The 72,089-nt window shown below is 50.2% G+C and overlaps 1 pseudogene; it reads right to left on the bottom strand.

Annotated features, from left to right (window-relative positions):
- Nucleotides 1-10,023: 10,023 nt before the first annotated feature.
- On the bottom strand, nucleotides 10,024-28,935 carry LOC123939320 (annotated as a pseudogene).
- Between the last annotated feature and the right edge of the window lie 43,154 nt (nucleotides 28,936-72,089).

Below are 72,089 nucleotides of genomic sequence, written 5' to 3' on the forward strand. Positions count from 1 at the left end.
CATCGGTCTCCTCCTCCTCCAGCGGTGGCCTCCGGTATCACTAGGCTTTTCCTGAGCACAGCGAGGTGGCCCTTCCTTCATGCCCACAGCGCTGGGCACCCTCGCACTGAGTGCCCCCCTTTCTTCCTTGTCCCGTCCTGTGTTCCCAACTTTAGGACAAACGGCGGACATGTGGGCATGGCTCCGTGGGAGGCCGGTGAACAAGTGATGTTGCCGGAATACAACCGGGACAATGCGACTGAATGTTGACCCGACTCCCCTCACCCTGAGAGCTTCCTCCCCGCCAGCTCGGGAAGGGGGCTTCCCCCGAGGCCGGGAGAGGTGACTCAGCATCATGGGAACGGGCAAATCTCTTGGGACGTCCCTGTTCCAGCTTCTAGGAGCCGCTCCAACGTGACGTCCTCACATCAGAGTCCCCCTGGGGACATCCAAGCGAACGAACTGCTGACTGCTGGAGGGCAAGGGACAGCTGTGTCCCCTGCTCCAGCACAAGGAACAGCAGCCGGCGCCACCGGCGCCCTCGCCACTGCTGCCGTTAGGTCAGGAAGCAGGAGCGACGAGGGTTGGCTGTGCTCCCCAGACTGTGGGCTCCACACAGGACACTTGCTCGTTTTCACGTGAACAAGTCAGAATGCAGGACGCGGCGCTTCCGACCTCCTGGCGGTTCTCTGTGTGGGCGGACCCCCAGCAGCGGCCAGGGGAGCAGGCGAGACCCAGGCGGCTCTCCGCAGGAAGTCTTCCCGGGACCGTATTTCTGTCCTTCGTGTTGAAATCCTCCTGTCTTAAAGCTCCTCGCTCTCGAGCCGACCGGCGTGGGCCCTCGAGCTGGAACCTGCGTCCGGCCTAGGGGCTTCCCGTTTCCTGTGTTGAAATCCCGCAGCTCCCCACAGAGGAGAGGAGCTTGTCCGCGCGGCCGCCAGAAATTCAGAGCTGCGGACGGAGAGTGGGTGACAGGCCGGGCCCCGGACCAGAGGCCACCCGCTGCACACCTGCCCCCGTTCGTTCGCCGCCTGCATCCCAGGGACAGAGCTCCCCACGTCAGGAAATGCTGTCAAAGCTGACCAGCGGGCTTCTCCGCTGCTGCCCTACAAACAGCCTGAGCTTAGTTATAATCTGTCCAAACTTTACACAAGGTTTCCTTATTTCCCAAAGCTCGGTTTTCGTATAGGAGCCTTCGGTGGCAGGAGTCAAAGCAGACTCAGTCCCATCCCAGCAGGACCTCGCGTCCTTGGCCAGAGCATGTGGCCACAGACCCAGGGTGCCTCTGTGGAAGGGGCGCAGGGTGGTGGGGGACGGAGGCCACGCTCTCCCTCCACCGGACGCTAGCTGGGCTGGACAGGGAAGCGCTGAGACCAATGTGTGCAGGGCCAGCTGCAGCGTGGAGGGAGGGCAGGGACATGCACGGGGGTGTGCGTGGTGCCGAGGCCGCAAGGTGGGAGCAAACGCAGGCCCAGGGAGGGCTTCCTACTCCCAGAGGATCGGTGGGGAATCTGGACGAACAGCATACGCACTGTCAACAGTCATTTTGAAAAGATCCAATGTCGAGCGGGGCACCCGGCATTTCCGGTTGCAGGAAGCGTCCTGAGCTGCGGAATGCGGCCGGACAGGTTGATTCCGAAACAGGGGTGTGGATTTCACACTGGCGAGGGCTCTCCCCACGGCGTTTTGGAGAGCCTGACCTCCACACAGACAGCTTCTGAGTCTGTCAAGTTACACGGGTCACTGAGCCAGAGATGTGGGACGTGGGTCCCCGACCTCCAGGAAGACTGTGTTTGCTGTTACATTGACATCAGCCCCTCCCGCCCCCACCTAGCGTCCCCAGAGTGGCCGGGGCGTGGGTTCCCCGTCCAGCGGCTCTCCATGAGCTGTGAGCCTGGCCCAGCAGCAGCTCTGCAGAGCCTTTTCCCCTGGGGTCCAAGGTGGCAGCAGCCCCATGCTGCAGGGTCCTCAGCAGCCCTGCCGTGCCGCTGCGGACCGCGCCCACGGTCATCCCTCACCGTCCACACCGAACTCTCAGCCACATTTCTCAGACGTGATTTTGATCCTTTTAGCAAATGTGCACTGGTCTGTGACAAGGGACCACAGGACGTGGTTACAGATGTGCCCCTGGCTTAGAGGTCAGAGGGCAGGGGTGTGGCCTTGGGAGGAGGCTCCATGGCGTCTGCTTAAGCTCCAAAGCCCCCCTTCCTCTTGAGGCAGGACGGGGTGAGCGGCCTCAGAGCCCCGGGAACGGTAGAACTAGGGTGTGGGCTCCTTCCGCCAACCTGCGGACTGCTTGCAAGCTGGGGAGGAGGGTCCCGCCTGATCCAGCAGTCAAGCCACGGAGGTATTTACTAGGAGGCAAGAAACAGCACCCAGCCCTGCAGATGGACGATTTCAGGGCCGGCCCCCGGGAAGCTGAAAGGCGCCCCCCGGGGTCAGCACTGGGGCCTGGGCACGGGGTGAGGAGCCATGGGTACCCGCTGCTGGTGCAGCTACACGGCGGACCTGTGGCCGCCGCAGCCTCACGGGACGGAGGGACGCTGCACGGTCGCCGTTAGCACTCCCTGTGCGAACCGAAAGCCACAGCGAGCACGTGTGTTCCACACAGACCGGCCCCGAGCCGCGAACGACGGAAGAGCGCGGCGGGACCCGGCAGGTGAGCATGCGGTGGGGACCGCGACGGCTCCCCTTGCCTCCACCCCGCCTTGGCGTCGAGGGGTCCCCTCGAGTCCTCAGCACCCGCACAAGAGCCTCTCGCTAACGGAGGTTATTCAGCCACGAAAAGCTGAAAACCAGGGCTTGTCCTGGCACCGTCTGTTCCCTGATCGAGGAAGCGGGGGGCCAGGACACACGTGCTCGGGGCTGGTCTGAGCGCCACTGTTTGCACGTAATTAGAGCGGAAGACCTGTGTCCGTGCCACCTGCTCACGGCGTCGGGCCTCCGCTCCATGCCAGGCAGAGGGACGCGAGGCTCCCCGGTCATGCCCCATGGCACGAGGGCGCTCCTGCAAGCTGACAGGGACGAGGACTGCCTGGGAATTCTGGAGGCCAAGGCAAATTTAAGTGCAAAACTTGAGGTCTCAACTTGGAAGAGAACAAGCCAAATGCGTCTTAATGAAATTACTGGGACACATTTCTGAAATGTCAGCCGCACTCTCTATGACCGTGCACAGAAGGAGGGAGAGGGGTGGCGAAGGAGAACAGTGGGTCCAGATTAGTGGAAAAATGAATTCCAGACGTTCTCTGGATTTCAAAGCTCTCGCAGGAGGAAGCTCTCCAGCTTCTCTTGAGCAACGTTGAGGCGTTTGATTTTCTCCACCCTGATGTGAAAAGCGTCAGAGGTGTGAGCCTGGAGATCAGGGCTGGCCTGTTCCCTTCCTCCCAGGTGCCATGGGACCAGCTCCCCAGGACGCCTATGATCCCAGGCCTGGAGGAGCAGCATAAAATACAAACAAAACAAAACATAAAAACTGCAAAAAAAAAACACAAAACAATATTTACAGCAGTTTTGTGTTCACAGTCAAACTGAGTGGAAAGTGTGGATTTCCACACCCAACCCCACAAATGCACATTCTCCCCCTTGTCAACACCCCTGTCCACTGAAAAGTCTTTATTAAAAGCAGTGAAGCTACAGAGATGTATCACGGTCCCCCAGAGCCTGCAGCTTTCTTCAGGTCACTCTTGGGGCTGTGCATGTCACGGCTGCCCCACGGGTCCACTGCGATGTCTCCCTGCAGCCTCCCCTCCCCCAGCTCCTGCGACCACCATGCTCCCAGACTCTCCGGGGCTCTGCCTCTTCCAGAATGCCATACACTGGGCTGCAGGAATCAGGGCTGTCCAGAGAAGGAGGGGCAATGGGACATATACACGTAGCGAGAGGTTTATTATGGGGACCTGGTTCGTGCCATCATGGGGACTGATGAGTCTGAAGCTTTGCCATTAGCTGTGGGAAACCCAGAGTTCCGATGGAACAATTGTGTCCAGATGGCAGCAGGTCCAAGCCCGGGTGCAGGAGATGTTTCTGTTTGAGTCCAAGGACTTGAAAACACCAACGCCCCAGGCCACGGTGGTCAGGCGGGAGGAATTCCCTCTCACTGGGTGCTTCTGCTCCATTCAGGCCTTCAGCTGATTAGACGGGGCCCACCTGCATCGGGGTGGCCAATTTGCTTTCTTTAGTTTCCTGATTCAAATGTTAAACTCATCCAGAAACACCCTTGTGGACACATCCAGTACAATGCTCGGCCATATGTCCGGGTGCCTGGTGTTTCAGCCAAGCTGACACGTGTCCTCAAAGCCGGGACCCCAGGGGACACAGACTTCAGACCAGCTTCTTTCACCTTTAACGTACATTTAGTTTACCCCGCATCTTCCCACGGCTGGAAAGCTCTTTTCTTGTTAGTGCTGAAAAGTACCCCATGTCGGGGTGCACTCCAGCGTATTTACCCATCGCCTCCATCCACGAGCTCGGGCCCACACCGAGGTGTACAACGTCCGGCTGGTGTGGCCCGAGTGTGTTCAGCTTTGCGGGGAACTGCCCGCTGTCAGCCAGCGCGAGCAGGGCTGCGTTCCCTCCAGCGGCCAGTCCCGTCCCAGAAGACGACGTCTCAGGGCAGTGGCGGCATCCTTCCTCCGAGTCCGGGATTGGGATTTCCCCCAGCGTCTCCTCTATGGCTCTGACCCTCCAAAAGGAGAGCCAGCACGGCTCCCTCCCCAGCCCCACCTGCCAGCCTCAGGGCTCCTCATGGCTGCTGCACACGGTTTGCCTCTGGGCTCCCGGGCTTTGGGGCCGAGACCCTCACCCACAGTCTGCACGGTGAGAGCCCTGTTCCCCCAACCCCAGGAAAAGCCACCGCCTTTGCTCCTGTCCCCTCACCTGGCCCGGGCCCCATCGTCTCCAGAGAAATGTGTGCCTGCCCCCGCAGGGACTAAGCAGGGGAAGGGGCCAACCACTGGCCAGGGAGGTCCTTGGAAGACAAGTGAATCTCCGTCCCCACACCCACCTGCTCCCACACCCTCACAGCTCTGGGGACCGGGCCACCACTAAACAGGTTACCTCCCCGTGAGGAGCCATCAGGGGCACAGAAGCTGGGTGTCGTGACCAAGCCGGTGCCCCCTTCGGTGCCCTCTCTGGTGCCTGGGAGACGGGACTTCCCCAGAAGAAGGAAGACCCCCGCACCTGCCGGGAGGGTCTGGGCCTAGCCCTGCAATGACTATGTTTTTGTTTAAAGTTCCGATTTATGGTTATAGGTTTATGGCATTCTCAGCAGAAGCCTCTACGCCGTTTTGAAGTTCTCCTCTTGATCTCTCATCCGCTTCATCAGATCCTTATCTCAGTCTGGCCACTCTTATTTGTCACAGGAACTGAGAAAAAAGGAGGAGAGAACTTCCATAAACTCCAGAAAACGAGACTCAGAGTGTGGACCAGAATCCAGAGCCCCAGCGTCTTCTCCTGAGCTGTGCTGACCGCAGGCCATGAACATCCTTCCCAGAAAGACCGCCAGTGCCCCAGCTGTGGCGTGGCCCCCATGTCTGTCCCATCCTGCGGCCACCTCCCCAGTGCCCCTCTCTCTTCCTCCTCTCTTGCCTGCCCGGCTCGCTCTGCCTTGGGCTCAGACTAGGGTCGCCATTAGCCAGCGCTGCCGCCATTGGCTGCGGCGGGCACCGTCTCGGCCCCATTTGGCAAGTTTGGGTGCTGAGGCACAAAAGGGCGCCCGGAGTGTGTTCTGGTGAGGGGCAGGGCCAGAATGTGACTCAGGCCATTGGTCTGGGGTCCATCTGGAAGCACAGCAAACCTGTGCCTCATGTAGGATTAAAGCTCTCCCAGGGACATGACACCCACCCCCCAGGCTGTGATTCAGGGTGTCCAGCCCATCCCCTTCCCCAGCCGTGCACTCGGACCAGCAGAAGGGGCACCCAGAGGGGCCAAGAGTCTTACCGCAGTGAAGGGGAGGCCCCCTCCCATCAGCACCCAACAGGACCCAACAGGCTGTGTCCGGCTGCCCATGGACGCAGCTTGGAGGCCACTGAGAAAGGCACGGGCCGCCCCGATTCTGCTGGGTGTTTTGCTCTGCAGTACGTGGGACAAGGTTCTGTGTCCCCACGTTTTCCTTCTTCTGGAGAGAAAAACGTGGGCATGTGCGTGCCGGAGAAATAAAAAACCCTTTTCTTTCCCCCCCAAACAGCGCATGTGGAGTTGTCCCCAGCCTGAAGGCCTGTGTCATTCTTGGGACACACACTGGATGGCGTCAAGCCGGGCCCAGGCTGCCGGGTCACCTCCAGCAGGCTCGGGGCTCGCTCTGTGCGGGGGTGGGGGGCGCGGAGACAGGCATGGTTGACATTTGGGAGAATCTGTTTCCCAATTCCCTGCCCAACACCGGCCCTGCGGGATAAGGACTCATGTCTGATGTCCACCGCTGGCTGACTGCCGCTTCAGGGACATTCTTCCAGGGCTGGTGGCCCTCTCGGCTCGGAGCACCCTGATGGGAGCCCTGCCTCCCCCTTCAGAGAAGACGCCCCATGGCAGGGGCCAGGCGGGGTCGGAGATGAGGTGGTCCGTCGCTCGGCACCGCCTTCCAGGTCTGGAGTGGTCTTCAAATGGGGGGCAAGCGTGTCGGGGCGGGGTGAGGAGCAGGACCCTGCTAAGGACACCCAGGTGTGGACGGAGAACACCCGGACGGAGCCCATCACGCGCACGCCCCGTCCTGCATGAGAGGCCGGTGTTGCTTCTCCACGCGGGTCCAGGACGGGCTGAGGGCTCACGCGACGTGGCGAGCTCCACAGCGGCAGGGACAGAGACGCCAGTTGGCAGACGCTTGGAAGTGGCTTTTCCAGCCCTTTGTCTAGGACGGCCGAGGGACCGCTCGGGCTGGCTTTGAAGGCTCCGTCCAACAGCCTGCAGACACTGTCACTTGAAGTCCTTGCGATGGCGGGCCTGCCTCCCCGTCCGCGTCCCCCTTGGCGGCAGTGCTGAGCCGCAAGGAGGCTCTGAGTGGCTTGGGCTGGGGACACAGATGCGCTCAGCCTGTCGTCCAGCGCCCTGCAGTCGGAGCCACCCCATGTCTCTGTCAGGTTCTCCGGAACAAACCCGGCCCCCGTTTGAGAGTTTTCTCAGGAAGGTGAAGTGCATTTCTTGCGCAACCAGCTAAGAGACCGAATCAGGGAAGACCAGCTTTCATGATTCCAACTACTTTGTGGTTGAGGAAATGACTCTTCTCACGAACAGCCAAAGCGGGTCCCTTGGCGGCGACCCGGGGGGACGCATTGGGCCTGCACCTCCCAAAGTTTGTCGCCGAAGTGGTCCCACAGACACCGGGTGCTCTGTGAGGGGGCTCTCCCCTGAGATGATCCAGGATGCGTGGGTCCCAGAAAACCCACTCATGGGGAAGCCCTGGAGCTTAATTCAGGGAAGGGAGCTTGACCTCCAATTTCTGTTTTTCGTGGAAGACCCGAAAACGTGAACTGACTGAAGGACGACACAGGACGAGGCAGGCGGGAATGCGCCTGGAGCTCCCAGCTCCATGTTTCCGTCCGCACCCCGGGTCATAGCGCCCCTCCTTCTGCACCATTGCCACCAGGGGCTGGAGGCTCCGCTCGCATCAGTCGGCAGAAAGCCGGTGACACAGGCCACAGGCCCCGACATCCTCCTGCGACACGTGGGACGCTTGGGTCATTCTCCTGGACTCGCCTGCAGACCAAGCTTGCCGCTTGCGTTTCCCCGTGTTACCGGGAGTCTCTGCACCACGCAGTGCATGTGCCCTAGACGACAGAAGGCGGCTGGACAGCAGACACAGTCACAAACACTCTGGGAGAAGAACTGACTCAAGGGACCGTCACAGGACAGGGACAGACAGACCGGCCACCCGCACTGCAAATCCCCATTCGGAAGGGCAAGAGCGATGCTCGGCGCAGGGGCCTGCTGGAGGTGGAGGGGCTGCCCCATCGCGGCTTGGAGCTTGGAGCAGGTGCTGGTGAGCCCCAGTGACGAAGTGAGGTCGTGGGTGCCTCTGGGGCGGTGAGATGCGCGGGCGGAACAAGAGTCCTGCCCTCTCCCCGCCCGCAGGCGCATCCTGGGTGGTGCTGGGGTCCCACACCGAGACGTGGGCTCGACACACCACACGTCGTGGGCCCCGTGCCATCCCTGTCTACCCCACAGGCCGTCTGGGGGTGGAAACAGTGAACGGAACGTTCCAGTGAAGATCGGCTCACCCTGGAATGGGTGTCATCCCAGCCGCTCACCCAGGGGCCCTGGAAGCCTCCAGGGAGCCACTGTGCACAGGTGGGCGGGGACCTGTTTTCATGGTCATTGGCTACAGCCCCTGCTTTTCACAGTACTGAGGGCTCCTCACTGTCGCGGGACCCAGATAAAAGAATGCGGAGAGCAGATCTCGCTGGTGCGCGCGTGACCTGACCCCGCGTGACCTGACCCCGGAGCCCCCAGCGTGCGCGCCTCAGCCCGGGGGCGCCCTCCGTAGCCGCCGGGTGCAGGGTGGGGAGGGCGGACTGGAAGCGCTCGGTGAGCGCGCTCTGGGGGTGCCTGGCTCCCTGCGCACAGGCTGCGGCCCGAGGAGCTCTGACCCGGCTCCTCCGGGTCCAGAATAAATCCGAATTCCTCGTGTGCATTTGCTTCACTGCGGGATCCCTGGGGAAACCTGGCTTCCATTTCTACCGTTTAATCTTTAAAGTATCTTCGTAAACTCTCCCTCATTCTGTAAGCCTGAGTAAAGGGAAACATTTTATTCAAGCCATTTGAGGCCGCGCCTGGCCGGACTGTGAGGACGGCCTGAGTCACCAGCAAACACAGCGGCCGGGCTTCTCCGAGGGTGCGGGTAGGCCGGGCCTCATTCCGGGAAGCAAACGACCCTCCGGTCCCTGCAGAGTCACCGGAACTACCTGCTCGGTGCGTGAGTTGCCCTTGCGCATGGCGCCGGCTCAGGGAGGCGGCGCTTGGACGGGGCGGCCGCGCACGGGCGGGGTGCACAGGCAGGGCGCGCGGGCAGGGCGCGCGGGCAGGGGCAGGTGAACCCGCTTGCGCTCCCCTGGCCTGCCCCGCCACGCCCCTCAGCCTCTGACCGGATAGGCCTTGGCCAGGCCCTCTGGCGGCTCCGGCTCTCACACAGGCCTCTGAGGCGGGAGCTGACCCTGCGGAGCTTAAAGAGGCGCCCTTTGCTTTCTCGAGTGTGGAAAATCCCCGCGGCCCCTGGTAATTTGCTCCTAGCGGTGGCCTAGCAGCTGTCTAAATTCACAAGGTCACCCCCGGCCCCGCCTAAGCCCAACTTTTTAGGGGCCCTGGGGTCAGGTTTCAAATAAGGGCGCATTCCTTCACTAACCCAAAGCAGCCCTCCGGACTCAGCACACTTTCAAGATGGATGTGGGTCACCTTGCGCCCAGGAGACTTCAAAGGGCGGCGGCAGCTGACGGCCCGGTGCTCTCCTCCCTGCGGCTGTGCTCCCTGCTTATCCCGCTCGCTGTCCCGAGGGGCCAAGCATCGCCCTGCCCTCCCTCACCTTTCGCTTGCACTTGTTGAAAGTAATTAGTGTTTGCGCCCATGTCTGAACTTTGATTTGTTTCCAGGACGGAGATGTTGATACTCCTCGTGGCGGCTCCATAAATCCCGCGTTATTAAGTTACTGCCCAGTACAGTGTTCTAAAGTGTTGGGAACTCCTGCTTTAATGGGGGGGGTGCTCATGGTGACACAGGCAAGCTTGGGGTTCAGGAGCCACACCAAACCACACCCCCTTCTCCTCACACCTCCCTCTACCTGCTGGCTCTGCTTGGGGCATCCAAGGGAAGGCTCTGATTTACGGGTACAAGTGGCAGTCAGGGATGCACAGTCCCAAGCGGCACGATGTCCCCCGGAGGAAGCATCCTTGTCTGACTCCCATTTCACAGAGGAGGAAACTGAGTCAAGAGAAGCTGGGTGTCTTGCCACCCCTTCACCCTCCCAGGAACTGGTAGACACGGCCACAGACCGCAGTCTTCTGCCTGGAGCCAATGAGGGACTGCTTGCTGCCCCCTCCAGTTCAGGGACAAGCGAGGCTTTCCTCAGTGGCACGTCTGATACAGCTGCTCGCGGCAGTGGACGGCGCCCCCCATGCCCTTGGGATGCAGCCTGCTTGGATCCGGGTCCCTGGGGATGGTCCACTCCCCAGCCAGTTCCCTTCAGAGAACAACCACAGGGTAGCTCCAGCTGCACCGACTGACTGATGGCTTAGAAACGGGCCAGGACCCGATCAGAACGTGGGGCTGGAAGGAAAATTCACACAGGTTCCTTGGGGGGGGGGGGATTCCTGCTGCTTCCCAGATTTCAGAGCAGAGCTTGGAGATTCTGCACCATCTTCCAGAACCCTGGAGCTGAGGTAGGGGAGACGCAGAGCACACTGCGGTGGGAAAGCCGAGCCCCAAGTCTGCACAGCACCCCTGGGAACATAACCACGTGCTCTGAAAACCAGGTCTCCCGTGAGCTCATCAGCTCGTTTCTGCCTGAGCCAAATGGTTTAGGGTTTTGTCCGGTTGGCATGTTAATTCTCTCAGTAGCTTTGCAAAGACAGACATGAAAATCTACTGTGGGTTCAAATGTATCTTTATCGTATGACTAAGCCTGCGTTTATCCTGAGTATTAAGAATTTTTTTCTAGTGACTTGAGATCTTTTGTGTTTTGCCTCTGAAGACTTTGCTGATAACTTTGGAGAATCACATGTATGAGTGAGGTCAGACCAAGAAAGTCATGTTAGTTCTTTGCAGAAATAGTTTGTCGAGTTAGTTATTGACTCCGATGGTAAGTGTTGTGGTTATGTAAGTGTTCACGTGTAATCGTGGATGAGTATCGAGCCGCGGGCTGATGTGGTTGTCTGCGCGTGCGGTGCTGTTTCTGCCTAGACACAACAAGGTCAGCACTTTGTGGTTCCACAGAGAAATGCTTTTAGAAGGGGGCCGGTAGAAGCCAGGAGACCAGCAGGGAGGCCATCCCAGGGCAGGAGACAGGTGTCACAGTCAGGATCTGGGGCAGTGCTGCTGGGGACAGAGAGCGTGCACCACAGACAGGCTTCATTTGCATGAACAGCTCTTGGCTCATGCAAATGTTATTTGTAGATTATTTTCACAACTTGTTCCTACAGCTAGGTGGCACATTCACGCAGAAGCCTCTGCCTTATCCTGCACGCCGGACACAAGGTTTATTTAAAATTACCGTTGCATAAATGCCAGCCATTCTTTTCAAACACGGAGAGAAGTATGGACTCTCAGAGTTAAAATCTGTCTAACGAAAAAGGATTTAAACTGTATTTCAATAAGCCTGCCCGTATGCATAATTAGAATTCTGGTATGATTTTGAGTGTTATTACTAAAAACAACACCACTAATCCGCTGCCCTCCTCTGCAGTTTCGATATGCTCCGTATCGCCCAAGGAAGAACGGAGAGGTGGGTGAAGTCATTCTCAGTAACTCAATCCCTCTCAACGGTTTATACTGAAGTGGCTGGGTCTCTTTTCAGGGATTTACCTTAATGATATCATTCCTGAGGAGTCTGGTTTAGATCAAACCAGGTTAAAGATCATGACTGTCAAAAGATGATGTCATTAGATCTTATTACTAATAAAGTCAGGGTCATCATGAGTACAGAAGCCGTTTGGAATTCGGTCTCTGTTTACCTTAAAACCTGCTCCAAAATGTAAAACCCCAAGTGATATACAGACAGTGAGAACGGATAGAAACATTCAAGACCTCTGGCCTTATGTTTATATGACCCGCTTTGCAAGGATTTATCATCTTCTCTGTGTTTTACATCACCAACTTACACGATTCAGAACCAGCTTTATTTATTTCTTTACTAATGTATTCAGTAGTGACTTATCTTTTGCTGCGTAAGACACTCCATCTAAAAGGATGTAAAACAAATTTGGAGCTGATAACGTGAAAGCATGCTGGTCTTTCATCACCGATTGGTAATTTTGAAAAACCAGACTTCTTTGTTATACATGGTTTTGTCACAAGCAGCATGAAGTGAGATTTTCTTGGAGCTGCCTGTCTCTACATCAAAGTCAGCTCCTAACGGAAGCCAAGAGGGAAATCAAGGTTCCAGACTTTCCATAGAGAGTGGGCTGAATGATGGGAATCCCAGAGACCCCACGTCCGAATCCCCAAACCTGTGAGTATCACTTTCTATGGCTGAAGGTGTGATTCAGGAAAGGATTTTGAGATGAGGAGCTTGTCCTGGAATATCTGGTTGGGTCATCAATGGGCTCACAGGTGTTTTTGTAAGAGAGAGGCAGATGAGACAGAAGCAACTAAGAGGAAACCCGTGAGAAGAAGTAGCAGAGAAGGACACAGCCACAAGCCCAGGGAGGCCTGCAGCCAGCACGGTCAGAAGAAGCAGGAATGGGTCCTCCCCCATTCTCCCAAGGGACACAGCTATAGACATCTGGATTCCTGACATGCAAGCTCCAGAATTGAAAGAGAATTCACTTGTGTTGTCTGAAATCCCCTGGTTTGTGGGAATAGCAGGGGTACCTAGTCCACTGAGGTCATTGTTACTATACTGCTCCCAGAAATGCCTGAGGCCACATCCTACTGGAGCTTCTGGAAGGTCAGGAGGCCTCATTTGTTCACTGAGTGCGTATTCACTGAGCCCTCTCTGCCTGTTAGAAACTTTTCAGGGTTTTAAGGGCATTACAGAGATAGAAACAGACAAAAAATGTTGCCCTCCAGAAGTTTACATTCTAGTGTGCAGCGACAGACACAAACAAAAAAGTTAGCTCTGCCCAGTGTTCTGAATCCGGCCAGATAAGAAGATGATGTGAATTCAGCGTTCCCTCTGGCAACTTCATCTCTTTCCTTAATTATTAGAAATGAAAGGGAAGAACTTCTAATACTTGTGAAACACAGTGGGTCAGAGAAATTTCCATCTTAAAAATACCAGGAGTGAAAAGGAGAGCTGGCTTTTGAAAAATGGGTTGGACCGGTGTTTGCTGAAGAGTGTTTGAAGGCCCTCCAGACCCTCAGGAGATGTAGCAAAACGAACCTGTACTATTGCGAGACCTTTCCAAGAAGGATCTCCTTTCACAGGACTTGTATGGAAGTTCCCAGTGCACGTTGTATGCAGAAGCATCTGTGAATTTCAGCAGTAATACTGTTTGCCCAAGTGTGTTTCATCCAGAGACCCCCCAGTTTGACCGGGGACCTCATTCCACTGCCGTCTGCTCTAGCCACTCTCCACGGTGTTCAGCGGAGCGCAGTCAGGACACGACGCAGGAGTTGGCAAACTGTGGCCTGTGCGCCAAACCCAGCTTGTGGCCTGAGTTGTCATGGCCTGCAATGTAAGAACAGCTTTTACATTTTTATATGTTATATTAGCACCTGCAGAATAGCCTCGATTTTTCCTCTTGGTCCACAAAGCCTAAAACATTTACTACTTGACCTTTTAAGATAAAAGATCACCAAACCCTAGATTAGACTGAGGAGGAAGACGAGGTCACCCATTTTCCACAGAGCAGGCAAGGACAGGACGTCCCTCCGTGACTCAGTCTCTCCCACCAGGATTCATTCTTCACCACACATTTCCATTCATTAGCGAAGTCTTCACCACACTAGGATGTCTTCTCTTTTATGAAACTTGTCTGTAGTTTTTTGTGTAACACTCAGCAAAAGAATATGACAGTGTTTGTGTCACTAAACTCCAATAAGATAACAGGTAAATTATCAACCAGTTTGATCTATCGTTTATGGAACACGGCACCCATTCTTCTACTCATGGAGAGTATACTCTGTTCTCAAACCACATGAGGCATTTGGTTGGATAGAGTCGATTCCAGGTGGAGATGATACAAAGTATGTTCTTTGACAAGATTAGTACTGACAGAGAAATCAGTACCAGTAAGATTTCTAGAAAATTTCCAAGTACTTGAAAATTAAATAAAAAAAGACTTAACCCTTGAATCAAAGAAATTACAAGAGAAACTGAAAATATTTTGATTAAGTAATAATGAAATCATAAGACACTAAAATTTGGGGGATGCAGGTAAATCAGTCATGAGAGGAATATTGATAGCTTTAGATGCCTGTCTTCAAATGAAAGAAGCTAGGACATTAGTGTCTTCTAATTCCATCTTAAATTGGCAAGGAAAAGGAAAAAGAGTAACTTAAACCTTAAATAAGAAGACAGGAAATATTACAAATAAAAGTGGAAGTCAGTGAAATAAAATTAAAGAAACACAAACGAACCAACAGTGACATAGTGGGGAAACTCAATAGGACCAGAAGTTATTTCTTTGAAAATACAAATAAAACCGACAAACCTCTAGCAAGATTGGTCAAGAAAAAAGAGAGAAAACACAAATTACTAATAGCAGAAACGAGAGAGGTGAAGTCATGAGAGATTGTACAGGTGAAATGATCATGAGGGGAGGAGTAATGATAAAGGCACACATGGGAAGATCTACAGCTCGGGCCATACTCATGGTGAAATATTGATGTGCTCTCCACCTGAGATGGGGAACAAGACCACAAGATCTTCTTTCATCACTACTATTCAACAGTGAAGACAGAGACTCTATTTAATACAGCAAAGAAAGGAATCCAGATAGGAAAGATATAAAACTGTATTTATTCACAGATCTCATAATTGTGTAGATAGAAAAGCCTAAGGAACCTCTAAGAGGATTATTAGAGCAGACAAATTTAGCAATGTTGCAAAATTCAATTTTAAGAAATTATATCTCTCGGGGCACCTGGGTGGCTCAGTTGGTTAAAGCCTCTGCCTTCAGCTCAGGTCATGATCTCAGGGTCCTGGGATCAAGCCCCGCATTGGGCTCTCTGCTCTGCAGGAAGCCTGCTTCCTCCTCTCTCCCTCTGTCTCTCTGCCTGCTGTTCTGCGTGCTTGTGATCTCTGTGTGTCAAATAAATAAATGAAAATCTTTAAAAAAAAAAAAAAGAAAGAAATTATATCTCTATGTACCTGAAATGGACAACTAGAAAATGAAATTGCAAAGCCAATATCACTTATAAGAACACAAAAAATATCCACTGTAGTAGCAACAAAAGAAGTATAAGGTTCTACAATGGAAATTATAAATTGCCAAAGCGAGAAATTGAAGAATATGTACGTTGAGGAGAGATGTACCTTGTTCATATGCTGGAAGATCCAATTTTGTTCGTTTGCTTTTTGGAAGACTCAGTATTGTTAAGATATTAATTTTCTCTCAGTTGATCTATACCAAAGCAATTCTAATTAAAATTTCAACAGATTTTTTTCTAGAAATTAACAAGATGACTTGAAATTAATTTAAAAAGACAAAGGAAGGAAAATAGTACACATATAGACATAAATGAAGGACATAATCTATTTGACTTCAAGATTTGCTGTGGAGGTATAAGGATTAAAATAGTGTGGTATTAAAATAATGATTGAAACTAAACCCTTGGAACAATATAAGAAATCCAGAAATTGGTCCTCACTTATAACATCAAATGATGTCAACAAAAGTGCCAAAGAAACTCAATGGAAAAAGGAAAATTTCTTCAACAGATGGTGCTGGAATGACTGAATATCCACACACTAAAAGACGAGCCTTGTTTCCTGTCCTACATGCTGCCCCAGATCAACTGAAGACAGATCACACCTAAACGAAAAGTGCAAATGAAAGATCTTCTGGAAAAATTGCTTCTACATCTTGGCGCAAGTAAAGATTTCCTAAAAATCAAAAAAAAAAAAAAAAAGCTTGGATTATAAAGTAAAATATGGATAAATGGAAATTCATCAGTGTTAAAAATGTCTTCTCACCAGAAAATACTACCATCAATATGGTCATAAACTGGAGGAAAATACTGGAAATAATAGAATCAGAAAAGACCCGTGTCTAGTTGTACAAGGAAGCCCTGGAGCTCAACAGAAAGACAAGACCAACAACCCAGGACAGGTACGCAGACGCAGAACAGGAATTTCAGAAAAGAACACATAAAAATCGTGAGCGAAAAAGTGTTTAACATCATTCTCAGGGAAATGCAAATTGAAACCATCATGAGATACAACTCTACATATACTAGAATGGCTAAAATTTAAAAAGTTTAGCAACACAAAATATTTAAGAATGTAGGGAAGAACCAGAACTCCTATTTATTGGTGTTAGGACTATAAAACGTTAAAACATCTTTTAGAAAACTTTGTGGTAGTTTCTTAAAATTTTTAGCATGGTTCTGTCCTATGATATACCAGTTCTACTTCTTTTCTGTAAGATCATTTATTTATTTTAGAGAGAAAGCACATTGGAGCATGGGGTGGAGAGCAAGCACAGAGGGAGAAGGAGAGACAGAATCTCAAGCAGACTCCTCCTGAGCTGCAGCCCAATGTGGGCCTCGGACTCACGGTCGTGAAATCATGACCTGAGCTGAAACCAGGAGTCAGATGCTTAACTGACTGCACCACCCAGTCATCCCTCCGCCAGTTCTACTTCTAAGGACTAGTCTAAGATAAATGAAATTACATCTACAAAACGTCTTGTACAAGAATCCATGCTGCGGTATCCACGACCATCAAAGGCAGAAAGAACATGTCCTGGAGGCCGGGTACATCCCCTGTGGTGTATTCACAGGACAGAAGATGGTTCAGAATCCAAAGGAACACGATATTGATATGTGCAACAGCACGGACGGACGTCAGACCCGGTAGCCCAGGGAAGGAAACTGGACATAGAAAGGTCTGTGCTCCACGACTCCCCCCACATGAAATTCTCTAGACTGAGAAAAGTTAACATATGGTGGTTAACGCTGGGTAGTGATTGTTTCCAGGGGAAAGGGCATTGACCAGGAGGGGGCAGGGAAGGACTTCCTGGAGTGATATGTTCTGTGTCTTGAAATACATTTACAAAAACTGATTAAATGGTACGTCTAAAGCTGAACATTTCATGTATGCATATTCTACTACACAATTACATACACAGACACATACACACTAGCCTGGTATAGCTAGAGTTCCACACCAGGCATTACCCTGCTCCTGTCTTGTGTAGTCATCGTCTGGGTCCAGCACTATTCTATTGTTACTTATGTTACATTACATTACGTTACGTTACGTTATATTTGTCAGCCTGTCAGTGGTAAAGTGAAGTGACTACACTCAAGACTATTTTTAAATAGTTTGAAACCCCTTTAATGTTTCATGAATGCAACCAGCTCATCAGACACTAGCCTGGTGTACAGTGATGGTTCAAGACCAGATGCTAACCTGGTGTACAGTGATGGCTGCAGACCAGACACTAGCCTGGTGTACAGTGATGGTTCCAAAACCAGACAGTAGCCTCATGTATGCTGATGATTTCAGACCAGACACTAGCCTGCTCTGAGAGCTCACAGACACAGCAACCACTATAGTGATTGTTGTAGACCAGATGCTGTCCTGGTGCACAGTGATGGTTCCAGACCAGGAACTACCCTGTTATGCACTGATGGTTCTGGATTGAGCCCCGGTATGATTGTGGATTTTGGAGTAAGGATCTGGAAAACACATGCTAGCATTGGGAAACAAGCCAGAGAGTTTCTCTCCAATGGAAAAGAACCAGTGTTCGTACAAGCCCACCTGGCATCTCTCTCCATGGCTGTTCCCTCATCTGGGAAACCCCATTACCTCTCTGAAATGTGAATAGTCGTACTGACCCACCCCGGACTTCATTAAGCCACATGCTGTGTTATGAGGTTATTTTTAAATACTTTATAAAACTCTGTTAGTGTTTCAGTATGGTATCTTTATTGTAACTACAGAAAAAGATACATTCCAGCTTTATTGAATTAAATGACAGCGTATCTTGGAATATTGGGGGAAAATGTTTAATGTGTTAAACACTCTCATGCAAGAGTTAATTAAAAAAAAGTTGTGTGTTTTTTTTAAACAAAAGCCACCTTTTCATGTGTTATGCATTCCCCATCCCCAAGGAGAATAGCCTACTTTGAAAAGCTATTTAATTCAAATAAAGAAAGGATATGATGTTGCCAGTGAGAGCAAATAAAGATGGAATAAGGTATATTACCAAGGAAATGTTTGCAGAACACACTGAAATTAATCTGCCTCGTGCAGTAGTTGACACAGTTCATTCTAGAACAGATAAATCATTCATAGGAAAAACAAACACCAACTAAAAAGAAATAGATCACCAGTTGAGCCATATACATCATGACCTGTTGACACAACACGAATTTTCTGCTGAATCAGACACTTAATCTGCTCAATCAAGTGAAGACCCACGGAGCGAGGCGTGTCAGCCGGTTAGGCACACCACCCCGCTCGCGTTTGTGCAGCTTCCGGGCCTTTCTAGCAAACGAGGGTTACGCGATATAGCAGAGCTCCTATTTACTGAGCCACGGTCATTAAAAGGTGAACGTGCTGGCTGGTAAAATGTATACCTCACTACGCCTTCCCTTTAACTCAGTTCCCATGGTCTTTCTAGGGGCACTAGAGGGAGGGCAGGCAACCATTAAGGTGGTCCCTGGAGCCGAGTGCACCCTCCCCGTGAGTGCGGGCACGACCTGTGACTCGCTGCTAAGCAGTAGAAGCCGGGGAGGGGGTTCGCCCCGGGCAGCACCGCTCTGCATAGGACTCCAACGTGCTCGCTCTGGAGACTTTGTCTCCCTGGTGCTGTCTTGGAAGAAGCAAGTTGCTGCAGGTCCTTTTTCTAAACTACACCTGAGATTTAATTTATGGAGGTATGACCCACTGTGATGTGGAGAGGCTGAGGCCATTGGAAGAAGTCTCCCGTTATGCAGATTCTCTGAGGGAAGAGGGCAGGCCCTGTTATACCCCACGGGGCCACACAGAGCTCAGGGATGGAAGTGGGAAGGAGGCAGGCTCAGCCAGAGCCTCCCTCGGGGTCTCCCCACGGAGAAATGAGCAGCTTAGACTAGTGTGAGTAGTTTCGGTGTGCTGTGGTGCTGTCCCTGGTGTCTTCCATTGCCGGGCACCTGTCCCTGGTTGAGTTAGGATGGGGCAACTCTCGCTTCTTGTGTGACACTCAGGTAGGGAGGCAACTAGGGCTACAGGCCGGGGATGGGTTGGTTTGCAAATGAAAGGTGTGCTCCTGGGCAAGTTATTATGTCCGGGAATCAGCACTGGGACTGGCAGGCCCTGCCCAGGCCTGGAAGGGCTCCAGAGTCTCAGGAATATAGACTCTATAGTTACGGGGTGCCACAGTGGCTCAGTCAGTTGAAAATCTGACTCTTGGTTTCAGCTCAGGTCATGACCACAAGGTCGTGGGATTGAGCCCCACATCAGGCTCCCCGCTCCATGCCTAGACCACTGGAGGTTTGCCCTCTCCCTCGGCCCCTCCTGCTTGTGTCCGTCTCTCAGATAAATAAATAAGTCCAGCCCCCCAAAAGAAAGAAGGAAATAGAGTTAACATAGTTGGCCCTGTGCGGAATGGGTGCCCAGTGGACAAATATATTTCTAGAAAACACAGTCAGGACAACCCTATAGCTTCAAGAAAATGAATTTTACCAACAAGCTGGGGACTTTGGAAGCAGACCTTCCCCCATCGAGCCTCTGATGGGAGCCCATCCTGGGTGACGCACTGGGGGGGCCCCTGAGCAGAGGACCCCCTACCTAACTCATGCCCTGGCTCCCGATCCCCAGAAACTGAGGGATAATAAACATGTTATTTAAAGCTGCTGACTTTGTGGTGATTTGTTTAGCAGCAACACAAAAGTGAACCACGGGTCAAAATAAGCACAGGATGGAAATACTTAACTCAAGGATATATAAACAATTTGAACTTTCTTGTCATTGATGGCGCGGGGTAATCTGATTCAGAGACCCAGAGAGCGAGTATTTTCAAGTGTTTTCAACATGGATTCACTGGGGATGAAGAACATCAAGACCAAGGTTTGGTCTGGGGTAGGACGGGTCAGGCGGTGAAAGGCTATCCGCTGGGTGCAGGCAGACCCCAGAGCAGGGACAAGGTGAAGGGGTCGGTCCCAGCAAATGTGGTGAGGAGTCAGGACAATCGCTTCGCAGGCCCTGCAGGCCCAGAGGATGTGGTCCTTGGCCAGTCTCACCGGGCTTCGGAGGTAGACTCAAGTCCTGGGGACAGCCGTTGAGGTCTGCAGCAGAGAGCCAGACATGAGAATCCACACTGAGACCCACCCTTTGGGGAGGGACTCGGAATAACAAGAACCCAGTTACAGAAACCAATGTACAGGTTCGGGGAGAAGGGAGGCTCTGCCTTTGTGAGCAACTTTCTTCTCTTTGCCTCAGTTTCCAGCTCTGTGAAATGGGGCCATGGCGGCACCTCTCAGTGAGGGAGTTCTCTGCCGTCACCCTCTCTTAAGACGCTATAGAACTGGAAGGCAGCAACATGACAGTCTGGCTTGATCCAGTCAGCAATGGGAGGGTCTTGGAGAGCCAAATGTCTCGCTCGGCCTTGATTAGTAAGCTACTTTAATTGGTTAATGGTCACATCTTCCTGGAGCAAGTATTCCCTAGAATAAACAGCTGAGTGATTTATGTCTGGTTCCCGTATTTGCACAGAAAAAGGAAGTGGTGTAGCTCTTAGAGGGAGGACCATGTTCTCAAAGGATTGAATCAAATAACGTGAAACAAACTCTGAGCTTAATTCCTGGTACACAGCGGTGCTCAATAAATGTAGCTGTCCACATAATTGCAACAAGGCTGACTTGGTGTGGCTCACTGTGGCCTTAAGTCTAGTGGACCTTTTTTTTTTTACACTTATTTATATATTTTTAATTGGTTTCATATATGAATGTGCTGTAATTCTTTTCTGAGAAGGATTACATAATAAATGGATACTATAAAAAATCCCATCAGTTAGAAGTAACAAGCATTAACAGATATATACACAACTCAGTCTGATCAGGCTGGGTGTGAGCCCGTAATGAAGCATGGGCACCAGCCTTCCCAAGTGGCAGGCTTCACGGGGGCGGGGGGCGGGCTAGGGGACAAAGAGACCACAAGACCATTAAAAAATCAGATAACCGATTAGACACAGATTAACTGTAAACAGTTCCCTCTCCCAGTGCACGAAAAGAATAAGCTCCTGATGCCGACTCCACAGCAGGATGGTTTCTACGACTTGCCTGTCCTGCGGCCACACGAGGGCTGATGGGGTGCCGGGCAGACCCCGACGGACGCACCGCAGGCCTGGGCCGGGTCTGTCTGCTTGTGTCAGGGCTCTCTGTGTGTGTAAGACTGTGCTCGATGGGGCTTCTTCAGGCTTTATGTTTTGTTTGGAAGAGGAGAGGGGCTTGTGTTGGAAGGCCCAAGTGTGTCCTCTGTTTGCGAAGGACCTGCCCTGCTCTCACGGCCCCTTCGGCACCTGAAGCTCTCCTCTGAGGCCTTGGCCTGGCCGTTCTTGTCCAGGTCGACGGGCGCAGGGAATTCACTGTCCAGCCCTACCTCTGCTTCCAGTGTAAGGGCGCACGACTGTCTGGAATGGCAGCTCCACCCTGATGGCCTCCTCGGCACTGGCCTTGAAGTCGGGGACGTTGTTTCGGCCGTAGAACCGGGCCTGTGCCTGCTTTGTGGCCACTTGTCCGTTTTCAAGGTCAGTCTTGTTTCCCAACACAATGAAGGGGAAGTTTCCGGGATCCCGGGGACCGGCCTGGATGAGAACTCGTCTCTCTAGCTGTGGAGAGTTTCGAAGGTGTTGGGGGCAGCAGCGTCCGACTCCAGAACGCAGCAGTCTGCGCCTCTGTGGAAGGCCACACGGAGGGGCTGGAGCGGCTCCTGGCCTGCCGGCCCCAGACCTGCTTCGTCACTAGTCCGTCAGCCTCCATCCCCCGCTTTGTGGCAAAGTCTGTTCCCGTGGCAGCTTTGCACGGATTACCGAATTTCTTTTCACACACTGCTTCGTGAGTGATGTCTTACCAACTCCAGAATCCCCCAGGGTGATGACCTTCAGCAACACTTTCTTCCCGAGGTCATCCGTCAAACGCGGCCACTCCGCTGGGGACCCCGGGCCGGGCGTGTGGCTAGGGCTCTTGCCGAGGAGGAAGTACAAGGGAGGACAGGGGCTGAGCAGAGGGCCAAGTTCCGGTCCCAGCAGACTCCTCGGCACTCCCCAAGCCTTCAACCTGTAGTGGACCTTTGAATTGGTTGCGCTAAGGAGGGCTGACACTGTGTTGCTTTGCGGCAGGTTGGCATGAAGGAGCTAGTCGCCCTCAGCAGCTGCCACCCACTAGCATGTCCTGTCCGCGTCCTCTAGCATGTCCTGTCCGCGTCCACTAGCATGTCCTGTCCGCGTCCACTAGCATGTCCTGTCCGCGTCCACTCGCATGTCCTGTCCGCATCCACTAGCATGTCCTGTCCGCGTCCTCTGTCTTTAGGACTAACGTGCATCGGGTCCGCATTGGACTTTGGCCCTCTCCCCTCCCCTCTACCACAGCTCTGTGATGCCAGCCGGAGAAAGTCCTGTGCTTTAGGGGCTCGTAATGGGTTGAAGTGTGCCCCATCTTCCCCAAAAGCTGTTGAACCCCTTTACCTGGGGATGAGACCTCTTGTGAAAATAGGACTTCCGCAGATGACTGAGTTAAGATGGTCATAGGACAGGCTCTGATTCAATACGATGAGAGTCCTTACAAGAAAAGGGCATTTGGACACAGACACAGACGCACACGCAGAATGCCACGTGAACATGAAGTCAGAGATTGGGGGGGGCCTCTACAAGCTGAAGAATGCCAAGGATGGCCCACAGCCACCAGAAGCTAGCTCGAAGCCTGCAAGAGGTCCTTCCGAGCCTCAGAGAAACCAGCCTGTGGACCCCTTGATCTTGGACTCACAGCCTCCAGGGCTACAAGAGAAAGTATTCCTATTGTTAAAGTCACCCAGGAGGTTGTGCTTTGTTATGGCACCTTTAGGGCCTAGCCTGGGCCCCTCTGACTCATCCACGATAACCCCCTTGTGTCATTAAAATGTCCAGTTTGACGAGTCAGCAGAAAACTATTTCATCTTTTCCTCTCTTCCCCTATGTCTCCTATTCCTAGAACAGATCCCAACAGCCCAGCTTATTCCAAACCTCCAGAACGTTCCAACAACAGCACTTATGATCCTATCCTCTGTTTTCTGCTCTCATTACAGGTCACTGGAATTAGGATGCTCAAGACTTACCATCATACAGGACCTAGGTGCACTCCGTCCCCAACAAGGTACATCTCTGGAAACTCAGCTGACCACCATTACCAACCACATTTCCAGTATAATGTGACATTGGGATTTTAAAAATGCATTTATGATTTAAAGTTGTTTGGGGGGCACCTGGGTGGCTCAGTTGGTGAACCATCCAGCTCTTTCATTCGGCTCAGGTCCTGACCTCAAGGTCCGGAGATCCAGCCACACGCGGGATCCCCACTCAGTGGGGAGTCCATCTCTCTCTCTCTTCCTCTCTCTCTTTGCCTCTCCCCCTGCTTGCTCTCTCTCCCTCTCAAATAAACAAATAAATCTTAAAAGTTAGTTTATTTGCAATGACATTATCAGATATTTCACGTTAAAGAGTGTGTATTTTGCTCACAGGCTCCAGTCAGTTTTGGTCGAGTCAATGCGTAGGTTCCGGGTGACGCTGTCTCAGTGCCGCCCCACGTGTACAAAGCAGTGCCGATAGCAGCCTCCTCCTCCCCCGCCCCAGGACGCTCTGTGCTGAGTGACACCACGTGTGTCTCTGTGGCTCATTTTCAAGTTTTTGGAACAGTCACTGCATAAATGCCAAGCTCTGTATTATGATGAGTTAATCCAATTTCTTGGAAACGCCCAAGTTCTTCATTACGTTGGCAGGTCTTTACTCCTCGGTTAGCCGGTCGACCACAAGTGGATTTATCCCAAGTGCTGCCATGTCGCGGAACACCGTCAAGGGGGGCTGCCATGTTCCATCCTTGCTCTGAGACCCTCTCTCCACGCTAAGTCACCTGCTGTCCACTGTGTTAGCCTCTTTACATGTGAAGAGAGGAGACTAAGACTCACAGGATGTTAGCAAAGGAGTTCCTAACGTGAAGCTTGCTCACAGCGTGGCTTGCTGCCTCTGTTTCTGGGAGGTTTGTGTTCAAGAATGAGGCGACCTTCTGCACCTGGACAAGGATGCTGATAGCAGCCCAGCTGTGGTTAAGCCCCAGGCATTGGGCAGGTGCTTCAAGAGAGGGCCCAGCCATCCAGACCCTCTTTGGAGGGCATGGGCCAGGGCTCTGGTGCAGAATCCCACGCACATCACAACCGAGGCTGCACTTGGCTGCTTAGCCTGGAGAAGGGAGTTTGAGAAGGCTGATGCTGACTGATTTCAGCTGCTCACACTGCTGCTTCCTATCCCTCATGTGGGCCAATCTCCTTCACACTGAGCTACAGCCGAATACCCAGAGCTGTTCATTTTGGGCTGAGCTGCCTATTGGCATCACGGGAGAGCCTGAAGGACCTTTCTCGGGAAATCAGGAATGAATGGTCGGAATTCATCCGGGGCTCTAAGGCTTTTCCAGCTAGCTTTACCAAACTGTGTCTGTCCCATACCGATGGATACTTCATTCGCTCAGATATGTACTGTTAGGACCAGTTTAGGATGGAGTAGCTAGGTGATATGTTCATCTCAGCATAAAGCAGAGTCTGTCCACGCTGTCCAATGCTGCCTGGACCAGAAGCCCACGTATGGAGTAAGAGAACCTCCTGTGAGCACACGGTGTGGCTAATGGTACCACACCCTCCACACGTGACAGGACGTCTCCAGCAGTGGTCCTTGCGAAGACATCTCCTGACCGCGAAGGTGTGATCTGAAGACGGACTTCATGAAATACTTGTTTCTATACCCAGGCAACAGCAATGACTTCAATTAATTTATTTGAATTATCCTCACGTGTATCTCAACACAATTTTTATACCATGATACGATGATATAAGTGGGTGAGATGGTCAGACTAGGTCTTTGCTTTATTTAAGTAGAACGGCAAGGGTATGCTTTAGAGCAGGAAGAACTGGGCTATAGAGAAAGACCACTTTGCCAGTGCAACCCCTAGCATCTGGATATAAACTTCTCTGGTACAAGGAGGGTTTAGGTAGCACCATTTCCCAACAGGGGCTCTGGATAACGACTCTTATGTAGCGACGCCTTCAACAGAAAACACAGAAAATCGGTGTGCTATGAAAAGTAACATCTCATGGTATGTTCTCAGATAGAAATCCTTATCAGTTTACTTGACATCCCAAGAGAAACCAGAATGCCTTTCACAATAGTGGAGAGCTCTCCCAAAGAAAGGTTGCTCTGCTTGCGTAAGCACGCTGTGTTTTATGGACTAACTGCAACGAGAAAGCCTCTTCCAGACAATCAAATGCCATCTTGTTCAGGAAGACAATGCTTGTCTTCGTGGGGTGGGCATCGATTCTCTTGCCCAGGACATGAAAAGCTGGTGAACAGGTGCCAGATGAGTTCTCACTCGAAGGCTTTGAGTTTCCAGAGAAGAAACAAGTGTCCTGGGGGGCACCATGTTCTCTGGCTGGGGCTACGTAACAGAGACGTGCCGGGGATACCTTCCTTCTCATGTCGGGGACCACTGTTCTGCTTATGGATGCGGGAGATGAAGATGACCCTCCTGGAAGCCTCTTGGGTTCATGGCTCACTTGTCTGTTTCCACTGGTGTGGAGGATGTTCTTGTGTTGAGAGTTTATGACCCCTTAAAAGTGTTTTTTTGCACCATCACTTTGCTTTTAGCACATTTTGAATGCAATATAACCAAGGGTTTAAAAAGATTTTTAAATTGGTAAAGAACATGGGGCGGAAAGAAGAAATAATGCGTGCGTTCATCTGTTGTATTTTACTGCAAACTGGATGAACCTACGTTGGCATCGCTCTTACTGTTTACAGGAGCTTGTCATTTGTTGTTCAGCTGCTTTTTTTCCTCTTTGTGAACGTCGTTTTGAGTCTTTTGGGTTAAGCTTGGACACATCATCATTTCTCTCACTGAGATTAATGAAAACTTTTTTCTTTTTAATCTGTTGCTTCTTCTCTTAAGGGCAGAATTTTCAGAAATAAGCCAAAGTTGTTAAATGAAGTGAGGGATAAGTATATGAATTAAGGTGTTTCATACCCTCTAATTTATTTTACCCCTTGGCCCTTTTCCCCTTTAAAAATAGTCATGGAAGGTGAGGCATTCCAAGCTTACACTTCAGGAAGGGATAATGAAGTGGGGCTTTTAGGAGTTCCAAAGTAAGCTTCTGAGATTCATGCCAGAGATAAGAGCTGTGAGAGATAAAGCTCTCTACATTGTTGGATTTCAGCCTAAATCCTCAATCATTGGGTTGGGTTGGGGCCACCCTTCTGCCCCAGCCAGCAGACCCAGGGGAAGTGATGATGAGCCAGTTTGGTCCTCCCAGGACTGGAAGATCCTTGCCAGCAAGGGTGAGGGGCGTCCCCGAACATCCCCCTGTTGAGTGGGTAGAGGGGGGAGGATGAAGCACTAGGTGGGACACTGGGCACTGAGTGGTGGCCAGAGGGAGGTGAGATGTTCAGAGTCGTCCCTCTCCCTGAAGCAGAAAGCAGGCTTGAGGGACACAGGGGCATGGCTTGTAAGGGAGCCAGGGTTCAGAACTGGTGATCACTAGGTGCTTTCCTCATGCTGTGATGCTTGGAGGCCTCAGGACTGTGATTCTTCACCCAGACAAAGAGGACAGGAAGGAAATCCACAATGGAGTTGAAGCCATCTTCCCTCAGTTGAACAGTCATCCATTCCCTGTATGAAGTTAAGTGGAAGCTTGAGGTGGAAAGTGATCTGATTTTGTGAGAGACACAAAAAGGGGGTTTCCCACAGTGACCAAGGCTTGCAGTCCTGGGACCAGGAAGTGTCCTTGTACCACCAGAAGTTGTCTTCTGGCCAGAGTAGGGCTGGCCATCATGGAGGTCATCAGGGATATGCCCGCTGGGCAGTCTGGCGTCCGAGCCCCCTTCTTCCTGAGAGCCCACCAAAGAGCGGTTCGGTAAGGGGGTGGGTTTTCCATCTTCGACAACAACAAAAGGAGGAATTTACTCAACAAATTATTAAGACACGTAAGATCAGAAGGAGTTTATGAAGCACTTAGTAAAATAAATAATTTAGAGTACCTTAATTTAGAAATATTAGTTCATTCACCTTAATTCGTACATTCTTAATCATTCTTATGTATTTATTAAAGCAAAATCCCTAAGAAACACATTCTTGTATAAAATAAACAAAACATTTTCAGCAAATGTTCTCTAATTCAGATTTCATGACAATGCACGTTGTCTTAGCTTTATGATGAGAAAATAGCGAGGCTTCATGTTTACATATGCACATAATATTAAGTAAATTTCAACTTAAATTCACTACTTTAAGCTAATACATTTAGCTAATACATTGGTTAATGTATTAGCTAATACATTTACGTGGCCCCCTTTACATTCATTGATTGTATTGGATGTTATTAGATAACCACTTTTGACGAAATCTGTGAAATGATTTCCTTGACCATGAAGCCCTCTATGCAAATGTCGTGGAAAAGGTGCGGAGCAGGAAGCGGCCGCCGTCATAAATCCGTTCCTGACATTCTGTCAGAGTAAATACATTTTTCTCCTCTTGGTTGATTGACTTGGAGGAAATCGGTTGAGTACATTGAATCGTGGCTGTCATTTGAGCTGTTCCTTCTTCGAGGTGCTGAAAAGTTTATTTAAACGCTTCGTTTGGTGGATTAGAAGTGATAAGCATCTCACACCTTTTAATAATTTGCATAAATATCCTGGCTCTACTTCGGCAGACACGCCTGTTCCAGACCTTCCCTGAGTCAATCAGCGCAATCAGCCCCTCTCCTGCCGAGCGTGGTGCTCCCCAGGACACCTGAGGCCGTCCAGTGCGCTTCCTCCCTTCCGTGTGGAAATGCAAACCTGTGGGTAAACACTTTGGGTGAAGCTGACGGCACTCATGGGGGTGAAGAATGGACCCGCCTTCGGCTCAGGTCATGGTCCCAGGGTCCTGGGTTGGAGTCCCACATCGGGCTTCCTGCTCGGCGGTGAGCCTGCTTCTCCCTGTGCCCCTCCCTCCCACTGGTTCTCTCAATCGCTCTCTCAAATAATTAAATACAACCTTTTTTAAAAAAAATGCATGTGCTTTCTTGAGCCTTTGAGAAGTCAGTGTGGTTTTGCATTAATACCTCTGTTTTACTCTCTGATGTTAATTCAGTGTATGTTGACATTTATTTATTTATTTATTTTGCACAAAACTAAGATCTCCTCGGATCAACTTTACAATTGCCCTGTCTTCCAGGTAGGTACACTATGGCCGCTTCCTGGCATTGTGCGCGCTCCCTCACCTGTGCGGAGGCTCTCCTGTGAGGGTCGTCTGTGTTGCAAACACGTCAGTATGAAGTGGGGAAGGTTCTCGCCGGAGCGGCACCCACTTCCAGAGGACATCATTATCACGTGTTTGTGGGGTTTAAGCACAGTGAAATCACTCCTTCAGGCGCAGTTTGAAAGTGAACGGATATATTTATCTGGACCTTGAGTAGAATCCGGATCTCGCTTGTGAGGATCAGGAAGGTTTAAGTAACCCCTGAGCCCAACCTTCTTATCCCACTCTTTCCTGTACCTCTCCCAATCTCAGATCCCGGGCTTCTGTCAATTCCCAGGGGAGGGTTCTGCCTCTGGGCACTACAGGATGTCTAGGGAGGGGAGTGCGGGATAGACAACAAGGAAGATGGAAAATCTTCACAGAACTTAGGAGTGATTAAAGAGAGTTTGGACACTCCATTGGAAGAGCCAACATGTGACCGAGCCGTCCCCTTCCTGAAAACGGCCAGCGTGTGTGCGTCCATGTGAGTGTGTGTGCGCGTGAGCGTGTGAGTGTGTGCGTGTGTGGCGAGAACACTTGAGACTCACGCTCTCAGGCAGGTGAGTGTGTGCGTGTGTGGCGAGAACACTTGAGACTCACGCTCTCGGGCAGCTGCAGGTGTACAGCAGCCTTGCTAACCACGTCGGCCACGCGGCGCATTCAGGCCCGAGCACTGACTCATCTCACACCCAGTAGACCGTACCCTCGGCCGAGCCCTCCTGCTTCCCCCACCACCCGTCCCGGGAAGCCCTGCTCTACCCCGTGCTTCTGAGTTCAACTTCGTAAGCTCCCACGCGTGCGTAAGATCACACAGTGCTCGTCTGTCCGCCTTACTTCACTCAGCACAATGTCCCCTATGTCCATCCGTGCTGTTGCAAAGGTCAGGATTTCCTTTCTTTCTTTCTTTCTTTCTTTCTTTCTTTCTTTCTTTCAGGCTGAGTAACGAGGGTGAGTATTTTATCTATGCTTTATGTTATGTTCTCAGGACACTAGAAGGGCCACATAGGGAAAAATCAGGTGACAGAAAGTAACATCATTAAAAAGAGTTATAAGAGGCTAATAGGGTGCCTCTCCCCCTTCCCATTCCAGAAAATTCCCGGTAAAACAGAGGTCAGCAGGTCAGCTTCTAGTGCAGTGACAGTAATAGCCGAAATTTACTGCGCGTGTACCCTGTGCGAGATACCGTACGGGCAGATCAAGCTGCGTTATCCTGTTTGCCCTTCACAGCAACTCTGGTCAAAAGATGTCATTATGATCCCTGCGGAGGGACTTGGGACCAGAAGGAACAAGGAGTTTGAGGACTTTGGCCAGAGCTCGCTCTCTCCCGGGGGCCCGCACAGCCGATTCCCCACGTCGGCATCGTTGCCTCTCTCTGCTCCGGCCCTGGACTTGAGTGTCTGGGGAGAATCAGAGCCGGCCAGCGTGATTCAGCCGTCCGTTGGCAGGACATCACGATGGAAGAACGGTGCACGGATGCACGCTCATTATCACAACCCACCCTCGCACACCTGCGCAGAGCTCGGCACGGCGCCGGGGCGCTGGGGCCCACACGGATGTTCTTGCAGCACACGGACACAGCCGGCCCGGCCTCCCCTCTCTCCGGCCCCAGCACCCAGGCCGACACGGTTCCTCAGACCGCTGGGGTCTCACGCGACCCGGGAATTGAGGGACACTGCGAGGTCGTGTGTCATTTTGCTCACAGTGAAGCAGAACAGGTGCACTCAGGACAGGACGACCCCCAGCGGGTCCCAGATGAGTGGGGTCCAGAGAGCGTGGATGAACCTCCCGGGAGGCTGGGAAGGGCCCTGCCTTCAGGGTCGGAGCCGCAGACGTTCCTGCGAGAAGCAAGCGGCGCCGACCCAGGAGGGAGGCTAAGCAGACACACCGGATGGAGCGAATCCGTTTCTGACCTTGTGCCCAGAGGAGGAATCCATGGAGCCCGGCGCAGCCAAGCCCGGCGAAGAGCACCGGCCGCAGACGGACGGTTTCCCACCGAGGAGAGAGTTTACTTGTATTTAACAAGGGAAATGCCGCTCAGCGTGGATTTTTGGAAGTGAGAGGAAAATGCCCGGTGCTTCTGTTACTTGAAAGCTCCGGAAGGACCAGGCAGCACCGGCGCTCAGCGGGCTCCCCGGCATGCGGCCTTCTGACCCCAGGACACTTTCTCCGATGACAAAGGACACCACGGCGTCTCACAGCCGTCCGAGCGGGTCTGGTCCTAAGTGCTTTGAGTACAAGCTTCGCATGAGCTGAGGAGAAGCCCGGCAGACGGGACGCCGTGGGGACAGTGAGGCCTCCACGAGTCGGTGCCGCTCCTGTGAAGGCAGCCCTGTCTCCTCCTTTTGGCAGACGAGCCCGCGCGGGTGACCGGGCCGAAGGAGCCTACCTTTAACCTGCTTCCCACCTCCAGGGACCACAGGCGCAGCCACAGACCCGTGTTCTCGATTGTCCATGGAGGTGTGGTGATGGACGTTGTCTGATTTAAAAAGTGCATTATTTTGAACTTCCAAAATGAAAACAGCCATGCTTGCAACACACTCACGGCCCACCGGAGAGAAGCTGCGTCCTGCTGCCGGACAGAGACGGGCCGCGGGGCGCCAGGAAGCCACGCCTTGGCTCATTGCTGACGGGGCACCCCAAACTGAACCACTGATCAGACTTCAGTAAAAATGAACACGTCATGTCAGAATTGTAAGAAAGGACTTAGGGATTTAATCTGCAGGGAGGAACGCTTTTGTGATTTCTGTATTTTAAGATTTACTTTCCTCCGTGTAAGTAAAATTCAGTAGATGGACAAAACTCGCTGACTCCCCTCCTCTCCTTACTCCAGTTTATCCCAACTGCCTCTTCACGGCTTGGCTCCCCTGCCCTGGCTTGCGTGACCTGGTCTCAGGGGTCCTTCTCCTCTTCCATGGCCCCCACGATGGCCTGCCTCGCCCCTCCCTGCCCTTCTCTGCAGAGCTGGCCCAGGCTCAGGGCTCCCATGGATTTCAATAGAAGCTCCGGGCTCGGGGAACTCAGCCAGGACAAAGGCAATGCCGAGTCAGACTCAAGATTCCTTGGTTCCAGAAAATTTGCTTCACTCAGATCAAATGCCTCTGGAATGCTAAGTTAAATACAGCCTTTCAGTAACTCGGTTTAATTTGAGGCCGGTGTAGCCAGCAAGTTGCACCAAAAGCCAACCACCTTCTCTCTTGCAAACCCGGGCATTGTATTAATGCAGTACAAGATTATCTGTTAAAGATCTGATCGGAGCCTTTAGACACACACATGTGAGCCCCGAGGTCAGTAGGAGCTGCGTGTGCCTGTGCGTGTGTGTGTGTGTCAGAGGCAGGGAGGGGACAGCAACATTATAGGAAAGTTTACCAAAAGAGCATTCAAAAGGGTAGGAGGAATTAGATCAGTTTCTCCTTTAATGTATCCCCAGTCACCCCGATCTGGTTGAAAGTGCATCGTCAAATATTTAAAAAGAAAATAATGAATCTTACATTCTAGCTTCGCGGAGTAAAGAGGATTAAAATAGCTGAGCGGACAAAAAGGAGCGAGTACAAAAAGGCAAAACTCCTAATTAGTTAATACAAAACATGCTGAATCCAATTACGAGAATCCTGCACTTGGATTCGGTATTCTTTCTGAACAGACGAGAACAAATATGTCTTTAAATCAATACGGCATAACTGAGCATTCAGGCTTTATCCGCCGTGGCACATGGTCGAAAGGGGGCATTAGAAAGAACCCACACGCAAAAGTGCTGACCCGGACTTCGGGGGAGGTTTGCTGTTATAATTTTCTCAAACCCCCGAGAGACTGACAAAGAAAACTGAGTAGTTCATTAGCATAAGACTGGCTAAAATCTATTGATTTTTAACTCCACAGAATATTCTGTTTTCATGAGGATCTGCTGAGTTGTATCTACCACGGTGCCGGGCGTCTGTGCCCTGCTCCGCCGCGAGTCCCCGCTTAATGAGAACACACCTTGAAGAAAACAGGGAGAGCTCGATTTCGCTGTCAGCTATTGTCATGATACTCTGGGAATCTGCCTTCTGAATCCTTGCTTAGTATTTTTAGAAAGTAGCAGAGCATTTAATCCTCAATAATTAGACTTTCCCCAAAAGGACAAGCTCATTTCTAGAACTGCCAACTCCACCCAGCCCTGCAGCGGCGACACTCGGTGTTTCACTGTATATTTTACACAACTTAGTAGAAATGAGACAAAAGTAAGATAAAAATGTCAAAGCTGTCTTTAAATCTCAGAAGGCTGGTCTAAATTTAGAAAATGCAGTTATATGCAGAAAAGTAGGCACAAAATGCATATATTTGGCCAACTCTTTGGCAGTAGGAGGACCGTAGGAGATCAGAGCTGGGGGAGGGAGTCTGTTCCTGAGCCTGGGCAGGGCTGACTTCTGACCTTTAGACCAAGGGGTCAAGCGCAAAATACCCACCCCTCCTCAGTGTGCAGGTGTCCTGGGTGAACCGTGGGGGTGAACTCACCATGTCCTGTCCTTTCTACTTTCTCATCACTACTGTTTTGAGGTTCAAGGGTCAGTCCTGTGTCAAGGATCAGCTTTCAGTCTCTATGCACACACGAGTTTGGGCACACACACTCAGACTCACACAGGTTAGACAGAAAAGGATGAATCACACTCAACAGTGATTGGTGTAGAAAGATGGACAATGTAGTCCTTTCAAATGTGGTAACTTGGGGTCTGGAGTAACTTGTGGGCGTGTCTTCTCTAGGGAGGCCTGGAGCCTGGTCCCCTGTGTCCACCAGCCTCTGCGTGTCCCCTCAGAACAACACCATAGCTCTAGCATTCTTCCCAAGGGTCCTGTGACCCAGGGACCAAAGTCTCTCCCACAGCAGGCTTCCCAGACCTTGGGGACATTCTGTGCAGCAGAGATTTCACGGCCAAAGCGTTTGGAAAGCATACAGTAACCCGGCCTCCTCTTGGGGGACTAGACTACTACCACTGATCAGCAGAGTAAGGCACCCAGCAGTCTGGCCGTGAGGACATCAGTTAACCTGGCTCTGACGCCAGTTTCCAGAGGGCCCAGTGGACTAATGGATAAGACACTGGCCTCCTGATGTGGGTTTCCCGAGCTTTCTCGGTTCAAGAGTCCCGTCATGGCCCTGCACTCTTGTTGTCCATGCGCGGACTGTCCATGCCCCAGTCACCACCATGGAAGGTTGGACAAGGTGAGCCGGGCTTACGGCTGGCCTCTGTCCTGACCCGTCGGTGCCCAGGCTTCTCTGGCTGTGACAGAGTCTGGGTCCACCCCTGGGAGTGTGGGTGCTCCGTGCTCCCAATTCTGCACAGTGGCTGCCGGCGAGTTCCTGTGGCCTGGCTGCCGTTCTCCCACCAAGGAAGAGGCTTCCGTACCGTCTGTCCTTCCGGCTGTCTCAGATGCCGGTTGTGTCTTCCTCGTGCTTACCATGGGCACCATGGACGGGACCATCAGGAGAACCAGGGACAGCAACGCCTGTAGGTTTGCAAACTCTCAGTTCTGAAAATCTTCGTGTTCGCAGGAATACGAAAAACACAAAGACAACAATCATAAGTGTTCAAGATGCTGTAGAGGCAAGATGTGGCGGGACTCACAGCTCCAAAGATCCTTGGACTGCGGCACTGCATTCTCGCGGGTTCCGGCAGCCCTTGCCAAGGAGCTTAGACGTCAGTTTGAAGACACCCCACTTCTGACAGGTCTGGCTTCCTGAAAGTGAGGTCGCTCTTACCCCAGGAGGAGTGGCCTGACTTGCTCCTCTTTCCAGTGCCCCACGGGACAGAGGCCCATGGTTCTCTAGAGGAGAAGGAACATTTCTTCCGGGCACGAGGGTAGGGCTTAGGAATCACTGGCAGGAAACACCATGTGGACCAGGCATTTTGCTGGTTAGTGCGCCACCAACTGAAGGACGAGCAAAGCTGCTGTCAACCGTTGCCCGTGCCCCTTGACCCGTGTCGTGTAGATGACTCTATACCTAATTTGCCTGGAGCTGAAAAGACTCATCTGAACGAGCCACCTTCTAAGTAGGCTCCCACCTTGCTATGTCCTTCCTACAATAGGAATCGAGATTTCACTGTGACCGGAGCGTGTGGGGTCGGTGTGGGATGTGGATACGGAGCCACAAGCTTACTGTTCTCTGCGGTCCTGTTCAGTCAAAGGCACATGCCAGGTGATCAGAGTTGAGGTAAGATCCCCAAATGGCCATGCCTTGTTACAGAACCCCTGTCAGGTGGATAGGTCAAGAAATCAGAGCCGTGACTCCCCACAGAAGAGTAACTAGGTCAGTAGGAACTCACTTTCATCAGAAAGTTGAACTTAGGAACAGAATGTCAGAAATTAGGACTTCTCAAAAGGTCTTCTAGGAAATGAGAAGGGCTCGTTGGGTTCTTGGTGCTCTGGTCCAAATCCATGAGTTATGAGATGAAGTCTTGGTCACGGTCTATACTAGAATCACCAAACAGCAGATGTCTGAGAAATACGGAACTGGTTACTGATGGAGACCGCAGTGCCCGTCAGAACAGGAAAAACTGGAGTATAGAACTGGAGAGACCGTGTTCTGCTCCACCCCATTGTTGTAAAGTCCACGGTCCAGGTTTCCTGCAGGACATAAGAAAACCTGAAGAAAAAGAATGTCCCGGCAGGATGACGGAAGGGCAGAGAAAACCCAGCAGTGGCAGAGAATTCTGCGGGAAGGAAATCAAATGCTAGAACCAAGAAGCGCTGTGCGGCGGAGTCCTGGGCAGCGGATGGAGAAGACCCACGGCTGAGGAAAGCGGAGACCCAAGAAGTGGAGAGAGCAAGTCTGAGAGGCACACGTTCTCCCAAAGAGCAGGACGGCAGAGCTGGGTTGGATGGTGGCTTCGCCTGTGGCAGTGCGCTTAAGTAGGGCCCTGCAGGAGACTGGATTTTCAGGTTGCAAGGTTAGCCCCGGAAGCCCATGCCCTGGGAACTCCTCACTTCTGGTGGACTGGGCGACCGGCCCCTCATCCCGCCCTCCTTGAGGGCTCTGCTTGAGCAGGAACCCCAGTGCTCAGGTTTCCTCTGGGCTCACACGCTCACCGCAGTGATTATGGAAATTGCACGTGGCTCCCCGGGCCGCGGCGAGCAGTGTCCCCGCCCCCTCCCAAACTCATGTCCACCTGGAACAGAGGATGCGGTAGCCTTTAGAAACAGAGCCTTTCCTGAAATGACCCATTACGATGAGGTTGTAGTGCATTCGGGTGGCCCTCATCCAGCGATGTCCTTAAAAGAAAAGACAGACACGCAGGGAAAAGACAGCCATGTGCTGACCGAGACAGGAATTGGGTGACACGTCCAGAAGCCAAGCGGTGCCAAGATGGCAGCAGCCGTCAGAAGCCGGAGGAGGCAGACTTCTTCTCGAGAGCCTCCAGACGGAGCGCGGCCCTGTCGACGTCTTCGTTTCAAACTGCTCCAGAACGGTGGGAGCATGAACTTCTGTTGTTCTAAGACATCCAGGCTGAGCTGATTTGTGACCGCGGCCACAGAAACTGGAGTCACTGTGACTGTTTTGCTCTTAATAAACAACTCACCCGTACCTTTGCAGTTCCTCTCAGGTGTGTGAGGTAAAAGCAGCCCCGGCTTGAGACGGCAGACCGTCCGACTTGTGCGAACCAGGCGCATACGGAGGTCAACCCTGGTGCTCACGGCGAGACGCACCTTTCTGGGAGGGCTGAGCCTGACGAGCCCAGGTAAGTGCACCAACTGAGGACACGGGGATGGAGACACTGTCCTTTGGTCAACCGTAAGTTCATCCTATGTGAAGGCATCTCTGAGGCATCCCAGCTCAAGGGGCAGGGATGTGCGGAGGCTCCTGGACATTACTGCAGGCCTCCTGTTTGGCTGTGCGGTTGGAAACGACACTCGGAGCTCTGCTTACACTTTCTCTGTCCTCACGGGCCTCTGTCTGATGGAAATATGTGGTCGACGCCCGTGGTGACATGAAGGATGGGTAATCTTTGCCTTTATTGCTCTCGCTGGGCCTGGTTGAGTCCCGACTGACCACCATGAAGTCCATAGTCTACATTGTATGTGACTGGTCAGAACCAGTCTGAGAGCAGTAAGGAACATCCGCTTCTCCTCTGGGACCCCTCTTTCCCGCCAGGGATGGAGTCTTAGCCTTGGAGGACCATCGGTCAAGGTTCTCCAGGGAAACAGGACCAATGAGGTATCTGTTTCTACAGCCATATCTATATACAGTAACTATTTCTATGTATTCTCTACATATCTAGAGACACAGATCTAACATTATAGATCTATCCGATTTCATTAGAAAAACAAGTTCATTTTTAATAGTTGGTCTCACGGCGATGGAGGCAGCAAGTCTGAGGTCCATAGGGAAAGCCCACGGATGTGTTTGGAGGGTGGGGATGTTGGTACTTTTATTGTGTTTCCTCGTATGTAAATTATTCTGTTGGAAACTGATTTGCAACCACTTCATTTCCGTAGGTATACCACGTCTCTCCTTTGGGTGACCAGGGTTTCCTGGACAGCTCACACTACACAGGGCACACAGGCCTGCAGGCCGGAAGGTCAGGCAGGAGCTGTTACCATCCTGACCCAGAATTCTTTTCTCTCTGGACGGCCCCGCTGACATCCGGACAGATACAGCCACGTTCTCCTGAGTCTCGTTCTCATGAGCTTTACGATGGGAGCCTTTTGCGGTGGACGCCACAACAATGACCCACCTACGGAGACAGACCCCGACAATGCTCGCTGACTTCTGCCCTCTTGGGGTCGGTGGTTCAGAACCCGACTCTTCCAGCCGGGAAGGGTGGAGACCACGGCGAGCTGTGGGGATGGCCTGTGTACATAAGGTGAAGCTGTATCCCCAGGGGGTTTTGTTGATTCAATGAAGGAGCTTTTTGAGCGTGTGCGTGATCGGTAAAAGTGCACCGGCAGTGCCTGGAAAACCGGCAAGCACTAGAGAGCTGGGGCACGTCGTCTGGCAACCGCACGAGGCTCGGGAGAGATGGGGCTCGGGGACGCGCCGGCGGGGGGCAGGTTGCAGCTCCTTGCACGCGGCTGGCTTCAGACCCCGTAGAAAACTGGGACCTTATCTGCATAGCATCATGCTTGACATACTCGGCCAACAGCTCCCACGTTTTCTTTTATCTTTTAACGTCTGCACCGTGCCCTGTCCGGGCATTGGGAAGCCCCAGAGTGATTTGCTTTATCTGAGCAAACAGTGGCTTCCATTAGGAACCGAGCTCAACTCTCCTGAAACCTTGGAAAAGGCACGCAAAGTGCATCGGGTTGTTTATGACGGCTGCGAGCCGAACACGGGAACTCTGGTAACTGAGTAATTCTGAGTAGATGCTCAACACTTTTAACAGGCTACTCGGAGGACGAGCGGTAGATACGGGTGCAGGTTAGGGTTTATCTGCCTGCCTATTCACCTGTCTGTCTACTTCTCTGTCTGTCTGTCTTTCTCTGTCGGTCTGTCTATCTAATCTGTCTGTCTGTCTTTCTATCCATCTGTCTATCTACCCATCTGTGTATATAAACACACACACACGCCCCTACAGACACACATGTACCTACACACACATGTAAATGACTAGGTATGGGTAGAGATATGACATGGTTAGAGATATGCACACAGAGAATGGGGAGGAGAAAGACAAAATCAACAAAGTGTATTTTATAAATGAAAATGTTACTGTTATATGTTTTGTTGAAATTAAACGTAAACACCACATTTAGGAACAAATGAAAGATTAGTACAGCTAAATAAACCTGTTTATTATTTTATTATACAAGATGATAAGGTACTTAGTTATGTGGGTCTGTTTTGTCCATTTTTGGTAAACGTCCGGCTCACACACACACACACACACACACACACAGAAGGAAACAGCAAAAGCCCAGAGAAGTAAACGGCTGTTCCCTTTGTTTGTATAGAAGGTCAGTATCCCCACGGTTCAGTGCAGGCCCATGCTATAAAAAAATTAATTGAAGGCACATAAAACAACCGTTATTTTAATGCTAAAGTAATATGACTTGTTTGTGCTTATCAGAAAAGATGAGTTACATGTAAACCAAATGCAGGCATTATCACTTTGAGATTAAGTTTTTGTTCACTGGGCCAGAATGAGGCTCCTCATTGCTGTGTAGCTCGCGGTTGTGTGCGAGGGCAACAGGGTCGCTGGTGTCGTGGGGGCTCCAGCTCTGCTCTCCAGGGCAACAGCCTGACGTCCTGCGAGGGGCTGTCCCGAGAACAGCCCCGTTCGCTTCTGCTGGGTTTTGAGGGACCGGCTTTTATGTTCAATGCTCTTAAAAAAAACAAAAACAAAAAACAAGAAGTCTTCCTTTTCAGTCCAGGAAGCCACAGATGTTTTATCTTTTAATTGCCCCAAATGATCTCACGATTTTATTCCACATGAAGCCAGTATTTATTCCAGCGCGGATATCACCCGGGGTGTCCGGGACGGTCTCCCGCACGCCGAGCGCAGAGTCGAGGACGATCACTGCAAGTGCCCTTGGAGCCCGGCCACGGGCGCCCGCGGCTCGCGTCCCATTCGTCTTTGCCTCCTGCCCTGAAGAACAGAGACACTTACCCTTCAGTAGCGCTGTGCTGCGGGAACGTCGGACACACTGGTGCTAACGCCCTCGGCTCCAGGAGTGCTGGTCCCGAAGCTGGTCCATTCGGCAGGACAGTCTTAACGCCCGGTATCATGTGGGCAAACAGGAATCTTTGAAAGAAGCTCCTTTAAACTCAGTTTAAAAACAACATGTTAGCTCGCTCTCTCTCTTTCTCTCTCTCTCTCTCTCCCCCTGGCTTTTGCTCCTTGTTTCATAAAAGCAATTCAGGCAAAATCCACTATGTCTTGGAGTGGCTGTCCCTGAGGCATCACTCCCTCGAGACAAGACAGAATTCAGAGCTATATGGCAGCAAATGGGAGAACCATCCAGAATATTTCTTTGGCACAACTAGGTCACATTCTCAGTTTTCTCGCCCCAGACTGCTTGTGTACACGCCAGCCGTGGGACCCCTGTCATACCAGAGCAGGTGGGCACACCTGCAGACTGGCGCGGAGGTCTGGGACCCACGAGGCTGCGTGCGGCCGCTCTGCTTTCCCCGCCTCGCCGCCCGCGGGCCTGTGGCCTGCAAAGGCCGGTGCCGTGCCATCTGGCCCCGTCCGAACACCCTGCCCGCCCCACTGGCCGTCACTGGCGCATCCTTGTTGGGGGCCGCCGGGACCCGGGAGCCAGCAAGAAGTCTTTTGTCTTTCTTTCCTCACTGAGTCAGAAATGGAGTGAAGGGCTCTTGCTGCTGCTGCGGGGAGTTGTCTCAGAGTTAAGCTTCTAATCCGAGAGCTCATGTTCGATTCAGTAGCAAGACAACTAAGACCAAATACGTCGCAGAGCCTTTGATGTTTCTGGTCTGCGTTTACAGCTCCTGCAAGGCGCAGCTGCCCTGCCTGCAGCGGTGGACAGGCAGGCCTGGAGGCCAGGGGCCCCGGGCTCAGGTCGCAGGAAAACGGGTCACGGAGGACTCCGTGACCGGGCACAGCGCCGGGGGGCTGCCGCATGGGGCGCGTGTTTTCCGTGATGGTGACTTCCCGTTAGACCGCCCCTGGTGAGCGCCTCCCACCCGGGCCATGGTAGCCGTCTTTCGTTTTAAGTAACTGTCAGATTTCCACATGTCAAAATTCACACAGGAACCAGCACGGTTCGTCTCAGGAGAGTGGCCTGTGAGGCCACGAGCTCAGAGCCCGCAGGGCCCCCAGCGTCCGCGCACCCACGGTCCATTTGTGGGTTTCCGTGAGCAGTTCCCTGCCGCTGACTGCTGCTGGTCGTGACAGACCTCCCAAAGAACAAAGGAAAAGGCACTTTACCCAAAAGCAGCTTCACTGTCCGTCACCACATTGGCTGTCATTATCGCCGGGCGAGACAGCTCTACCCGTTACCGTCCGAGCCACGGGTCCGCTTCCATGGGTCTGAAACCGAAGCTGGGAGTTAGGGACCCTCCTCCCATGTCCGCACGCGCTGCCCCATCTGAGCGTTCCAGGCACGATTTCGTCGGAACGCACTGTGTCCAGCGCTGCTCAGGACACCCGACGCGATCCGCATGCGAGAATGACGGGTCACCCAAGGATGAGAAGCAGTGAAACACACGACTTGTCATTCCTCTCAACATCCGCTGGGCTTTTTGTGTCCCTGAAGTGTTGGACCACCGTTCCGGAGAAGTGAGAAGGACTCGGGATACTTGGGAGTTTTCCCGATTCTGCCCCAAGCTGTAAACAGAAGAGCACTGAAACGGGAGTCTGTTTTACAATCCAGAGACGGACTGCAGATGCCAGCTCTGAGACCTCAGAGCCGGTGCAGAGACCCCCCGCATTTGCTTGAGCTGAGGATGCGTCATGAGCCCGCTGTCCGCACACGAGGAGGAAACGTGCGGCTCTCCCCGGGGCAGCCGGCCAGCAGAGAATCCCCATCCCACCATCCGCAGGGACCAGACTGCAGCGTCCTGTCCTGCAGGATGGACCCATGACCGAGGCTTCCCAGCTGTCGTGATGGTGCCGGGATGTTTGTCCTAAATTCATTCAACACCGTTCTTAAGTCAGCAAAACAGGCAAGTGACAAAACGACGGGAGAGAAATAGAGGTTGTGGAAATGAAAAAAAGTCATCGAATTTATCCTATCAGTTAGTGACCATAAGACAGAAAATCAAAATTACTTGCCATTAGGGAGCGAAGAAGAGGGCTGTCCACTCTGAAAGCGCGCGCTGCCGACAACTTCTAAACGAGCAGAGAACCGCTGGAAGGGCGTGTTCAACGCAAAGGCCAAAAGCAGAACAAACGGTGATGGGAAGCGAGCAAGGGCCAGAGGAGGTTTACAGGCCCAAGTCGGTGTTTGCCGGGAAGTCTTACTCCCGACCTGCACCAGAAGCTGTAGGAGCGGAGAGTGAATTCAGGGGACTTACTCATTCCACGCGTATAGACCGTGAATCTTGGAAAACATGGAATCAAAATGTGAGTTGCTACGTGAAAATTCTTTTTTTTTTTTCTTGAATGGAAACAAGTAGGTTTCATATCAGAAAAACAAAACGCCTACAATTGTCTTCACAGCGCGTGAACAATATCAGGGCTTTGGCCCTCTTAAGTTGAAGACCCTGCGTCGTGAAGTTTACAGTTCTAAACTTGACTCAGCTAGAACTTAGAACCCATGTGACTTCCCTACGTGTACACGACAAGCCTGTAGCAAAGTCAGCAAATCCTGGCGTATACCAGTAATCCGTCACTCTTGGTTTGTGCACACCCAGGATAACTCGATTCCTTGCTTAGTAGTTGCCGGGTATAATACTAAACGTGCGAACCGCGTGAGCGCTCCCTCACGTCGACAAGACGGCAGCGGAAGGCTCGGTTTCAGGACCGACTTTCAACTACCCCACGAGCGATCAGCATTACGTCGGACGAGGCCACGAAGGCAATGCTTTCAAACTGAACAAAATAAAAATAAAAACATTATTTGTAAACTTTAATGTGAAATGTGGAAATAAAAAAATAAAGTGTGTCTATTTACTATTCAATACACATAAGGTTTTCATTTTTTGTTATATATATTGAGAAAAACGTTCTTTTGTGTTGGGAAAATAACTCTTCAAAACCTGACGAGACGAAGAACCCAGCAGGATCGTATTTTGCCCTTTGGATGCTGACACAGTTTTGGGAACGTACCAAGGACGACGTTATAGACATCCACGGGTGAAATATAATCCGTATCTTAAAGAAATCCTTTCTTGTGACTGAAAATGCTTATCATTGTAAATTATTCATACAATGACTTAAAATATGAAAAAGTAAAACAAGGGGAGGGAGGGCGGCGACCCGACTACGGAGTCAGCGCTCTCCGGAGAAACAATGACATACGGACTCTGTCTGTCCTTACACGGAGGGTTGTTACATTACATCGGCTCCCACAACCGGCGACCCGACTACGGAGTCAGCGCTCTCCGGAGAAACAATGACATACGGACTCTGTCTGTCCTTACACGGAGGGTTGTTATTACATCGGCTCCCACAACCACGCGGGAGTCCAGCGTCCTCGCCCGGCAGGCTGGAGGCCCAGGAGAGCCAGCGGCCTCACTGCAATCCAATGTGCAGGGCGGGGAAGCGGGAGAGCCCAGTTCTAGCCCAAGCCAGGTCTAAAGGCAGGAGGAGGCTGACGTCCCACCTGGAAGACAGATTTTGAGATGTAGGCAGGCAGGAGGGAAGGAGGGAGGCAGGAGGGACGCAGACAGGAGAGAGGAAGATGGGGAGGCAGGTGCACCACGGAGGAGATGAACTTGTGGATTCGCCTGGTAAAAGGAACACCTTTGAGTCTTGGGTCAGGGATGTATAAAACGATTCAAAAGAATCATCTAGTAGATGTCCAGGGCACTGAAGACTCATTCTTAGGGGAGCTGCGGGCTACCGACTGGGAGTTAGGACATCTGGGAATAAGAGGCCCCGTGGGACACAAAGGCACTGAGCAAACCCCCTCTTGTGCACAACGTGATGCCACATCCACGGCTTCCCCCAGACGAGGGAGGCCCTGCCTGAGGATGTGCACACGTCTGGGTGCTCCTGGAGCGCCGTGGGCTCCAGAGCTCTTCTCTGCATTGTCCTCACTCAGATGTGGCCAGGGAAGACAGTGCAGACAGCCCAAGCCCTGCCTTCCTCACTTCCTCCGACCTGGATTACAGCAGCCCTGGGGCCTGGTCCCCCGACCGCTGGACCCTGTTCCTACTCCTGGGCCATCCTGTGGGTCCTCGTCCTCGTCTCCCTCCCGGTTCTCATGTCCCATGGCGCCAGCTGGGCTTCCACACATTCCGGTTCAAGATTCGCTCACCGTCCTCTGGCTCTCTGGCGCTCTGGAGAGAACTCCTCCCAGCTGGCAGCTTTTCTTACTCTGGTTTGGTGACGAGGCAAAGCCTCATGCGTCACTGTGAGGACCCCCAACTGGGTCTTGTGTTCCCAGACCTTGGGGGCTGGGGGCTGTCTGGATGGGGCGGCAGCGGGGCCTGCTGGGTTCCACCGCCCACGGTGAGTTGAGACATCAGGACGGCCCCTGGGCATTGGGAAGGAGGGCAACGCAGTGGTATGTCTGAGTCGAGACGGTCTGTGGAAGAAAGACTATGGTCACAGCGTGAGGCCAGAGCTCAGACACACTTTCTGGGAATTAAAGGAGCCCTTTGCCAGCCCTTCCCCAGACACCCTGAGGCCCCCCCACCCTGCCGTGTGCGCTCACGTTCATACGCTCCGTGAAGCGTCAAAAGTAAGACATCTTTGGATTAGCTTTTATTGGAGGGTCTCCAAATTGCCAAGGCTTGGGAAACAGATTAGTTGACTTGTGCCCAAGCCCCAGCTGCTGGCTCCTGTGTGTCTGGGTCGCAGGTCTGCCGGCGAGAACCTGTTCTGCTTGCGTGACCTCTAGACCAGGTCTCGTCCCGCCTTCTGGTTCTTGACACAGGGCAGGAGGCACAAGAATGGGTTGCGGGGCGCAAATTCACATCGTTGGACTAAAACACGTCAGCAAGCCTTCTGACCCCAGAGCCCAGGGAGCCGAGGGCGGGGTCTGGAGACAGGGCAGGTGGGACTCACCCTCCTTCTCCGCCAGGTGTCCTGCGGCTTTGCTCCGAGGTGGGGGGACGGACGTGTGCAGAAAGCCCGCTCCGCCTTCTCACAGGAATGGAATTCCACTGCATTTTCCAGGCTCTAAGGAGAACAAGCGCATCTCTGAGGAAGGGGCAGGGGCTGGGAAAGTCCCTTACACCCCGCTCCCTCTCCCATCTGTTTGCCTTAAGCCAACGCTCCCTATGTAAGAAAGTTTTCAGACCGATACAGACCTAGCAAATACTTAGACATCGAAATACTTTAATTTGATTGTGGAAACATAAGCTTGCGAAATTAATTAATCGGTACAGAGAAAAAAACAACGAGGTAAGTATTTAAAACTCCAAACAGTGGCACATTCTAAATCGTATTGTGTCCCATTTTCTGAGGGTAAAAACACCATTCCTTTTCTTGGTTGCCACCGTCTGGTTTAAATGCGCCTTTAGTTCTCATCGGCGAGGACGGGCAGCGCCCCCAGAACACGCGCGGGGTCCCATTGGGAAGCAGGGTGTTCGCAGACGCGCCCTGCCGAGTCGTGCCAGAGTCGGTGCGCCTGAATCCAGTATCTAGCGTCCCTGTCAGGAGGCCCTGTGAGGACATGGGGACACAGAGACACGTACGGAAGCCACGTGAAGGCAGAGGCAGAGAATGAAGCCCTGTGACCATGAGTCAGGACCCCAGCACCCACCGCCAGTGGAGGACGCAGGAAGGCTCCTCCCGCACAGCCTCCAGCGGGAGCTCGGCTCTGGGACGACGGGATGCTGGATGTGGGGCCCCGGGCTCTGGTCCTCTGTTCCCGTGGCCCAGGGAACGGACGCAGGCAGCCGCTCCTGCTCAGGGCATGGCCGTCCGTGGCCGTCAGGGGCAGGCTCATCTGTCGGGAAGCTGCGGGGGTTCCAGCCGAGCTCACCCTTCCGTGCGGAATCGCACAAGCCTTCAGCGGCCCCCAGCGAACAGGTGGGCTACCAGGGGTGCAAGCAGACACCTGGGCTGCTCCAGGAGACGCCCGAGGACGTCAGAGCGGACGCGGCGGTGCAGGGCCCCTGTGGTGGACCCAGCCCCGAGCCAGGAGCACCGAGCCGCAGGGGAGCAGCAGCCAGGGGTGAGCCCGGCCCGGGGCCCTTCTGTGCCTGCTGCGCTGCAGGTGGCGGGGACCACAGGGTGTGGGGTCAGGCTGGAGGCTTCCCACCGCAGCTGGGCCTCACGGCCGGCCCGCAGAGTCAGGACGGCTGAGACCCTCCCAGCACGGCGCTGCCAGGCCCAGTCAATGAGGTCAGACCCCAGGGCTCTGACGGCCATGGGGCATGCGGGGCACACAGGGCCACCAAAGCCTGTTTGGGTCGACCCCGGTCGGGCAGCTCTGTGTGCCCAGAGGCCTGCTGGACGGGCGGGCTGGGGGGCTGTGTGATGCCCAGAACCACACGCATCCACAAGTTCAGTGACGAAGCTTGGGGACTTGGAGAAAAAAAAGACTGTAGACACGGCCAGTTGGACCAAGTCTTTCTTGTGTTTCCATTTTCTTTTTAACCTAAGCCGTGGAGAGGGCCGAGCCCCATCTCTCTGCACCTCTCCCAGGGCTGTAACTCCTTTAACGCTCTGAGTACAGACCGGAAATTGCTGGAGGGAGCGGCTTAGGAGGCCGGGCCCCAGCTTTGTACGTCCAGAGCAAGTCCCCAGGCGGCCCCGCGAAGCCTGCTGGGTCACCGTGACCGCAGACTGCGTCCTTCTTCCAGAACAGCCTGTGCGGACGGCAGCCCTGAGCCACACAGAGGCCTCCTGGACCTGCCCCCAAGACCAGGGAGCCAGGACACCCTGCAGAAGTTTCCAGAAGCGACTGCGACTGTGCTGGGCCAACACATGAGCGTTGCAACCAGGCTTGACCCTGTCTGGCGCCGTCTGTGAGAGCCAAGTGTCCCAACCCCACAAGTGAGCGGAATCTTAGCAACCGCGACGCAACTGCTCCTTCCCCGGGCGCCGTTTGCGGCCTCGGCCTCCATACTACACCACGACACACGTCTTCCCGTTCAACGTACTTCGTCTTCTCACGGGAGCAGAGAGTGGCCTGTCTCCCGGGGCTGCATAGGACGGTCACAGGGATGCACTGTCTGCTCGAAATAGTGCAGACCCCACTGCCCTGGTAGCTCTTCGAATACTCGTGTTTGGAATTAGAAGCGGCCGAGGGGCCGAGGGGCCGTCTGGGCGTTTCAGTAGATGCCGGTCTCTGCTGGAGTCGCCCAGTTAGACTTCCGGCGCGCCAAAAGTCACATAATAATGAGTTGTGTTCGGACGGAGTTACTCTGTAGAACAAAATTAATATTTTTACCTCATATTCTAAAGACATGTTTAAGCCAAAGTATTACAATACTTCACACAGCCTTTCCCACAGATGATATTTTCAAAATTTGTTCCACTAAGCTTACAGATACTACGTGCATTATTTTTAAATAAGCGTAGGCCCCGGAGGAGAGGCACTGGGTGGGAAAGTGTTGATCAGCGGGGGGTGATCGCCTGCTGGTGGGGAGGCTCGGACACAGCAGGAGGCCGGACTCGTCCACCCCTGACTCTGGTCAGCTCAGCTAGCGTTTGCCATCCGCTTGCACAATCCTCTTTGCTGGCTGGACGGACAGTCAGAATGCCAGCTCTTCCGTTGAGCCTGCCTTTACTTAAAGCTGTGATTTTTAAATACTTTTTTTAAAATATTGCACTGAAATATTAATGATCTCGATGACGGAGCACGTTTGTGCCTCCTTAATTCTGAGCGAAGTGCAGAGGGGGCAGGAAGGCCGCACGTCCGCTCGGCTCAGGACTGGTCAGGCCACCAGCGTGGCTGCCGCAGAGCTCAGGTTCAAGACTGGAATCCCGACACATCCTCAGTGGCGAGGCAGCTTGGACCAAGGACGTTAAAAGAATACTTCGCATCGATTTCCTTCCGATTTGTACTCTCTGTCCAACTTCCTTAGAACATGCTTCCCGAACTCTAAAAGACAAATCAATAAAAAAGGAATTATTCAAATCTGTGTTATTTAGATAGTTCTACCATGATAAACCTTAGAGAAACAACAAAGCTTAGTGTATGGAAAATGTGTGATTAAATCCATCGTTTCAGTAACAATTCTCACATTAATTATATTTTTATTATTTTTTACTGACATCGATCTGCCTAAATGCAAATTAAAATTGTCTGCCTTTCAAAGTCCATGAAAGAGGGTACGTAAAGTGACAATATGTCATCGATCTACAGAAATTGTTAGCTTTATAAGTAACTGAAGGTCTCCCCTGAAAGGACAGAGATAAGACGTTTCGGTGATAATCATTTCTTCATCCTATATTCATTCATTTATTCTTAAAGGTTTCTGGAGCAGTTACCATGTGCCAGCAACTGTACGAAGATCTTCAGAAAAAGACATAAATTCTACCTTCAGTGGGGCTTATCGCTATGAACGTTTTTAGCAGTACTTCCTAAATGTTTATTCCGATAATGTAGAGTGAAAATATCTCATTTTAATAGAGGTCTCTTCAAAATATGCACTAAATCTGTCACACAAACGCATGTGCTCAAGAACCCACGCTCAAGTGGGAAAGTGCTAAAATGTAGACAATGTTGCAGGGTACTCATATTCAGATAACTCACAAGGATATCGGAAAAGAAGAAAGTAAGTGATAGAAACGTGGGGTTTCAGGGTGGCTGGTCTTATGGAACACGCTCCCCATTTCGAGTCCATTCATTTCTGTCTCTTTGATGTCATTGCTGGAGCAGAGACCAAAGTGAAATGACCAACAACGAGCTAGCCTCACTCCGTTCGTCATCTGCAAGTGAGTTACTGTGCTAGATTATCTAATACCTTGGTGGAGCTAAAAAAATAAACAAGCTTAATGGGATCCTTCATCCATTCCATACTGTCATGAAGCCTTTGTTACTTGGGGAGAACGTGTTCCAATGCAAAGGAGGGAAATAAAGCCGAGGACACTCCCTTCCGTGGGGGAGGTACAGCTTAATGGGGAAGGACCAGCATCGTGTCTTCTTTCTTTCTTTCTTTGTGTTTTTTTAAATTATTTTCTCATTTTTTATTTTTTTCAGTGTTGTAAATTTCACTGTTTATGCACCACACCCGGTGCTCCATGCAATCCCTGCCCTCCTTAATACCCACCACCAGACTCACCCAACCTGCCGAAACCCTCAGTTTGTTCCTCAGGGTGCACAGTCTCTCATGGTTTGGCTCCCAGGATTTCTAAGGGGGAAAATTTACTATTAGAAGTAACATATTCAGTAACTCCCAGCATTCAACTCACTGAAATAAGATTTCACTATTTAAGCCATAAAACGCTGGATATTTAAGCTTCTCCATGAATAAACTGGATTTGCTTAATGAGATGTAAAACTTCAAGCAGTAAAAATTGCCCTTTCTTTTCAGCCCAGTTTCCTCATCTGTAAAGTTATGGACCGGCACTAGGTGCGTTCTAAAATCCTGCTCAACACACACACACAATCCATATTTTGATATTTCTTAGTAGACAAAAGACAATTAAACCATTTTCCTTATTAAAAAAAAACTTTAGAATGTTCTTTATCATAGTGTTTATAGAATACAATTTAAGCCACTCTACATTTTCATGAAAATGGTCCCCGCATAGAGGAAATGCATCTGTACTGTGTTCTTTACGATTCCATGCTATGCTCTTCTGATAACTTGTTTTCCAGAATGAAAGCAGACCTCCACAGCTGGGCCACTGAAGATGGCTTCCAAGTGCCTTCTCGTCAGTGAGTGACCACAAGTTTGATGAGATCCATAAAAAACTAAGTCAATTTCGTAGTTGTTTTCAACACACATCTGAAAAAATGCTTCTTCGGGAAGCTTATTGTTTCTTTTAAAAACGACTTTGATGTGCTGGCTTGGGTATGGGGCCGCCGGGGAGAGTTGTTCTGCCTTTTTCCTTCCTCTCACCTGAAGTAAAGGTTTTGTTTTTTTTTTTTCAGATAAAAACAAAGAATGAGAAGTAAAAATTAACTGTTCTTGGGCGCCTGGGTGGCTCAGTGGTTTAAGCCGCTGCCTTCGGCTCAGGTCATGATCTCAGAGTCCTGGGATTGAGTCCCACATCGGGCTCTCTGCTCAGTGGGGAGCCTGCTTCCCTCTCACTCTCTCTGCCTGCCTCTCTGCCTACTTGTGATCTCTGTCAAATAAATAAATAAAATCTTTTAAAAAAAAATTAACTGTTCTTAAACATTTTTAAACCAGTCTGGCCATTCAGTTGACATTTTTAATGTTTCTTGGGCCTATTTCTTCATCTGAGAACTGGGACCCATGTGAGGTGAGTGAGACACTAAACACAGATGCAGAATTTAATAAGGGACCTGTAAGGGCCTGGTTGGCCAGAGGGAGCCGTTTCATTGTGGGCTTGAGTTGACTCTGCCCCTCCCGGAAGAACTTGCTTGCAGGCTCCGGATATGGGGGCGGGCCAGGTCGGATGAAGACATCCAATCAGTGGGGCATGCATATATTTGCTGTGGTGAGTTGGAATTCAATTGGCCGTCCGTATTGCCGACCTAGCATGACTGTGCAGTTTTCCCCATCGGTTGCAGTCTCATTGGCCACCTGGGTGTGGACCAGACTCGGCCACCGCTATAAAGGCTGGTCTGTGAGGCAGGGGAATAGTAGTGATAGCGTCGTGGTCATCGGGAGCAGCATCGTCGGGAGCATCATGATCATCACCGGGGAGTGGCCTCACTGAGAAGGGGAATCGTCAGGTAAGGGGAATCGTCTGGTAAGGGTCGTCGTCTGGTAAGGGTCGTTGGGGTTGGTGTCCTGGTCGTCTTTGCCTCTTTGTAAGAGACGGCCCCAACTGGTTGGTTTGATTTCCGATGCTTGGTGTGAAATAAAGCTTTGTTGACTTTCGTTTTGTGTTGGTCTCATTTCTTTGATCACGGACCCTAACAGGACCAAAGAGGGTAAGCAAGATAAATCATATCAGAGGGAAAAAGTAAAACAGCAGCAATTATCACAGCAACATAAAAATAAAATCCATGGTGAAGAAGCATCATTTTAGATTAAAAAAATATCAGCAGAGGCGCATTGTATCTCTACTTGTTCACTGACCCAACAGTGAAGAGTCATGGAAATTGATCAGAAACACTAGCTACTTTGACCAAAGTCTGAGAGAGAGAGAGATGGAACATGTGCCAAGTCAGACCCTCCCATGGAGGCTGACTTCGCCTTCCAGGGAGATGGAAGGAATCAGAAGCCTGAGCCATAAAGTGGCAAAGTATCACATTTAAGCTCATGGGTTTTCTGGCAAGATGGGCCTCCTGGAACGTAGGCAGGTGCTCACGCCTTGCTGGAGAAAGTTCGGGGCTCGGTATCCATGCAAAGCCTGGGGCTGCCCTGGGGAAGACAGGCCTGGCTGTCCTGCTCTCTCCACACTGTCGCCCTCCATTGTGGGTCATGCCTGCAAGTCTGCCCATCATTTTGTGCTTTTGTGGGAAGTGAACATAACAACATCAAGGAAGAAAGGAGACAAGGAAAAACAGGGGAGGAAAGTCAGGCAAGGGACTGTCTTGCAAACTGGTTTTAAATCAGCTGCTACTAAAGGATCCAAACGTAGTTTCTGAGGAATAACTTGAACACAGCTCTCCAGGGATCAGTGGTTCTCTTGTGACCTTGAAGTTCTATAAACAAAGACTAAGTGACAGCTGACAAGCTATACCACTGTTTTCTTTACTCTAGGAGGGAGTTATAGGCCTACTTTTGGTGGTTCCTTCTCAAGATGTGAATAAGGGTAAGGTCATGTTTGTAGCATCTTTAATCTCATGGGCCTCGTTGAGTACATTCCTGAAAGACATCCCTGGATTTCAATCCTCATAGAGGCTTTGCATATGAAAAACTGGATGATGGAACTAGAGGGTATCATGCTTAGTGAAATAAGTCAATCGGAGAAAGACAACTATCATATGATCTCCCTGATATGAGGACATGGAGAAGCAACATGGGGGGTTAGGGGGATAGGAGAAGAATAAATGAAACAAGATGGGATTGGGAGGGAGAAAAACCATAAATGACTCTTAATCTCACAAAACAAACTGGGGGTTGCTGGGGGGAGGTGGGGTTGGGAGAGGGGGAGGGGGTTATGGACATTGGGGAGGGTATGTGCTATCGTGAGTGCTGTGGAGTGTAAACCTGGCGATTCACAGACCTGTACCCCTGGAGATAAAAATACATTATATGTTTATAAAAAAAAAAAAAAACTGGATGATATGGATCTGTGGCCAAGATTTCATAACCCTGTTCTAAAACAGAATCACAGCAATATTGAAATATTTGCTCGAAATTTTCAGAGAAAGCAGAGAATCAGGCAACTGGGAGAAGCATAGCACGGGGGATGTTAGAGGAGTTACATGGCACAGAATGGACGGTAGCTACCTTGGCAACTGGCTTGAGACTGTGCTTTTCTTCCTCCTCCCAGTAGTGAAAGTGCTGAAAAGGAAAAGAATTATTGCCTCCATATTCTGGGGCAGGCAGAAAGCACTTAGCAGTACATGAGTAAGAAAGACACAGAAACCTGAATTCATGAAACTGCATCTTGATATTTTCCACTGCTTCCGGATGGAAGTGAAGCCTGTGTTTATATATCGGTTTTAACAGTGTTAGGCCTGCGAGGGTTTTTTTGTCTTGTTTTGTTTTCACTTCTATCTCCTTTAGAAATAACAACAACTAGTTGGAAAAGGTAAATTTAGTAAAAGTAACAATAGTTGCTTTTTCACAAAGTCCACAGTCTTTTCTTTTGTAATATGCCATTTTCTGATGTTTTGAGTTGAGCAGCTACTTCAAGCTCTCTGTATGTGTAGAAATTATCTAGTGGTCAGTCAGATCCCATCCTATGCATTAACAATCTGAGGAGAAGGTTTTGTAGTGGTTTCTGTAAAGTAACTTCAGTTAAAACATCATAATTCTGTGAGGAAGAAGCCATTGTAATGACAAGGAAGGACGTGCCCATATGGCCTAAAAGGAACCACATGTATAGGAAAAGTCAGGTACTCCTATGCTGAGGAGAAAGCATGCTCACAGTGACAGGCTGACAGAACTCTGAGTACATAATGAGAGAAAAATTAGACATAGTGACCCCAAATTAGACAAGTATCTGATTGTGAATGAATGTGAGTGGAGGGTAAATGCTAAGAATCCTGTTCTTAAGACTGTTGGCAACTGGAAATTTAACAAAAGGAGTATCATTGTTAGATTTTGGTATGGAAATGCAATGCTAGGGGCAGACTAGATTTCATCCAGAGGACAATGAGATTATTCTAATAATCTGGTTAAAATGGTGGAACTATGGTCTGAGGCTGAAAGAGTACAGAGGAAGAGACAGAGTTTGAAACTCAATGACACCACAGGAGGGCTTTGGAGGAGATTGCAAGGAGGGATGAGTACAGCATTTTCTACTGTGGCTGTCGGGGACCACCACTAAAAAGAAGAAATGCAGCTGTGACACATAGTTTCTGAGAGTCGAGGTCATACAAGAAGAAATGCTGTATAACTGGCTCACTACAGTGCAGAGCAGGAAACATTGATTCTGAGGATGATACTGTTTTTCCAGAAAAAAGACAAAGAAGCTAATAAAAATTATAGACTATATCACACAATCTGGTAAGGTGGCTGGATATAAGCTAAATACACAAAACTGCAGTTTTCATCTGCACTGTCAATAATCAGAAATAAAACTAGAAACAAATTATTTTATCTTTCTAAATGAACAGGAATGATAAAATACTTAGGGAAAAGATGAATAAGAAAGATGAAAGATGTGCATCATAATTTTATTGAAGAATATAGAACAGGCCAGGGAGACATTTCTCTACAAATGTCATTTTCCTGAGTGGAAAATCTTAAAATCCTACAACAAGTTTAATTTTTCCAATATAACATGCACATGTGATGCAATTTTATTCAGAATAAAAGTTCATTTTGAACGGAGTAAAATGGGTTAAAAGGCCATGTATGAGGCAGAGACCATTCTGCTCACCCAAATCCCACATGCTTATCAGCATATCACAATCTGCTCTATTCTCATTTGACACCGCATGACCAGTCTGGACAGTGGAGTACTTAGCAGTTGGTGTGTGTTGTTGTTGTTGTTGTCGTTTTCTATTCACTCTTCTTTTGTGAAGACAAACTCATAAGATTCACTTTAAAATGGTGGTTCCACAAGTTGGAAGACGTGGATCCCATTGGAATCATCAAGGGGAGAAGAGCTGCATTAACTCATCCCCACGTGGGATTTGAATGAGATACACCTGTGTTTTGAGTTAAGCATTAAAACTTCAGGATTATTTGTTTCCTGTTTGCCTAGCCTAATCTGACTGAAACAATACGGGAAAGTAAATATTTTAGAATGGATGGTAGAATTTTATTTTATTCTTTATTAAACATTTTTATTTATTTGACATACAGAGAGAGAGAGAAAAAAAACACAGACAGAGAAAGAAAGCAGGCAGAGGGAGAGGGAGAAACAAGCTCCCTGATGGGCAGGGAGCCCAAAGGACGGCTCAGTTCCAGGACCCTGGGATCATGACCTGAGCTGAAGGCAGACAATTAACCCACTGAGCCGCCCAGGCACCCAGGTAGAATTTTAAGTATCAGAATAGTTAGCATCACTTGCTATTTTCAAATGTACATAAGGTCATTCTCATGAAAAGGAATCTGACAGTGGCATGAGAGAACATACTAGAAAGTGTGTATGGAGAGTGCATGCGGAAACAATGTATGACAAAAGGGACATTTCAATTCAGGAGCGTGATATAGGGGTACTTAAAAATGGTTTATAACTAGTTATTCAATTAGAGGGAAACAAAACTCAATGCCTACTTATACTATGTACTAAAGAAAATCTTTAAAAATTTTTTTTAAAAATACATAGAAAATGTGAGAACACTTTGGGAGATATTTGTGTTATTAAACAACAAAGATGCAAAAATGGAAGACATATGATCACATTTTTTTAAAATGGAGGAAGGTGACATAGTCCAAGACAAACAATGTACCAGGAATATGCGTGTACCGTATGCAACTGGCAAAGACTGACTATCATCGGATTCCTCAGATTGTCCAGAAAAAGACAAGCAAGATTGAATGATGAGTTGACTTACAGAAAAGGCAGTCCATACAACCAATACACATAAGGAAAGATGCTGAACCCCACTGTTAGAGAAATGTGAATTAAGGCAACAGTGGGAGATTTTTATTCAACCTCACCAATTCATGAATTTTTTAAAGCGTTGTAATAAGCAGTATGAATGAGAGTACTTAGAAATACTCATTTGCACAAATTACCAGGAATTTAAATTCTTACAGTCTATTGGAGAGTCATTTATTAAATTAAGAAGTGCATCTTCTTTGTTCTGGCAGTCTTCTTTTTGGGAACATAAAATACAGAAATACAGAAATCAGTAATATGTAAGGATATCTCACCATTGCTCTGTGTGGTATCAAAAAATCAAGATTAACAAAGATTTCTATTATTATCCACTAGTGGGTAAATAAAGTGTATCTACCCCTTTGTTGAAGTTTGATACAATGATGAATAAGAATGGGTTGTATAGCTATTGATTGGCAGAAATATCCATAATGCAGTGTTGAGAAAACGGAATCATAGAGTAATGGGTCTGGTATGATCTCTTCTCTACGACTGCTAAATGACAACAACAAGACCCTCTCTGTGCGTGCTGTTGGAGTCATACATCACCTGGCCACCCCAAGGAAAGGACAGACATTACAATTATTAACAGGTTAAGCTCCAAAATAAATCCGTGGGTAGAAGATGAGGAAAGATATTTACTTTTAAAAATTACTAATCTGCACTTTTTTTGAACTAGTACTAACAAGTATTATTTCGTCTTTTTTATATTAATAAATAAGATTTAACAAGAACAATCATTGGGGAGATAAAATTCCATCAGGTTTGAAGGGCTAGGGGTTCGGGGACAATGGGTACAGCCCTCTTATCTGTCATCTTCAGAAACCGTCAGGGAGGAGACCTAACGGGACAAACAGGCCAAACGTGTTTCAGTCAAAGCAGAAGAAACGCACCAGGTAAATGCCAACAAACACTGCACGTATCGACGCCCTTGATCTTCCGCTTGGTGTGGACATTGTGTTTCTAGATTGGCTGTGGGACTCTGACAACTGGTATTTGACAGCTGGGTTACGGGTCGCGAGAGTGTAGCACTGGTCTAAATGCTCGGACGTCTTTCCTAATGATTTCTTCGCAAGAGAGATCAGACATGCATTTGCCAAGAACAGCAGACAGCCTTGCCGTGACATAGAACATCCCCTGTGCAACCTCGTCACACCGTAAGTAGGAATGACTGAGTACTTCTCGTGTAATCGACACAACGGAAGGATACGGTTAAGTTCAAGTCTAAGACCTTAGCCAGTGTGGCTCTGTTGGTGATCACGGTTCTTTCAGGTACCTTTAATACTTGGTCACCCGGGAGACTGCCGGCCAAGAAGCCCAGCGCTACCGAAAGGAACTGGAGAGTCTGCAGTCCTGGCGTCACCCTTACGAGCTGTTCCTACTCTAAGACTCGGTTCCTGTGTGTAAAAACCTCCAGTCTTATACGTGTTAGAAACAACAGCTGGAAAATCCCTAGTACGTGGCTGGTACACAGTCTGATGTTCTTTTTCTTAAATCTATTTTCTTGATAGTTATATATATTTTTTTTTCTGGGAGCATAATTAGATGAACGAGGATTATAAATTATTTTATATCATTTTGGCTTTCAATAAAATAAGACAAAAGCTTTATTTCTAATTTAAAGTTTTTATTCAAACCTAATAACTTTAGGTTATTAGTTTTAAAGATTTTTTTTTATTTGTTTATTTGACAGATCACAGGTAGGCAGAGAGGCAGGCAGAGAGAGAGAGGAGGAGGCAGGCTCCCCGCTGAGCAGAGAGCCCGATTCGGGGCTTGATCCCAGGACCCCGGGATCATGACCTGAGCCGAAGGCAGAAGCTTTAACCACTGAGCCACCCAGGTGCCCCTAGGTTATTAGTTTTAAAAATATCTACATTAATACAGTTGGAATTACTGAGTTGTTGCAAATACTACTAGTTTTAATATTAGTAATGATGATGGTGATAACATTAACAATAATTTTGATATCATGAAAGAATTCTAGCTGCCAGATAGCTACACCGCACTGCCATTATCTATCAAACGTAATCACACCATGGAGAGAATATATTGGTATTTGGGATTATCACTCTTATAAAAGGAGATGAAAGTTGGACTCTAAGAGGGGAAGAGCAAAGCTGCGGGCTTGCTGGACACTGATCTGAGGGAAGAGCTCATGTTGGAGCAGGACTTGAGTTTCTCTGGACAGCGTGCGAAAGCAAGGAGTCATTGTGCATTGCCGTCCAGCTAGACGATTTTTGAGATTATTTTTAGGAAATCTTCACATGCTATGAAACTACAAATCATCTTTACTATTTTACTACTAATTCTAAAAGCCTAAATATGTGAATAAACTCAGAATTGGGCCGTGGCTGTGCTGTTATGTGTCTGGCAGGGTCAATTTGCTACAATGATGGAGATCAGATTTATTTATGTTGTAAAATAGAACAGCTACGCCCTAGAAATATCCATACACATATCCAGTGTCTTCTTGCATACAGAGGAGGGTGAGTGTTGAACAGAGTGTTAATGAGCTCAATTAGAACCGGGCGTGTCTGAGCCACGACCCCTCCCCCCCATCCTAGCAGGGTCATAAAACAAAGGGCTTCACAGCAGCTAAGTTTAAAACGAATGTAGTTAAACTGTATCTCCAGCTTTGTTCTACTTCATGAAGAGCTTCAGGCATGATATGGGTTAGCACCCCTCCCTTGTTCCCGCTTAAAGCTGTCCTAAGCATCGCAAGGACAGGAAGCTATGACTACTGTGCCTTCTCCAAGATGTTTTCAGCTGACATCTGCATGCCAGCAAGGACGTGTCAGAAGACCAGTTTGTGGGGAGGTTATTCTGTACTTTGCAAAAAACAATTTAATGTCACTTCTGTTTGTGAAATACTAGGTCAAAGACATGTATGCAGATTTTGGTTTCTATAATGCTGCTGCTGCTTCTTCTTCTTCTTCTTCTTCTTCTTCTTCTTCTTATTATTATTATTATTATTATTTGGGGCACTCTCCATGACATGAGTTTGGTGTCAGGTAGAGCAAATAGATTTTGAGCGAGTTCATCAAAAACATTTTTCTCAAGACATTCACAGAACAGGCAAAGCCGTGAGCACATTTTGGGTGTCACAGTAGCCGCTGCTTCGTGCACATCCTAAAAAAGAAATGTCACCAGGGTAAAATGTCACCAATTTGGCTTTGCCAATTTAGAATTTGTTACAAATTCAGACTTGACCAAGGACTGTGTTTGCTGCTGCCTTATGCATGGAGAAAGGGTTTAGTAAGCAAATTAATAGAGTAAACCAGGATTTTCCATACTGTGTTCTGAGATATGAATAGTATTCCGCGAAAAAGGATTTCATGGGCAAATAAGTCGAGGAAGCCCTATGTGCTGTCCATCCTGGAGCACAGGGCGGGCACACCGAAGCCTCCCGAGAAGCCCAGGAAACCTACTGGGCTTGGTTCATTCTCGGATTGCCCAGGAGCAGTTCATAATGAAGATGCCCCTGTACTCCTCTTTCCTTCTTTCCAGAAAAACGATCTACAGTAATATGGGAAGTGCTGTTAAAAATAAAGCTGAGTGTCCTTTCTACAACCGTCGTGTGCAACTTTTGGAGCCAACACAGGGTACCGTGAAAGGTGGGAGGTTGGGCGAGATAAAATGAGAAATATGACTTCTTACCCCTGTTCTCCAGCTTGTGTTGTTTATCTTTCGGGGGAGGCAGTGGGGACGCGTAGCTCTCCCTGAAATCCAGTGTGGACACTCTCAGCCCTCCACTGCTGCCCTGCCCTGGAGGCCCCCAAGCCCCGGTAACTCCAGTCTCCCCAGGGACAGCAACGTCAGGTGTCAACCCCTTGCTCAGATATTTAAACATTAAGCATGGATCATTCGGATCATGTCACTAAAGGAAGCACCTTCTCCCATCCAAGTACTAACCAGGCCCGACCCTGCTTAGCTTCCGAGATCAGACGAGATCGGGCGCGTTCAGGGTGGTATGGCCGTAGACAAGGAAGCACCTTCTACCTAGAAAAGTGCCATCAGCTAATTGTCCCCATTTGTGAGAAGAGGCAGCTTCAAGGAGGCTGGTTTAGACTCACTTTGCTCATGTGCATTGACCCCTTGCACACCTTTGTCACGTCTCATCAGCCAGCCATGATGACGACTTTGGTCCTGGCTCAGTGTCTGAGGACGGTGGAGAAAAAAGTGACGCTATAGCTCACCTCGAGGTTTCCTATAGCGTGTAGACAATAATAATAATGAGCCACGGGTGTTTAACCCAGTCTTTGCAAATATGCACCAACTCTTTCTCTGGAGTGGAAGACGACTTCCCCGAATCATGATTTGGGGGGAACCTATGCGATTCCCAGATTCTTACTCAGGTGCCATCGTGAAACTCCAGCCGCCGCTACAGATTTCCTCTCCCAATAAAAAGACCGACAAGCAGTTTGCCCTAAAGAAATTCCAGTAGCTGCTTCACACAAGTGACTGGACCTGCTCCTCGCCACGTAGATAACACTGTACCCATGGCCAGTTTGCGTACAGTAGCCACTTCTGCGTTGTGACCGCCCTGGCGCAGGCAGCGGTGGGTCTCGGAGCCGGGTTAGTCCTGGCGCCGCCGCCCCCAGCCGGCCTGTCCGGGCTCTTCCCAGTTTTACCTGATTAACAGCACCTTGTTGACCACCTGGCGGTCGGTCTAATAGCGCCGTCTGGGCAGTGGCCACAGATAAAGTGATCTTCATCGTGGAGATGAAAAAATTAATCAAGCGAAACAGTCAAGAGTGATTTCAGAAACCTTTTGAGAGAGATAAATAACTCAAAGTGCTGAATTATTGAATCTTTGGGGTCTATTTATCAGGCAGTCAACATTTACCATTTTCAGGCTCATTCCATTTTTCTTTCATATTAGCCGGTCGTCTCCAAGGTGACATATAACCACCCAAACTGAATATGCAATCGCCGTGTGACTTAATATGAGAAAACTTGATAAATCTATTCTATTACGTTTAAAAACAAACCTTCATAGTGTTAAGTCTGAGAAAGCTCGAATGATCTATAATGAAGAGGGAAATCCTGGCTCCATCCTGGCCCGAGAATACTGAATAGTTTTGTGACTGAATCATACACTTGGAGGAAACATCCAGACGCTTTCACTTCAAACTCCCACTCGAGGAAGGACTCCGCTCTCCAGCGTTCCTGAGGTACGTCTCCCAGACGCTCACCGAATACTGCGGCGTGAGACTCCCGAGCAGACTGTTAATTCGCCCCCTGCCGCGTTCGCTATAACTTGACTCTCGTGGGGTCCTAGCGCAGGTGTCCAACACGACCAGAACCATCCTGCGATGTCTCTTTCCCACGTACTGTCCAAGTCCTTCAAGATCCCAGCTCAGCGTTCTGCTTCCTGCCTTGGTTTCTCTAGTGCCTTCAGCTATTCCTCATACCGTGTCACCGAAGACCTTTGCCATTGCGAGAACCCCCCTAATGATTGTCTTCTTCGGCTTCTTTTCTAAATGTGGGTTCTCACACGGATGTGCTCCTCCAGGTGCAGAATGGCCAGTGTAGAGCATCAAAGGAAATCAGCCCAGGAACGCGCAGAGTGATCTCACCTGTCTTCTTCTAGTGCTATGCTTGAAGCAAAGACCGGACCAAGGTGTACGGATAAATCCATGGCTCCGGATGAAAAGACGGGACCTGTCGCATTCGTACGGCTCACCTGGCCAAGTTTCTCGGGAATAAAAGGAAACAAAACAGAAATAAAAGCATCTCTTTCCTGGTCCAGTTAAGGCATTTTTGAACCCAACCGTTAATGCCCAAGTCAACACTGAAGGACACAAACAACACTCTGTGTCACCCCAGCACATCTGCCCACGAACAGAATCTCTACACACGAGTCCAGGAAAACACGTCTCTGCGTGCCTCAAAGTAAGAAGAAGCTGAGAAGCAGCAAATCCTCTATCTTTTGAGAGCCTGGTTTGACATTTTATTCATTAATGAGTCAAGATGATGAAATCAGAGCTTACGAATGTGGGAATAGTGGGTATACTTCAAGGTATAGGGGATGCATTTACCATCCCTCAGGTTCAACTGCTTGCGTCCACTCTTCCCAGCATCACTCATGGTGAGAGAAGGTGCAGACTCGTGAGTCATGGGCGGACTTGGGCTCGGACCGTTGACTCTCTGTGAGATCCACCCACACAAAGTTCTGAGATTATATGAGCCCGTTGAGTATGGATGATTCTACCGAACCATTGCAAGAGACCATACTCAGGAAATTTTGAAAGTGATCACACTTTTTTTAAAAAGCACCCTTCCTCCAAATTAACCTTCAGAAAAACGCAGAGCTCTGCGCGAAGAAACACGGTGTTGACAGCTTGTTCTCGACTGGCTGACGCCTAACTCCCCAGCTGTGCAAAACTGGGCATTGCACTGTTTATTACATGGAAACAAGATGCGATTGGAGTAAATCCCAAATTCCTTCCTCTGAATTGCAGATTTTCTTGAGTTTCTATGAAACAAAGTGTTCTGTTTACCTCATGAATCACTAAAACATTCCCCTTGTTTTGCAGGTTGTGTGGGGCCGGCCAGATACCAGTCGCAAAATGCTCTGCGCGACTTCCTTTCCAGGGGTGGGGCTCCACCGCCACGGGACTCACTCTCCATGGGACTCTCCATGGGACTCACTTCCGGGAACACCTCAACGTCCGTGAAAATGTGGCTAAAGCTCGAGTCACATGGAAGTTTCGACATACCAGTGTGGTCACCAAGTGCCGGTTAAGTGAGCAGTACATAACCTTCTCATCAAACACAAGTTTTCATGCCTGAGACCGGCAACCAGATCTTTGCCTTAAATGTCACTGGTGTGAAGGGATTCTCCCCTAAGAAAGAAACAAAACGGAAACCACTCGGTGAAGCCTTTAGAATCCACAATCTTTTCCTACCACGAGATAAGAGACACGTTTACCAGTTTGGGTTAAAAATATGAAAAATATTATTCAAATATTTGTCTTACAAATGTGAAGCTCAAACTTAGCAAACACGGTCCTTGCTTCCCTCCTTCCTTTCTGAAAGCATGTTGACGGGCAAGTCCCCTCCGTCGCGTACCCCAGGGACAAAAGGTTGCCACGGCCCCAGTCGCTGTAAGGCAAGGGCTGGGCGCGGAGAGTGCAGCACGACGTGCACGTGGGGCCACACTTTCACATTAAAAAGAAGTTTGCGCACATGCGTGCCTCAGCCCTGCCTCTCAGCCTAGTCTATGTAGACCTTCTGCCTCCAACGCTTACAGCCCCTCAGTCTGCCAGGCAAGCGGAACCCCCATCCACTCCCCAATCAAGCAACTCCCCGTCTGACCAGGAGAGGCCAGGGGCCTTGCCCACTTACACTCGTCTGTCAGCTGGTTGACAGCATGGGGGGCCCTCCCCCACCTTTCCCTGCCCATCAGCTCTGCTGACAGGTGCAAGCAGGCAGGGGCCTCCCCCCTCCGCCCCATTCATGCCCATCAGCACATCTGACGGACACAGGCGGGTGAGGTTGTCCCCAGAGCTTCTCGGCAGAGAGGGCCGGCGCTCGTCCGCCCTGGGTGGGGCCTGAACCGGAGGCGGTTTTGCAGTCTCCACTGACGGGTGGGGGCAGGCCTAGCTCCCCACTGTCCCAGGGTCTGACAGGGAGTTACCGTCCACCCACGCTGATTCGCAGTCATGCCTCTGGCCGACCGTGGACACTGCCTGGGCCCCGTTGGATGGGGATTCAGACAGGCATGTGAAAGCCGAGTGGGGGCAGGGGAGAGAAGGCAGAGAGCCGGGAGGGAAGGGGAACTGCGGGCGGACAGCTGGAAGGGTCACAGTCGAGCATCCATGAGAGGGAATAGGGCCAATGTATTTCAGTCAGACTCATCACCGACCGAACACTTTGCACAGAGAAAATCCTCACTGGACATTGAAGAACACAGTGGGTTTCCTTATGTGTTTTTGTCAAATAGACTTAGCGAAGACATCTTAGAGGTTCAGATGCACTGAAATAACTAAGTGGCTGGTCAGTTTCCCCCAATCATGCAAGCAAGTATTTATTGAACACCTACTATGTGCCGGGAGCTGGATAATGCATTGTCCTTCCATCCCTGAGCCCAAGCACACACCCTGTGGGCACCCTGTCCTCTCATGTACACCCTGGACGGGTAGCCAGAATGGGCTACCCAGGTTTTCCTCCTGGCCCAGGTGTGAGTCTCTTTGATGACCTGTGTTTACCCTGTAATGAGGCCATATGGAGATTTGACAGACTCATTCATAACTTAGGACATTAAACAAGAAACGTCATTATTTTGTGAGCCTTTAAAACCAGTGTTGTTCCTTGCACTAGTCTGGGCTCGTGACCACAGTCAAATGATTCAAAGACTGAAAAGGTCTCCAAGTACCAAGTTCCTAAAACAAAATCAAAACAAAACCAATAAACAATCAAGCAAAAAGGTCATATTTTATAAGACAGAGAACTCATCTATTTTAGTGAGCTTCCTCTCAGGGTCTAGCTTCAATCAACCCAGAGTGCATTTCAGTAGACGAGGAACGTTCCACACAGGGGCACAGTAAAGATGTTTCACGCACACACAGGCCTTGGGCTTCCAACCAACAGGAAAATAGCCACTTTGCAACCACATGCAGTGTGGACACCTGCGTGGCGGGAGGGGGCATCCCAGCCTTCAGTGCTAGGTCGGAAAACACGGGTCCGGGGCGTCTGGCAGTTACCGCCAGCAAATTTTGCCTGCTGGGGGATTTTCAAGCATTTCGGATCTTTCCTGAATTCCAGAGCATCCTCCCAGACACAGGATCACTCAGGGGAGGGCAGCACCCCTGTCTGTGCGTGCAGGTCAGATCCCACGGACCCCTGACCCAGGCCTCCAGAAGACCTGCGGCGCCGTTCACGGTCCGAGTCTGTTTCCTCTGCGGACGCTGGGCGGTCTGAGCTGCTCTGCAGGGACATCTCGGGCACAAAGTGAACTGACCCTAAAGACCCTTTATTTTTTAAAATCAAAGTTAAAGTAATAAAGAAGAGCCCCTTCCTGAAAGCTGTCAGCGTAGAAAGTGTTTGCTGATAAGCTCTCGCAAAGACACGAGCACGGCTTTGATTCTGACGACCTTGCATTAGCAGCAGACGCGGTTTGCAGACGGGCAGCCACGGGGAGTGAAGAGGGACCCTGCGTGCAGGGTGCAGAGTGACGGCGTGCAGCTCTCCAAAGATCCTGCCCCCCAGATGCATTAGTCCAGCATAAAGGGTCGGAAATGATGGACCGAAGTCCCGGATAGGAAAGCACCCTTCGTGTTTCCTCCATAGCACTGAGAGTGAACAGAAAGCCAGAATGTCCAGCCGCTGAAGATGCTTGTTTTCTGCCTTCTCTGTTATGGAGGACTAAGCCAGAGAGGGAGGAGCTCATCCGAAGCAGGGAGCACTACCCCGGGTCTCAGAGCGGGCTGGCGCGCTGCACTGGAAACTCTAAACCTTTGAATATGTGTGTTCTTCTTCAGTTCCCCTTCAGCGGATGCCGCAGGCTCTGAGGGTCCCAGCTGGACCCAGGCCTGAGACCGCCGCCGACCGGTTTCATGCCTCCTGCTGTTCTCACTTCGCCTCCTGTGTCTGCACTTTCCACGCGGACCCGGCGACTCTCCTCCAGCTGCTGGGTCAGAAGGGAGGCCTTTCTGCGTCTCCCCGCTGCCCGAGCCGTGACGAGGGGCACGCAGCATCCCTGCTCTCCTGCTGAGCCGCGGGCCACCTCCACGCCGGCGGCCGGGGCGCCAGGGGCTCTGGCAGAGGCCCAGGTCGCAGGAGATGCTCAGCTCCCGTTCCTCAGCCTGCCTCTGCCACTGCTGACGGGACGTTCTCTTTCTGTGCGCGGCCCTGCGAGGGTCGGTCCCGCGAGGCCAGGGGGGTCCGACCTCCGCATTCCTGCTTCCTCCCTTTTGACAGGCGGGAAGTCGCACTAAATGCTGCCATCTCTCTGTCATGGGTCAGAGTCCCCTCCGACCTGGGCGACTGTCCAAAACGGATACACCACGACGGCTTCCCCAGACCCAGGAACCCCTGTGTCAGCGCCCCAGGACTCGGCTGCTTCAGTGGAAGGAGCGAGTCCTGAGCACCCCGAGGGCCGCGCTGGCTCTCGCTCTGGACCGCCGTGGGCGTGAGGTTCTGCCGCGCTCTCCGGAGAGCAGACGTCAGACGGACGCCACATGCCGACCTCACGGGTCTGTCTTGCGTGCACGGACCGAGGGAGTGCCCACCCCTGCAGGAGCAGGGACAGCCGTGCTGCGTGCGGGCCTGCCCTCGTGCGAACTGGCGGTCGGGTCCTCTCAGCCACCTTCCTTGGAACTCCCAGTAACACCAAAGCTTCAAACAACGTGTTTCTGATGACGCTTCGGAGAGAGAAGAGTGTCTTCCGCTGGGAGAGCTTTCAGGTCACCGGCTGGAGCCACATTCAAGCCGCCGGCGTGGGCCCTTCTCTGCAGACGCCCTCTGTCCTCGAGGGGCAGGGCTAGCTGAGCCGGACGCAGAGCCCCAGGAGGACGTGAGTGGCAGATGACACGCCCTGTCCTTCCAGGCACGGCCGCCGGTCATCAACCCAGATGGTGCTCAAGAAGGAAGAGCTAAGGCTCGCCCGCGCACCATGCAGGCCCCTCTCCATGGGCTACTGAAAGGTCCGAGCACTCGCAGGGCTGAAACCTGGGAGTCCGGCTCTGCTGAAACGCATCCGTGGGCGTGGCTCCGCGAGGGGGAGGGGAGCTGTGCTTCCGGTGAGGGGGAAGGAGTCAGGAGGCGCCGGGACCCATCCATTAAGGCGCCAGGACCAGACAGGCTGTGGGCCGCTCGGAGGTGCTCTTCAGCATCTCGTCGTGGGACCAGCCCTCCGTCGCTGGCCCGCTGGTGACCCCGGAGGCCGGGCTGGGTCCCGGATGGTCTCCCTCCTCAGGCCCCGTCCTCGCTCTTGTTTCCCGTTGCCAGGGGCAGACCTCACTCCAGCGACGAGTCAGCCCCGGTTTCGGTCATGTTGGAGTCTGGCCGTTTGGTGGGGAGGCCACTGTTCGGTCTTTACGACTGCAGACGGCAGTGAGGCCAAAACCCTTTCCAGCAGCTCTGGGACCCCGGGTCTGGGCTGAACACACACGCGCTCTGGGCTCTGCACACGGGACAGGCTCCCAGAGAGCAGTTACGGCTGAGGCCGACGACCGTCCGGGAGCCTTGCCATGATGCGCCGGCCCGACCCGGTGCCAGCTGCTTCCGATGGTCCAGGGACGCGGCCCGCACTACTGCGTTCCCGGTGACACAAGGTCTCCCCCGCCTTGGGGGACGTCTCGGGACTCGTTCCTCCACCAGAGCGGCGTCAGTCAGCCCCTCCTCCACACTGTCTGCACCAGCTTTCCCGACTGCGGCAGAACCGCAGGTTGTCAGACTGTGGTGCCGCAGGCTCACAGACCGATGAAGGCCCGAAAGGAAGTTCAGCTGTTTTATCGGAACGGCGCCGAGAGGAGAGGTTCTCAGACTCGAGCACACTCAGATCTGAGAACCTGTGAAAATAACCCTGAACATCTCTCCGTCTTTCACAGCCCGTGTCTCTGGAAAGTTCCCCCTGTGAAGTGAGCCGAGGCAAAGGCATCGCAGGCGGGTGCCAACCACGGCGTTGGACCTTGGGGACCTCGGTGTCGTGGGATCCCGGCTTCCGGAGGGCGCGGTGCCCATGGCCTCACTGAAATCTCACCTCACTTGACTGTCGAGATGTTCAGAGAAGCGGACACCTGAGCCAAATGCTGTCTGCGCTGCCGTGAAACGGGGCCCCCACAGTGCGCTCCGCCGCACGCGGCTGTGGATTTCCAATACTCCGGAAAGCCTGAACGGACGGACGGGAGAGGGAAGGACAGCCTTCCCCATCCCACTGCTCGCCTTGTCTGAGGGTGGGGAATATTCGTGTCTCTTCCCTTTTTCACCCCTCCCGAGACGGGCCGCCTTCACCCTCGGGGCGTACCAGGCACTGTCAGGCATGCCCCCCCCAATGAACACACTTCCAGGGGGAAGACGGACATCGCCAGCATTCTACTTTATTTACTGAGCTCTGAGTTTTGACAACATTATTCTTTAGTCCTTGAGGAAGTAATACAGTCTCGCCCTTAAAATGCTGTAAGTAGTCGATAATGCATTATTACAGTAAGCCGTTCCCCTCATAGCAATTATCCACTAACCCCTCACGAAAGACCGTGGCTTCCTAATCTGTTTATAATTATCATTTCAATGATCCCACACATTAATGTCTGACCTTCAGCAACTCTGACCTGATCTTAATTAGCTCTAATATCAAATCATCGCTACACAAGAAACTAGCCATGACCAAATGAATGAACCCCAGGTACAGTTAATTTCTGGAGCAATTATCTTTTCATGTAGCGAGATTTAAATGATTATCTGCACAATTTCACACAGTTTTATGTAATTCTGTGACATTATAAATTCTGTTTTAAATCATATTTCAAAGGCAGGGCTCCACAGTCTGGTTTTGTCTAGTGGCCTCAAGTCCTTGGCTATAACATCACAGTTCTCCCTGTGTAATGCCGGACGGGTTTGTTTCCTCCTTTTCAATTACAAACAAGTAACAAAAACACAGGTTACAAAGTGATACATTGTAGTCCAAGGCATCTGTACAGCTAGGCCAGCCGGGAGCAAATGCCATCCAAGTTAAATCGTTAAAGGGATTACAAGCTTATGCAGAAATATTAAAAGTAATTGATAATATAATGTGTATGTAAAAAGATCGGGAAACCCAAAATGTGTGTTAATGTGCATCGTGTGCTTACTAACCACCAGGGATGGGAAGGCTGCCGCCTGTAGGGACATGCTGGCTGCCGCTAAGGAAAGGGATTGGTGCCTGCCCCCAGACCCCCAGCCTTACTCCAAACACAAGACACACGCGGGTGTTTTCATCAGGAAGCAGCTAACTTTCCGACGTTATCTGCATGACCCTAGTCTCCGGGTGTTGGATTCCCTTTCACAAACGTCCAGCCGACTTTGGGGAGTAAACATACACAGGCATTGGCAATACTGAGGAAACGTTTGGGTGCAAACGAGGTCTTGAGAAGAGAGGCCATCAGAAAATGTTTGCTGAGCATTGTCTCTGGCGTCAAAAATCAGGGCTTAATTGATCCAAAGGCAGCATTTCAATAGACTGTCCGACTTCTGCTCTTGACACAACTTGCCGGGCTTGCACCGAGCACAAGTTCTTGCAACACCTGACATTTCACTAACGTTTCATCCTGGACAACAAAACACCTGTCCTACAGCCACGCACCGGAGCGAGCGGCCCGACGACGGGGACGGAGCCGAGAGTGTTCCCGGGGGAGGCTGCGGCGTGCTCCTCAGACGTGTCACGGTGAGCTGCTGTAATCGAGCACCCCGAGTCCCCAGGAGGGACGTTCACTTGCTGACCACGTACCTCTGCTCGTCCTCAGAGTTATAATTTGCAGAAATGGAAAGAAGATGACCCACCTTTTATGCCAAATAGCCTAACAGACGCAGGGTAAGTGGGCAGTTTCCTCATAAATAACAGATTACTTGGCATGGTCTCCACTGATAAATATTTTAAATGTCTAGGTCTGTGGGTCCGTTGAAATTAAAACACGTGTGCAAAGACGGAAGGTGACTGTAATTTGGACGGAGGCTTCGGCGTGCTCCTCAGACAGGTCACGGCCAGCCGCCGTAGCGGATCACCCCGAGTCTCCAGGAGCGACGTTTGCTTAAAAATATGTCCCCGGTGCTAACGCAGCTGCAGAGCTTCACGGGAACGATGGGAGGAAACTCTCAGGGCCCTGATTCATCACGGCTTGTCCACACAGTCGCCCTGGAGTCCAGGGCTCGTAGCCCCCACTCCAGGACTCCACCCGGGCCAGAGACACCTACACATGAGACCCCACAGGGTGTACGCCTTGTGGTGACCTTGGACAATGACCTTAGCGGGACCTTCCCCGGCATTCCACTCTGAGACATCTGGCATCTTGGCTCTGCTGTCTATAGCCTTTAAGAGTAAAATGTTTTGAATACGTAGAAATAAAGTCAGTGCAAGGGATGAAATCATTCAATAATCTCAAATTTTTAAATGGTTCTCGTTTTGCACACCTGCCAATGTCAAGACAGGGGTAGGGACGATTGTGTCCTGAGTGTCAGGAGTGGTCCTGCGCGTGGAGATCACCGAGCTCTCCGCTCCTTTCTCGTCTTTGGAAAAACGCTTGAGGTGCTCGGTGCAGACGCCTCTTCTGTGGCTGAGCTGAAAGCTGAAGGCCTTTGTGCCAGTCACTTCTCTCCTTCAAAGAAAACCCCTGGGCCTACACTCTCTCTTGTTTAATCATTGAAGCTCCTAGAGGTAACTACCCCGTTATATGTGAGGTTTGACATCGGGTGTTAATTTATTACTTGACTATCCGATTGAACAAAGCTTCTGTGATGGTGAAGTCGGTTGCTTCTAACAGAAAGACCCCAGTCCCGCTTGCCACGTCTCTATCAGACCCGGGAGGACACGGGGCTCCTCACCCTCCCAGGAGGCCTCTGCTGCATGTCTGCGGCTATTTTAGTGGACACGGTTGGGTAGGCATTTGCTCTGGGTGCGGTTCCTCACCCTCCCTCTCTTGGCCGGCCCTATTGAGCAAAACCACCCCAAGCACAGCAGCGAAAGCAACAACCACCGCAGTGATTTACGCATGTGTCCTGGCAGGGGATTCCCGAGGACAGCTTCTGCCCAGACGAAATGAAATATGCCCAGGAGGTGCTTTGCTCAATGTCGGGCACAGAGTGGGGTGACAGGGCACGATGCTGGCCTGCGTGATGGGGCAGGGTGCACTGGGGACAGGCAGTTCCTGCCCACAGAGAGTGAATAATGACAGTGTCACTGGGCCTTGGAACGAAGATTCGCTCTAAATAGGCACTGACTTGTTCCCCAAAAAAACTTTCTGCAAGGTCACGGCCAGGAATCTATGCATTCGCCACAGTGCCCCGAGCGGTGGGAAGACCCTGGCCGCTGCAGAGAGGGTCACTGGCGTTCAGGAAGAAACCATTTCTGATGCTGAGGACCCTCTCTCCTTATATCTGTTCTTGTTTTTATTTCTGTCTCCCTGAATTTGCACATTTGAGCATTACACAGCAACCCTCAGCAAAAAATACATAAATAAATACATAAATAAATAAAATCAATCTCTGTTTAGTAAAACAAAGAGCAATTTCCTTTAAACCTTTTTCGTTTGGACTTGGTTGAATACACACACACTAACAGGCACGAAACCAAAGCATGCAGCCCCGTGACCTTCCAGGTTTGGAAATAGACTATTTCTAGACCCCAGGAGCCAATTCATTGTCCTCCAAACCCTGACGTCCGTCTTCCCCAACGGAGGCGCACACCATCTTCATTTCTAGTGCTGAGATTTGTGTCTGAGACTTCTCCAAACCTTGACTGAATGGGATGGGTCTGGCTTCTTTCCTTCGCTTGCATTAGGGAGAGCAGATGCTTTTGTCGAGCTGCAGCTCTCTCCGCCCGGCGGCTCGTTGTCTGCTGTGGTACAAATGCACACGACAACGGTATCCCGTTATACCCAAGAGCAATGTAGGGTTCACATCTTCCCTACATTTACTGTTCTCTGGTGACTTTTTCCTTACAGTTTAATTTGTGTTTCCTGATGACCGGTAAGGCTGTGCAAAATTTCTTCTTTCTTTCTTTCTTCCTTTCCTTCTTTCTTCCTTTCTGTCTGTCTTTTTAATTTTTTGAGCATTTGGAAATCCCTGCCGTGAATGGCTTGTTTAAGGTCTCACCAAGTTCTTTCTCCTGTTGAGCTGCCTCGTTTCCTAGGTAGCCGTTCTTTCTATATTTTGGAGCGTTTCTCCATCGCATATGGTAGAAACACCTCAGCCTACCCTGTAGTATCAGGTCCTTAATAGTGATTCCGGTAAACAGAAATTCTTAATTTTAATAAAGCAGACTTATCAGTTTCCCCCTTTTTGCTCGTGTACTTTGCATCTACACAAGAACTCTTTTCTCACATTGGGGTCTTGAAGGTATTCTCTTATCGTTTCTTGGAGAAGTTTGTTTTGCCTCTTATGTTTAGATCAACAATTCACATGAGATAGATTGTGTTTAGTATTGACATATGGGTTAAATTCCGATGTCTCATTCTGACACCATTTACTAAAAGAGCACCGCTGCTCTCAGGCTTCTCCTGTGTCCTAAGTCAAGTGCTCCGTCTGCATTCTGTTCTCTTTGTCTTATCCATGTCTTGATGATACCTATGGCCTTAATTATTGGTACTTGGAATGCGTCTTGACATCTGGTCAAAGATTCCTCCCTCCTTGTCATTCTTTGAGATTTGTGTCTTTATTTTAAGCCCTTTGAGTTTATATGTGAATTTTATAATCGTGAATTTTCTAATCACAAACATGGCACACTATGGCTTATGTAGGTCTTCATTAATGCTCTCTAAGTTTCAGGGAATATATTTTGTTAGATTTATTCTTATGTATTTAATAATTTTAAAAGTCTTTGATAATATATGTATATGAATATAATTTAATATATTTCTAAAATAAAAATGAACTTTTGTATATTAATCTTGTGTCCGGTAACATTGTCAAGTTTAACGAACCCGATAGTTGCTCTTAACTCTCTGATTCATTTGTCTAATAAGGAATAACGTGTATTAGTCTGTCTCTCAAGAATCAGTATAAAAGCAGGAATATATATGTGTGTGTGTTTGTGTGTGTGCATATATATACATGTGTGTGTGCCTGTCAAGAATCAGTATAAAGGCAGGAGATATATGCATGTGTGTGTGTGTGTGTGTGTGTGCATGTATATATATGTGTGCATATATATATACTTAAATAAGTAAGAAAAAAGGAATAAAAGAATAAAATAAAGAAAGAAACAAACAAATGAAAGACAGGAAAGAAAGGAGGGAGGGAAGGAAGGAAAACTAAAGAAAAGAAAATCCATTTAAAGGTGTAGGCACATACCCAACTTAAGGCAGGACCTCAAAGGCCAGTATCTTGGAAAGAAACTAGCTCTATGCCATTATAAAAGACATATCCTAAATATAAAAGTACATATATATGAAAACAAAAGATTGGGAAAATATATACCATGCAACAATTAAGGCAAAGACAGCTGGTGTATATATTGTAACATCACATAAAGTAGGTTGTAAGACTAGAAGTATAACCAGAAATTAAGATATTTCATAATGAAAAGTAGTTAATGCAATAGTATGAGTTATTATTACCTAACTTGCTCTGGTCATACAAAGACAATCATGTTTGTCTGTTATTGTTTCTTTGTATACTTTGTCATTCAGAAAATCTGAGGCTCGTATATAGTATATAGTATTGGATATATACTAGCAGAACTAGAAGAATGAGAACTCAGTATAGATTTAGATGGAAGAATGTTTAGGTGATTTACAAAATTGGTAGACCGCATTGACTAAACCCAAGAACAATAGGGTACACATTCTTTTTTTTTATGCATAAAGATTTTATTTATTTATTTATTTCACAGACAGAACACAAGTAGGCAGGGAGCAGACAGAGGGAGAGGGAGAAACAGGCTCACCGCTGAGCAGAGAGCCCTATATGGGGCTCGATCCCAGGACCCTGGGATCATGACCTGAGCCAAAGGCAGCTGCTTAACTGACTGAGCCACCCATGTGCCCCCAGATGCACATTCTTTACTAATACATACAAAATGTTCAACATTCTGTAGAACTGAAATCATTAAGAGTACGTACGCTGACCATGGTGAAATTAAGCTATAGATTTAGGAAGATAAATATGAAATCTTTAAATATTTGGAAGCTGAAGAACATATTTCTGAATAACCCATGAGTCAAAAATGGAACCTGGAAATATTTTTAACTAAAATTCAATAAGTAAACTTAAACACGAAGAATGCAGCTAAAGCCGTATTTAGAAATCCAGAGCCTGAAGTGCACATGTAAGAAAAGAGGAACGAGAAATTAATGGACCGTGCAACTGCATCAAGAAACT

Source organism: Meles meles, chromosome 3 (assembly GCF_922984935.1).
Source record: "Meles meles chromosome 3, mMelMel3.1 paternal haplotype, whole genome shotgun sequence".
In the NCBI taxonomy this organism is placed as follows: Eukaryota; Metazoa; Chordata; class Mammalia; order Carnivora; family Mustelidae; genus Meles; species Meles meles.